The sequence below is a fragment of the Heterodontus francisci genome, chromosome 13 (genome assembly GCF_036365525.1).
Source record: "Heterodontus francisci isolate sHetFra1 chromosome 13, sHetFra1.hap1, whole genome shotgun sequence".
In the NCBI taxonomy this organism is placed as follows: Eukaryota; Metazoa; Chordata; class Chondrichthyes; order Heterodontiformes; family Heterodontidae; genus Heterodontus; species Heterodontus francisci.
This window is the reverse complement of record NC_090383.1, coordinates 72,670,360-72,742,448: the sequence shown is the minus strand read 5'-3', so window position 1 is coordinate 72,742,448 and position 72,089 is coordinate 72,670,360.

Below are 72,089 nucleotides of genomic sequence, written 5' to 3'. Positions count from 1 at the left end.
TTTCCAGAGGCAGTGAAATCCCACTTACAAACAATGGAGGAGTCCATCCATGTCATGAATGGCTCCATTTCTCTGGCATGTGAACACATGGGGTCGGATCTTGTGCTCGGCCCGACATTGGGTTCGGTGAGGGGGAGTGCCGAAGAATCGGAGTGGCAGTGGCTGCCACAAAACCCAACACCGGGATTGCCAGGCCTGGTCTTCCCGGGGGCAGAGAAGCTTCCTGGAGGCACCTCTTCTGCTCAGCGACGGGACCCTAGTTTAAATATTTAAAATACCTTTCTGCATAAATTTTAATGTCATCCTTCGCGATCTTCCCATTTGTTCCCTATCTTGAGCTTGACGTGCGGCACTCATGCAACATCACTTTCCCGTCCACGAGAAGCTGGTGCCCCAGGAGGAGAAAGGGTCACCTCTGAATTTTGTTTATAGATGGGGTGAATGGATCAACTCTGCATTTGTTTGCAAGGCTGGCAGCCTTTTAAAAATGGTACCAGCACCTGCTCCCACATCAGGTGATGTCGTTCAGGGCATTGCCGATGCTGCCCCTGCCACGTGATTGGGGGGTAGCTGCCATCAGTATGTTAAGTGGCTGCCCACCACAGAATTGCAGCGGCATGGTGGCGCGTGTACCGTGCAGGGCGGCTGCAATTTTCTGCACCTGCTGCCGCTCCAGGCGAAGGGGCAACAAAATCCAGCTCATGGTGTCCTCCATTGATAGAGTGGCGACCCTTATGGAGAGACACATGGAGACTAGCACTGAGTGGATGCAAGGGTTGCGAACAGACATCCAGAGCATTGCCTCATCCATGAGGTCAATGGAGCGATGCATGGGCGAGATGGTCCAGTCATGAATCTCCCCTTTGCCAGGTGCTCAACCTCTCTAGGAAACCACAGGAGTGAACCTGAGGCCTCAGACGGCAAGGGAGGGGCAGACTTCAGGCAATGGGAGCCCCTCTCAGGGCTCTTCTACAGCTAAAGACACATCCTCAGCCCCTTCAACAGTGATGCACACATTACATCCTGCTCTGATTACTGAGGCAGCCCTTACACAGATGCAGATAGCCCCAAATGTGCCAGCCTCCTGTCGGCTTCAGGTACCCCGAGGTCACAGGCCATGGCCATCTAATGTATTGGAGCAAGAAAGGCAGCAGCCTGCCTCCACATCAACTCAAGGCATGTGGGAGCACCCTGTGGAAGTTAGTGTAAGTATATGCCTAAATGCATGGACTAGCACTTGGGGTTTACTGGGTGATATTGTTTTATTACATGCAAACATGTGTAATGTATAATGAAAGCTAAATTTGGTGAAATGCAACCTCTGATGAATTATATTTTTATTTCAATGCAACAATTCACATTAGCCAGATGTTAAATCCAATGACTAGATGATCTGTAAAAGGTGAACGACTTGTGAGTGCCTGTTTTGATGAAGGTCTTTGCACATAGTGGTCACAGACACACAGAGATGCTGAGGGTCTCCGATGACAGGTCAGTAAGTACGTCGCTGAGAGAGAAACTCTTGGCTAAGCGTGCCCCTCCACTTGTCCTCGAGTGAAATTTCTGCAGATCAGAGAATTGTGAACCTCCCTGCCACATATGAGAGTGTCCTGTAGACTGGACTCCCCCAGTGCCATCTTCATTGACTGGCACCTGTTAAGTTGCCTCATGATCATCCTCATGCTCTGAAGATGCAGCTTGCTCAGTATCTTCCTCTGGTTCCAGTGTTACTTCCCTCTAGAGCGCCAGGTTGTGCAACGTGCAGCAGACAATAATGATGCTGGATACCCTTGATGGTGTACATTGCAGGGCTCCTCTAGATCTATTAAGGCATTGAAATGTCATTTTCAGCAGGCCAGTGGCAGTGGTTTTATGTGTCCTCTGTCTGTGTGTTGGGGTTGCGTACAGGAGTCAGAAGCCGTGACTTCAGAAGATACCCTTTGTCCCCCAGGATCTGCCATGAAGGTGCTCGGGCAGCCTGAAGAACTGAGGCAATTGGGACTGCCTAAGGATGCAGGAGTCATGGCAGCTTCCTGAAAACCTCTCACACATCTGCATGAACCACTTAAGGTGGTCACATACAACCTAAATATTCAGCGAGTGAAAGCCCTTTCTGTTAACAAAGGTACCTGGCTGCTGTGAGGGAGCCTTGATGGCCACATGAGTACAGCCAACGAACCCCTGCACCAGGGGAAATCCAGCCATGGCCCCGAAGCCAACTGACCTCTCAGCCTGACTGGCCTGATAGGTAGAGAACTTGATATATTGGCCAGCCTGATGGTACATGGTATCTATAACCTTCTTTGTGCAGCAATAGGCCACTGACTGAGAGGTGCCATAAAGATCTCCAGGTGATCCCTGGAATGATCCGCTGGTGAAAAAATTGAGTGCCAATGCCACCTTCAAAGCCAACACTTCCCAGAGGCTTCAACTCCGGTTCCATCATTCTGCATAGCTCCACCATCATCTCTCTGGAAGGGCAGTCTGCGTAGGCATTGATGCTCAGGCATCTCAGTGAAGCTGAACCTCTACCAGTACACCCGTTGTGCTGAGTCGCACCTCTTGGGACCCAGCTGCCTTCTTTGCCTCATGTTCCCTTCTCGAAGAGGGCTGGAGCTATCCTGGCCACTGCACACCCGCTCCATGTAGCTGCAACCCCATCTCTGGGCCACTGTCCTCCTCACTGGAGGAGTCACGAATCTGAAAACACTAACTCCATCACCAAATGAAGCTTCCACTGCCTTAAGCCTCCTTGGAACCGTTGTCCTGCCTCCACCGGCTGTTTAAGACCTGGGTGTCACCTTTCCAGCAGCAGCAAATCACTTTGGCCCCACCCTCTGCAGAGTCTCCAAACATGATAGCTTATCTTGGTTGAGGACACATGCTGCAGACAGGTTCACAGACCTTCCATTTATCTTCACAACTGTGCTGGCACTGAAAACTCACTTTTATTGCAGTCAGTGAACCTCTGAGACTCCGCGCTTCCCATTCGCCACTGGTAAGATGAAAATCATCTGGGAAAATCCTGCTCCATTGGCTCTGTCAGGGTCTTAAATGTCTGTCCACTTCGGCTCCATCAGCCAGTGATCCGCCACACTGGCTACTTTTGGAAAAATTGGCCGATGGTGGGACGATGTCGGGGAGCCTGCCTGATGCGGGCAAAAACTATCTTACCGTGCCCCTCCCATCTCCATTCCTGCCTCCACGGGGCTGGTAAAATTCTAGCCATTGTCTCTCCTTATTCTTCCTACCAAAATGTATCATTTCACGTACGTCTGTATTAAATTTCATCTGCCATGTGTCCGCCCATTCTATCAGCCTGTCTATGTCCTCTCGAAGTCTATCACTATCCTCCTCACAGTTCACAATACTTCCAAGTTTTGTGTTATCTGCAAATTTTGCCTTGCACACCCAAGTCTAAGCCATTAATATATATCAAAAAAACAATGATCTTGGTACTGACCGCTGGGGAACCCCACTGTATGCCTTCTTCCAGTATGAATAACAACCATTCACCACTACTCTCTGCTTCTTGTCTCTCAGCCAACTTTGTATCCATGCTGCCTCTGTCCCTTTTATTCCATAGGCTTCAACTTTGCTGGCAAGCCTATTCTGTGGCACTTTACGAAATGCCTTTTGAAAGTCCATATAGACCACATCAACTGCATTACCTTCATTAACACTCTCTGTTATCTCATCACTGTCTCACTGTTTTCTAAATCAGCCAATTGTTAATGTGTTGACTACAGTGGATGATTATTCAGGGTTGAAAATTTCCATGGTGGAAATAACTTCCTAACTTCACCACGGTGGAAACCTTGCAAGTTATGTTCTTTTCAGTTGCTTTTTTGTTCTTGTTGCGCTGATAGCTGCCAAGGTACAGATTTTTTTTATTATTCTTTCATGGGATGCTGGCATTGCTGACAAGGCCAACATTTGTTGCCTATCCCTAATTGCCCTTGAACTTAGTGGATTGCTAGGCCATTTCAGAAGGCAATTAAAAGTCAACCACATTTCTGTGGGTCTGGAGTCAGACATAGGCCAGACCAGATAAGGACAGCAGATTTCCTTCCCTGAAGGACATTAGTGAACCAGATGGATTTTTACAACAATTGATGATAGTATCATGGTACCATTACTGAGAGTAGCTTTCAATTCTCGATTTTTATTATTTAATTGATTTTTAAATTAGTTAATTGAATTTAAATCCCACCAGCTGCCATAGTGGGATTTTAATCCATGTCTTCAGGGCAATAGCCTGGGCCTCTGGATTACTGGTTCAGTGATATTACCACTACACCACCATCTCCCCATTTCATGTAGCTAACTCTTTATTGGATCCTCCCTGTGGCACTGGTCCTCCTATAGCTCTTTCAGTGGTATCAACACAATCCAGGTGATAGATTTTGGTGGGTTAACAATAGGCAGTGCAAGTGTCAGATGGCATTAGAAGGCACTCGATTCTGAAACCATCTGCCTTCCCTCTTTTTCTGGGTTCTTTTGAGGATGGAGTATCATTTGGGGGCAACCAGATCCCCAGCATTTTACAGCAGGTCATATCACACAGTCCATCTGGAAGAACACTTGTCAAACATCCAAACATCCCACAGCATTAAGATAGTGAGTTTTAGGAAAGAGAACCAGGTGATGTCTCCATCACAAGTGAGACAGAACAAGGAGAGGTGAAAGATGAAAAATGGCAAGCAGCTGCCCAGGTCAATGGGCCATGGAGTTCCTCTGTCTCTGGGCAAGAGATAGGAGCCCGACTGGGTCTGCCTTCAGAAAGGAGATGGTAATTGAGAAAATGGGCCTTCATGACATTTTCCGAGACTACACTGAATATAACTAGAGTCAGTGTGCACCCGGTAGGATAAAGTACATAAATGATTTGGAGGAAAGTATAGGTGGTCTGATTAGCAAGTTTGCAGACGACACTAAGATTGGTGGAGTAGCAGATAGTGAAGGGGACTGTCAGAGAATACAGCAGAATATAGATAGACTGGAGAGTTGGGCAGAGAAATGGCAGATGGAGTTCAATCAGGGCAAATGCGAGGTGATGCATTTTGGAAGATCCAATTCAAGAGTGAACTATACAGTAAATGGAAAAGTCCTGGGAAAAATTGATGTACAGAGAGATTTGGGTGTTCAGGTCCATTGTTCCCTGAAGGTGGCAACGTAGGTCAATAGAGTGGTCAAGAAGGCATACGGCATGCTTTCCTTCATCGGACGGGGCATTGAGTACAAGAGTTGGCAGGTCATGTTACAGTTGTATAGGACTTTGGTTCGGCCACATTTGGAATACTGCGTGCAGTTCTGGTCGCCACATTACCAAAAGGATGTGGATGCTTTGGAGAGGGTGCAGAGGAGATTCACCAAGATGTTGCCTGGTATGGAGGGCGCTAGCTATGAAGAGAGGTTGAGTAGGTTAGGATTATTTTCATTAGAAAGACGGAGGTTGAGGGGGGACCTGATTGAGGTGTACAAAATCATGAGAGGTATAGACAGAGTGGATAGCAAGAAGCTTTTTCCCAGAGTGGGGGATTCAATTACAAGGGGACACGAGTTCAAAGTGAAAGGGGAAAAGTTTAGGGGGGATATGCGTGGAAATTTCTTTACGCAGAGGGTGGTGGGTGCATGGAACGCTTTGCCAACGGAGGTGGTAGACGCGGGCACGATAGCGTCTTTTAAGATGTATCTAGACAGATACATGAATGGGCAGGAAGTAAAGAGATACAGACCCTTAGAAAATAGGCGACAGGTTTAGATAGAGGATTTGGATCGGCGTAGGCTTGGAGGGCCGAAGGGCCTGTTCCTGTGCTGTAATTTTCTTTTCTTTGTTCTCTTTGTTCTACAAGGAAACACTTGAGATAATACAGAATATGGTAGAAGTATTTAAAATTATGAAAGGACAGAGTAACTAGAAGTAGATTTTTTCCAGTGGTTGAAGGATCCAGATCGCATGGCTATAAATACATAGATGCAAGCTATTTAGACATCAGGCTGTACTTAAGTTGTGATCTTAAAGGAATAGAACAGGTTAAACTCAGCAATATTTTGGAAACTAAATGTCACATCTGTACTGCAGACTAGTTGTGAGCATACCATAGCAGATCCACTGATAAATTATGAAATGTCCAAATAAGTAATAAATATATTGAGGAAACTGAATTAGAAAGGGCAGATTATATAATGTCAAACAAAAATGTTCATTTCAATAGTACTGCTCTGGCAGCCTGCCTTGCAGGCTATTGCTCAGAAGCTGGTCATTGTCCAACATTCTTCCCATTATTTCCCTAAAAATGCTTAAAATATTTATCTGGATTTTGCAATGTCGTTGAGTGTACATTTATACACATACATATAAAACTCTGATTGGCTGCAGTTTGTTCATGGTTTAATTTTAATCCAGTAACATAATGGTGATAGAATTTTAAATGAAAATCAATTAAAATTAAAAGGTAGAGATGTATTCTCATTCTTCATAGGCTCTCAGCTTTTATAGCCATATATTAATAAACTAATGGTCATGGCTGGAGTTCAGCGGTCATCTATTTCTCCTTAAAAGCCTTTTCCAGTTTGACGATAAAGGTAACAAGCAGCATAACAGTACCATACTATAATGTTTAACTCACCAATCTCTAAAACAATAAAATGCTTTTCTGGGCTTAGCTGCTTGAAATCAATGTCTTCAACCTCTGAACTTTGGGATTTGTTTTAATTATGTTTAATGTGTGACTGTGCCTGTGTATCTTGATACTATAATATCTCCATCATTAACATCTAACCTGTTCAGAAATATACACATGGTTAAATCAATACAACAGTTCAAGAAAGTAATTTGAAGACCTTCTGTTTTAAGAACATTTACATTTAAGAAATTAGATATACAAATATAATCATTTTGTTCAGGGCAACTTTCTTCTAAAATTTTGGTTTTGTCCCGAATAACTGGAATCTGTTATCTCAATTGTCAATCATATGGATTGACTGTCTTCCTTGTTGCAATGAGCTGTGCTGAAATTAATTTGCTTTTTGGTCTACATTTGTTCTCGTACAAGCTGGTCCAAACTGTATAAACTAATTCTATTTCATTACGTGCCCATTGTCTGAGAGAACTGGTACATAAATCACAGGCAGTTTTACTGATAAGTATTGTGAATTTTGTTTTGATTAGTTCTTGGGATGTAAGCATCACTGGCAAGGCCAGCATTTATTGCCCATCCCTAATTGCTCTTGAGAAGGTGGTGGTGTGGTGAACTGCCTTCTTGAACTGCAGCAGTCCATGTAGTGTAGATACACCCAGAGTGCTGTTAGGAAGGGAATTCCAGGATTTTGACTCAGCAACAGTGAGGGAACAGTGATACAGTTCCAAGTCAGGATGCTGTGTGACTTGGAGGGGAACTTGCAGCTGGTAGTTTACCCAATGGTCAACTGCCCTTGTTCTTCTAGGTGGTAGAGGTCGTGAGTTTGGAAGGTGCTATTGAAGGAGCCTTGGCAAGTTGTTGCGTTGCATCTTGTAGATCAGGGTGTCCAACCTTTTTGTATGAGGGGCTACATTATAATTTTTGTTCTACTAAGGGGGGCAATGAGAAAATATCAGAGAGATAAAGGTATTAGAAATTTATTTTACTATTAATCAAAACCACAAACTGCATTTTTGTGAACAAAGCTTCAAATAAGAAGACTAATTTATTAACTTACTTTCTTGTCACAATGTTGAACCCTCTCTCACTCTGTCCCCCCATCTGTGTCCCTCTCTGTTCCTCTGTTTCTCTCTCTCTGTTCCTCTCTCTCTCACTCTTTCTCTCTGTCTCTCTCTATCTCTGTTCCTCTCTGTCTCTGTCTCTCTGTCCCTATCTGTGTCCCTCATTCTCTCACTGTCCCTCTCCCTCGAACTCTCTGTCTCTGTCCCTCTCTCTCTCTCTGTGCCTTTCCCTCTCTCCCTCAGTACCCCCCAACCCTCTCTCTGTCTCCGCTCTCTCTTTCTCTCCCTCTCTCTCTTTATCTCCGTCTCTCTCACTCTGTCCCCCCCTCTCTCTGTCCCCCCATTCTTGCTCTGTCCCCCCCTCTCGCTCTGTCCCCTCCCTCACTCTGTCCCTCTCTCTTCCTCTGTCTCTCTCTCCTCCTGTCTCTGTGTCACCCCCACACCTGCCACCCCACTGCCCAGCACCCTGCCCCCAGGTCCCTCAGGTAGTTCCTCCTCAGTGACGGTGGCGGAGATGAAGAGCCCAAGGCTTGGGACTGTATGCAGGCAGAACTAGTGCTGAGTCTGGGGCCTGAGCTCAAGGATGGGATAGGTGCAGTGGGAATGGAGTTAGGGTAGGAAGTGTCAGCAGACATGCTGCTCTGCACAGCTGCCACCATCTTACTAAAGGAACCAGAACATAAGGTTGTGAAGAATGTCTGCCATATTTGTAAAGGAGGACATGTGCAGTGAGGCATCTTGCCATGTCAGTAAAGGAGCTGCAGCCGTTGTCAGTCACTGAAAGTTTTGGTAGGTCTGAAGAAGCCAATGGTGGATTTTCAGCTGAAGTTTCTCATCCTTGGTGGGCTGGGTGGAAACCTTTGGCGGGATGGATTATGCCTGCAGACGGTACATTTGAGGGCCCTGTTGTAAATAGTACACTTTGCTGCCACTGTGCACTGGTGCCGGAGGGAGTGAATGTTTAAGATGGTGGATGGGGTGCTGATCAAGCGGGTTTCTTTGGTTTGGATGGAGTTGAGCTTCTTGAGTATTGTTGGAGCTGCTCGTACAGGCAAGTGGAGAGTATTCCATCACATTCTTGACTTGTGCCTTGTAGATGGTGGACAGGCATTGGAGAGGCAGAAGGTGAGATACTCGCCACAGAATTCTCAGCCTCTGACCTGCTCTTGTAGCCACAGCATTTATGTGGCTGCTCCAGTTTAGTTTCTGGACAATGTTAATGCCCAGGACATTAATGGTGGAGAATTCAGCGATGGTAATGCCATAGAAAGTCAAGGCGAGATAATCAGATTCTCTCGTTTTTGAGATGGTCATTGCCTGTCACTTGTGTGTGCAAATGTTACATATTAGCCCATATATTGCTACATATTAGCCCAAGCCCGAATGTTGTCCTTGTCTTGCTGCATGCAGGCAGGGACTGCTTCAGTATCTGAGGTCCTGTGAATAGTGCTGAACACTGTGAAATTATCAGCAAATGTCCCACTTCAGACCTTATGATGGGAGGTGTTGTATGATTGCCTTTAAGGGTGATATCCCATTAAGATCTTAGTATGCTAATGAGCTACATGCCAGGATACAGTCATGTGACTACAAACCTGATGGGAGAGGCATCACCTTCAAGGGAAAACAAGTGATTGTGCCCAAAGCTCTCCGACAGGGCATCTTGTCTTAACTTCACCAAGGCCATATATAGGCATAGAGCGAACAAGAAGACTGGCACAAGATACTGTTTATTGGCCAGGGATCAATAATGACACCGAAAGGTTATTGAGGATGTGTGAGACATGACAGTCAACAGCCACAACAATGCAAAGGACCTCTACACCTTGTTATGACCGAGGTGCGAGCAATGCACTGTCAATTCAGTCCCCTCACTCCATAGGTTGCAGCATATTATTAAAATGTTCCCACCCAACTGGAAAACAGCCAAAGTAAACACTCTAGTAACCCCACAGTGAGGTCTCGTTGCCACCGCTAATATCTGGCGGGGCCTTATCGGTGTCGTGGCGGGTCATTCCTGCCAGCTTTTACAGGCCTCCCTGCCACAACCCACGGCATCAAGGGGCTGGTAAAATCCAGCCCCTATCTGTTCAACAACTGTCCAGTCTTCATTTGCAGGTTTATGAGGTGGTCTCCATTTCCTCCTCAAAAACTTGTTTGCCAAATAATAGCCTTCTGGAGCTTCTTTCGTCTCAGCTTCTGTCAGAGCCATCATATACATTCCGTATATCTCTCGATCAGCTTGCTGTGCTGCAATTATAGAAGATCTGTTAAACATCTCATTTGGATTATCTAAATCCCCAAATGAGATTTCAGATCCTTGGCTATCTGTTTGTGGTGCCACTTTTATCTCTGACAATGAATCCTGTTTTGTCATTGCTTGGGTGACTACATATGCAGGAAATATTCCCGGAACTTGTTCCTATAATTGTTCTGTTTCCCTAACTTCACTTGGTTCCTCTGTAATTATAGGAGAAACTGATACTTTTGATCCAGCCAAATCATTTCTGAGGAGTAGATCAATTCCATCTACTGGCAAACTGTGGACAACTCCTATAGATGCCATCCCAGATATTAAGTCACTCTCTAGGTGTACTTTATATAAAGGTACGGGTATATACTCCTCGCCAATTCCATTAACTAAAACTTTAGCGTTCAAGGCGCTCTCTGGTGGAAATGTTATATCTTTCCTCAGCAAGAGTGTTTAGGTTGCTCCTGTATCCCCGAATAGAATAGGTTTTCCTGCCTCACTTAAAGGATATGGAGTTACTTTCCCCTTTTACAAAATTTAATTATAACTTTCAGGTATCTTATTCTTAATGTCTGCACTCTCTTTTTTGTTTTTGTATTTGGTTTTACATCTGCCATTAAAGCTATAGCCTGGTCTACTATATTCTCAGTCTGTCTTTTCCTCTACATTAGCTTTGCATACCCCAACATGTCCTATGGGTTTACCTCGCAATTTCCAGCATTCTGAACAAAGATAACCCATTTTGTGACAATAATAACACTTTGGCTTGCGAACCTCACTTCTACCCTCAGCACCTTCCTTTCTGGCTTCAGGAGGTGATCCTGCAGCATTCCCAGCTGTTCCTTCTTGTCTCTGGCTAGTTACCTCCCTTTCACTCTCCCACTTTCTATCCTTCTCGGGTTTATGGGGGTGATGGACAAAAGTTTTGGCTTATTCACAAGCTCAAAATCATCAGCAATTTCTGCTGCTTGCCTAGCTTTCAAAACTTTCAGATTATCTACATGAGTTCTCACAATTGAAGGAATGGAATTTTTAAACACTTCCAAGAGAATCAACTCTCAAAGGTTCTCATATGTGGTTTCCATCTTTAATGCCCATATCCAATAGTCAAAATTAATTTGCTTCACTCTCTCAAATTCTAACTATGCCTGCCCAGGCAATCTCCGTAAGTTCCAAAACTTCTGATGGTAAGCTTCAGGGACTAACTCATATGCAGCGAGAATAGCCTATTTTGCCATCTCATAATCTGCAGAAGCCTCTTCAGGAAGCATGGCATAAATCTCAACCTGCTTATCAACCTATCAACCTGCTTCACATAAGCAGTGTCCAGCTTTCCTAAGGTCATTTCATCTGTTTGGCTATTTTTCAAAAGATATGAAAAATGCCTCTACGTCCCTTTCCTCAAACTTAGGAAGAGCTTGTATAAATGTAAATAGCTTTTCATTGGGTCCTGGGATGAATTCCGATTCTTCCTGACTTGAACTTTCCTTGGAGTCAAGACTACCCCTTTGTCTTAGTTCCATCTCTCTTAATTTAAATTCCCTTTCTTCTCTTTCACTTTCTCTTTTTCCAATTCAAGGTTTCTTATTGTTATTTCTTTTTCCTGTCGAAGCCTAAGTTCTTCCATTTCTAACTGAATCCTAGCCAATACCACTATATCACTCTCTGACTTACTATCTTCCTGTTCCTCCTCTTCTTCTTCTTCTAATTTTATATGTTGGGCTATTAGGTCAATTATCGCTGCTTTTTTGGCACCTAATTTCAATTCTAATCCCAATTGTGCAATTCTTTTAGTTTATTGTAGTTAAAGTTGTCAATCACTGAGGGACACATTCTCCTTTCCCAGAAACTCTGCTGCAACTACTAATGCCATGCCAATGCTATAGACCTGCACTACATAAGAAACCTGGTTCCTTTTTGTTTGTAATTGGCAGTAGATTCAGATCCCGACAATCAAGCACCCCAATTAATATGACCTTAGACGCAAGAGCAATTAATATGATGCCAGACGCAAGACACCAATTTATATGTTGTCCCAGAGACGAGCAATTAACATAATTCCAAACGCAAGCCTCCAATTAATCTTATCCCAGATGAGATGCCCAATTAATATATTACGTCCAAGGCAAGAACAAGGCACTGTCAATTCAGTCCCATCACTCCACAGGTCACAGCATATAATTAAAATTTTCCCACCCAACTGGCAAACAGCCAAATTAAACACTCTAGTAAACCCCAGAATAAAACAGACCAAACCAGGTATCTTCAGACAACAACAAATTAACTATTTATTCAAACTAAATCTTAAACACTATTAAGATAAACCTATATCTAAAGACCTTATAACTTCTTATTTTAACCTAACTCCCCCATTCACACACATACACTCAAAAATCAACAGTTAACCGGTTTCTTTTAAAAAATTATTTTTTTTAAATTAGCTGTTTCTTAAGAATAAATGAATAACTGGGTTGTTAGTCTTTGTGGGTTACGTTCCTGATGGGTGAGGTATCCTAGTGTAAAAATAATCAAATGCCACTCGATGTCTCCATGTGGATTTGATGAAGCAAACTTTTCCTGATATGCATTCAAAGTACTTCAGCTGCAGCAGGCATCAGACAGTTCTTTCAACAATGAGCACAGCAATAGGTCTACTTAAATTTTTAAAAACTGACAGTCTCTCAGTCAAAACTTTACTGCGAATTCCAGCAAACAGAATCAGTCAAGAGAGATTCAATCTTGAAGCAAAAGACTTCTTAGATTGGAAGTAATGAAAAGGAATTTTGCTACCTTCAGCAATACAAATGGTCTTCACTATTGAGGATTCAAGTAACATCCCAGTATTTGCTGTAAGTCAGGTAATGGGAGGGAGGAACTCAAGAAAATTTCAATCACCAAGGAAGTGGTACTGACAAGTCCCCGGGTCCTGATGGACTTCATCCTAGGGTGTTAAAAGAAGTGGCTAGTGAGATAGTTGATGCGTTAGTTTTAATTTTCCAAAGTTCCCTAGATTCGGGAAGGTTCTGTTAGATTGGAAAATAGCTAATGTAACTCCTTTATTCAAAAAAGCAGGGAGTCAGAAAGCAAGAAACTACAGGACAGTTAGCTTTAACATCTGTCTTAGGGAAAATGTTAGAAGCTATTATTAAAGATGTTATAGCAGGGAATTTAGAAAAATTCAAGATAATCAGGCAGAGTCAACATGGTTTTGTGAAAGGAAATCATGTTTAACCAATTTATTGGAGTTCTTTGAGGGAGTTACATGCGCTGTGGATAAAGGGGAACTGGTGGATGTATTGTACTTAGATTTCCAGAAGGAATTTGATAAGGTGCCACATCAAAGGTTATTGCAGAAACTAAAAGCTCATGGTATAGGGGGTAACATATTGGCATGGATAGAAGATTGGCTAGCTAACAGGAAACAGAGAGTAGGCATAAATGGTTCATTTTCTGATTGGCAAGATGTAATGAGTGGTGTGCCACAGGGAACTGTGCTGGGGCCCCAACTTTTTACAATTTATATAAATGACTTAGATGAAGGGACTGAGGTATGGTTGCTAAATTTGCTGATGACACAAAGGTAGGAAAGTAAAGATGAAGATGACATAAGGAGGTTACAAAGGGATACAGATAGGTTAAGTGAGTGGGCAAAGACCTGGCAAATGAAACATAATGTGGGAAAGTGGGAAATTGTCCACTTTGGCAGGTAAAATAAAAAAGAAGCATATTATCTAAATGGTGAGAGATTGCGGAGCTCTGAGATATAGAGGGATTTGGGGGTCCTAGTGTATGAATCGCAAAAGATTAGTATGCAGGTACAGCACATAATTAGGAAAGCTAATAGAATATTATTGTTTATCGTGAGGCGAATTGAATAGGGAGGTTATGCTTCAATTATACAGGGCATTGATGAGAACACATCTGAAGTTCTGTGTACAGTACTGGTCTCCTTATTTAAGGAAGGATGAAAATGTGTTGGAGGCAGTACAGAGAAGGTATACTAGACTAATACCTGGAAAGGGCTAGCTGTCATATGAGGAAAGATTGGATAGGGTAGGCTTATATCTGCTGGAATTTAGAAGGCTTGATTGAAGCATATAAGATCCTGATGGGTCTTGATAGGGTGGATGTGGAAAGGATGTTTCCCCTTGTGGGAGAATCTAGAACCAGGGGTCACTGTTTAAAAATAAGGGGTCACCCATTTAAGACAGAGATGAGGAGAATTTTTTTCTCTCAGAGGGTTGTGAGTTTTTGGAATTCTCTTCCTCAAAAGGTGATGGAAGCAGAGTCTTTGAATATTTTTTAACGCAGAGGTAGACAGATTCTTGACAAGCAAGTGCATGAAAGGTTATCGGGGGTAGGTGGAAATGTGGAGTAATCAGTTCAACCATGTATTGAATGGCAGAGCAGGCTCAAGGGGCTGAGTGACCTACTCCTGCTCCTAATTCGTATGTTCATACTTCTCTTCAAAGGGATTTTTTCTCCTTCGGCAAGTAACATGGCCTGTAGCTCATTATAGAATTTCTGCTAAGAAAATTAGACAGCTCTTTCTTTCAGTAAACATGCTTCGCTGGTGCCTTTCTAAACTGGTTTTAACTGTTTTTTCCACAGTTAAATTGAAACATTATACCATATGACCTCTTCACTCTCCTGCTGTCACCTGGGTAACAAGTGCAGCTGGCACAATGTGCCTCTTAGTTTTTAAAGGCACACTGTTTTTAAGGAGTCTTAAAGGCAAACTGTTTTAATCCAAAGGGAAAAATAAATACAGTACCATGACAATCCTGCTTCAAAATAACCACTGACCTATTTTCCATTAAGGGAGAAGACTTTATCTTGGTCACTATTTTTCCAAATTTCCAATTGTCAGACAGGTAAAAGACACTTAAAGCGTGGTTTTCGCAGACACATTACGCCGCATTTTAAGACTTGGCTGCCGAAGTAGGCAGTGGAAGTAAAAAAAAAATGCGGCCCACGTGCACGGGCACCACGTCACGGAGTCGCCCCGATTTCAAAGACGGTGGCTTATTTGCATGGCCACAACGCCTGCCCCCTATGATGACGTGGAGGGGGCAGGCAAGCTGTCGCAGGCAATGTCATCCAGCGCCAATGCGCAGGCACCATTTTTAAAGGGCTTATAGCCCTCAATGGAGATTTAAAATTTAATGGGCCAGGTAACGGAAAGTATTGTAAAATTAACTGAGATGACCTTTCCATGCATTCTTCCCCCCCCCCCCCCACTTCCCCCCCATGGCATATCACAACATTCCTGGCCTTTTCCCTGCCAGAATTCCAATTTTGAAATGTTGATATTTTCCCCCCCACCCCTCAAAGTTCGGCACCTTTGTCCTTTAGTCCTTCCCATCACCTCCCAACCAATCTGAGGCCTTGTAACCCCGCTCCGTACCTCCCCCACCTGGCACAGAGGAAAAAAACCTCCTCCCCCCTCTTCATAGGTGTTGCGACACATTTCCACGAATGGGGATTCGAAGGCACAGCATTGTCAGCGGCAAGAATGAAGATGGCAACGTGATGGCAGAATCACTGTGGGATGAATGGTAAGTAGGCATTTACATATTTTACTGCAGGTCCCATTGCTGAGCAGCGGGGCGGCCACAATGAGACCTCTCCACCGCCCTCAAGATCGGTATGGGGCCTGCCGCCGTTGGGGTCGGTGGCGGGCCTCCGCCATAGCGATCTTCATTGACCCCCCTGCACCACTGTTCCCGATGGCGGAGGGGCTTTAAAATTCAGCCCATTGAGTGCTATATTCAATCTATTGGGTGTACCTGAAGAAATCATTTCTGACAACAGGCCACAGTGTACAGGCAGACATTTCAGGGATATGTGCGCCAAATGGGACATAAACCATGTGACATCCTCAGCATATTATCCTAGATCTAATGGTCTTGCTGAGCGAATGGTTCGGAGTCAAAGCACTTATTCTAAAGTGTAGGACAATGAAACAAGATTTTCGTGTTGCCATGCTCCACCTCAGAGCTACACCTATGGATATGGGCTTACAGTCACCAGCAGAGATCATGTTTGGCAGACAAGTGTGGATGACTCTGCCAAGCCATCATCTTTTCAAATGCTCTGAGATGCAGGAGACCCTGCTCAAAAAACAGAGAAGAATGAAGATGGTGGTTGACCAACTACCTCAGCTACATGTAGGACAAAATGTCAGGGTCATACACCCCACAATGAAAACATGGTTGCCTGTAGAGGTGTTCGGAGTGTGCAGTGAGCCTAGGTCCTATGAGATTGCAACATCTACCGAACTGGTGTTGAGAAGGAACGGAAACCAACTGAGAGAGGTGTGTAGTACTCCAATTACGCATGGTGGACTCGAGGGAGCATGCTCCAATGGTGGGGGTGTGACAGATCAACAGGACGTCAGCCAATGCACAGACAACATGCCTGTAAACCCAGGAATGCCAAGGGTGAAATCCATATCCCCAGAAGGTTATACCATAACCAGATCTGGAAGAGTTGTCAAACCACCAGAATGATGTAAAGACTCTTAAGCTTCCACACATGTAAATTTCATAATCTCCATACCTGTGTAAATAATTTTATCTCATTTTATGTGCTTTTTACTTTTAGTGTATGAAATTTATCGTTGGAAAGAAGAGGGATGTTGAATGATTGCCTTAAGAGTGATGTCCCTTTAAGATCTTAGTATGCTAATGAGCTATGTGCCAGAATGCAGTCATATGACTAGTCTGAGGCACTCTGCTATGAAACATCTAGAGGCAGGTTCTGTAAATAGTTAACTCTGTGTTGTGTATAATAGTTTAGCTTAAGCAAACTTGTTTGAGATCTTCAACCAACTGAACGCCACACATCTCATTTCTGTTGCATCAGACAGCATAAAAAGAACTCATTACAGAGGGAAGGCCATTGATAAAGCAGCTGAAAATCATTGGGCTCTGAGAAACTCCTGCAGTGATGTCCTGGGGCTGAGATGATTGCCCTCCAACAACCATAACCATCTTCCGTTGTGATGGTATAACTCCAACTAGTGGAGAGCTTTCCCCTAATTCCCATTGACTTTATGTTTGCCAGGACTCCTCAATGCTACACTCAGTAAAATGCTGCCTTGATGTTCAGGGCAGTCACTCTCACCTCAAATCTGGAATTCAGCTCTGTTGTGCATGTTTGGGCCAAAATTGGAATGAGGTCTGGAGCTAAGTGGCCCTGGCAGAACCCAAACTGAGCAGCATGTTGCTGACTAAGTGTCACTTGATAGCACTGTCAATGACACTTTCCATCACTTTGCTGATGATTAAGAGTAAATTGATGGGATAGTAATTGGCCGGATTGGATTTGTCCTGTGTTGCAGCTTCACAAGGTTGACGCCTCATTTTTAGGTATGCCTGGTGCTGCTTCTGGCATGCATTCCTCATTGAACCAGGGTTGGTCCCCTGGCTTGATGGTAACAGTAGAGTGAGGAATATGCTGGGACATAAGGTTACAGCTTGTGGTTGAATACAATTCTGTTGCTATTGATGACCAACAGCACCTCCTGAATGCCTAGTTTTGAGATGCTAGGTATGTCCTGTCAACATGGATTTATGAAAGGGAAATCATGTTGACAAACTTGTTAGAGTTTGTTGAGGCTGTAACTAGGAAAATAGAGAAGGGGGGGACCAGTGGGATGTGGTGCATTTGGATTTTCGGAAGGCTTCTGACAAGGTCTCACACGGGGCTGGGGAGGGGGTGATGCAGGGTAGAAAGCAAAATTAAAATACATGGAATTAGGGGTAATATACTGAAATGGATTGAGAATTGGTGAATGGACTGAAAACAGAGAGTATAAATATATGGGTCATTCTTAGGTTGGTAGGCTGTGACTAGTACCAAGGGATACCGCAAGGATCAGTGCTTGGGCCCCAGCTATTCACAATCTATATCAATAAGTTGGATGTGGGGACCAAATGTAATATTTTAAAGTTTTCTGATGACACAAAACTAGGTGGGAATGTGTGTTGTGAGGAGGATATAAAGAGGCTTCGGAGGATTTAGACAGGCTAAGTGAGTGAGCAATAACATGGCAGATGGAATATAATGTGGAAAAATGTGAAGTTATCCACTTTGGTATGAAAAACAGAAACACAGAGTATTTCTTAAATGGTGAGAGATTGGGAAGTGTTGATGTCCAAAGGGACCTGGGTGTCCTTGTTCATAAATCACTGAAAGCTAACATGCAGGTGCAGCAAGCAATTGGTAAGGCAAATGGTATGTTGACCTTTATTGCAAGAGGATTTGAGTTCATGAGTAAAGAAGTCTTTCTACAATTATATAGAGCCTTGGTGAGACCACACCTGGAGTATTGTGTACAGTTTTGGTCTCCTTATCTAAGGAAGCATATACTTGCCAATAGAGGGAGTGCAACAGAGGTTCACCAGACTGATTCCTGGGATGGTGGGATGGTCCTATGAGGAGAGATTGAGAAGGCTGGGCCTATATTTTCTAGAATGAGAGGTGATCTTATTGAAGCATCCATAATTCTTACAGGGCTCGACAGGAAGGCATCTAGAACCAGGGGACATAGTCTCGGAATAAGAGGTAGGCCATTTAGGAGTGAGATGAGGAGGAATTTCTTCACTCCGAGGGTGATGAATTTGTAGAATTCTCTACCCTAGAGGTCTGTGGCGGCTCCGTCATTAAGTATGTTCAAGACAGAGATCGATAGATTTCTAGATATTAGTGAATATAGGGATAGTGCGGGAAAATGGCTTTGAGGTAGAAGATCAGCCATAATCTAGTTGAATGGCGGAGCAGGCTCGAGGGGCTGGATGGCCTACTCCTATTTCCCATGTTCTTCAAATAGTGCCATGGTAGCCTGTATATCCACCTGAGAGGGCAGGCAGGACCTCAGTTTAAATTGTACGAGAACAACAGCACCTTTGGCACTGTAGCACTCTCTTAGCATTGCATTAGAGTGCCAACCTAGGTTTCTGTGCTCAAGTTTCTTGAGAGGGACTTGAATCCACAACCTTCTAACTCAGAGTTGGGAGCACAACCACTGAGCCATAGCTAACCACAAACAGCTGATGGAAATTTTCTGATGTAAAGATTTTCAGGACTGGGAAAAGCCAACCAAAGCAGGATATTTTTCTGTCTTTGAATGTTTTTCACTGTGTAATTCAGAAATAAAGTCCAGTAGGAGGATTTGTGGAAGAAAGTAACATTCAACAAGACTGTTGCTTTGAATCCTCAATTTCCTTTTTCTTAGTTTCACAACACCCATTTGCTGACCAGGTTGAGATAGAGGTCTTGTCACCAGCACTGTTGATCTGCCTTCATAAGGGGCACAATCTTAACTTGGTGTAAGTGAATGGGTTTTTAGTGAGTTAAAATAGGGCTCTCTTTGCCTAGTAACATGAATCTTCTGTCCTCAATTACATTAAGCTGGATTTTGCTCTCAATGTTGAATGAATGCCGCCACCCATTCAGCACATTTGCACTTGTCTACAGATTTTCTATGGGTTGAATTTTATAGGACCCTCTACGTTGGGATCAGTGGTGAGGGGCGGGTGCGTGAAGATGGCCCAGGATGAAGCCTGCCACACGACCTCGGTGCCAGCAGGGCCCGTCCTGATCTTGATGGCAGCAGCACGGCCCCTTGGCGGCTCCCCCACCACTTGGTGAAGGAACCTCAATTTAAATATTAAAATATATTAACTTACCTGCAATAATGAAGTTCCTATTGCCTCCTGATGAGCTGCCACGGTCTTCATCCTGATGGCTGGCACTACCGCGCCTTCGCATCCCCGTCCGGGGAAATGAGGCACAACACCAGTGGGGAGGGGGGAGGAGGTAATTTTCCTAGTGCAGCAGTGGGGAAGCGGGGTCAAACTTACCTGATTGGTTGAGGGGGTAATGGGAAGGGGTAAAGGACAAAGGTTCTGAACTTTGGGTGGGGGTGCGGGGGAAAGGTCAGGTACTGAAGGTAAGTATTTTTGAGGGAAAGAGGCAGGAATGACACGTAAGGCTATCGGGGGGTGGGAGAGGGGCTGGAAAGATTTTTAAAATTATTTTAATACTTTTAAATGCACAGCCTCTTTAAAAATTCAAACTGTCATTTAGGCTCTAAGTCCTTTAAAAATGGCGCCGCGCCTGCACAGTGATGCTGGACGTCGTTGCCGGGGACGACTCGCCTGCCCCCTCCATGTCATCAGGGAGCAGTTCGCCTCGGGCATGTTAATGAGCCGCCGGGTTTAAGATTGCGGCAGCTCCGCGGAGTGAATGCCACGTATGCCAGCCACCATCTTTTACTGCCGCTGCCACACTTAGCGGCGGCCACTTAATATCCAGCCCCATGGGATTTTGCAGTGGAATCTACTTTAAATTAGAGAACTAAAACAGTGCAGCACCCTCTACAGGAGAGCTGGGACCTGTGTGCACAGGGCAAGCAATTGTGTATCTCCTTAACAAATCAGACTGAAGAATTGTTAATGAGCAGCGCTGAGATTGAACCAGGAAGTGTCGGTCAGAAAATTCATTATCAAATCAGGTACAGAAAGTGAAATAAAGAATGTGAGAAAAGATGGGATTAAGACAGACAAAAGAGATAGAAAATAAAAGTTTAAAAAATATATATATTTTTTAAATCTATCAATAAGTAAAATACTAAAGAATGAGACTCCACACTTGGAATAGTTAATTGTCAGGGCCAGAGAGGTTGTTTGACAGTAATGAAGACTTATCATGACATTCAAAACTTACTTTGACTGGAATGGACAAGCCCTAAATTTTCTGGCGTGTTTAGTGGGTATCTAACATATAAGTACATCAGCTTCATACCATTCCATATATTCAAAGTTGAATTTCTCACCGAGCTTCTATTCTCACATAGCTTCTGGAGATACAGGGAAACTTGAGTTGCAACCTCCATATTTCCATGCTTAACTGCATATTTGCAGTCACTGAAAGTTGCTGTCTGATTTGCACTTTAATAATGGTGAGTGCTATTAGCCTCACCATTATTTCTATAGAAAAATCCAGCACCTCATTACTTCTTAATAAAGCAATTGAGTGATAAAAGTCCAGTCTTCAAAAATCTGCATGCATTATCAGCACCAGCAGCTTTATTCTGTTAGTACAATTTCATTCCTCTTTATTTGAAACAATATTAGAAAATCAATGTGGTTGACTCTTAAATGCCCTCTAAAATGGCCTAGCAAGACAATCAGTTGGGATGGGCAACAAATGCTGGCCTTGCCAGTGATGCCTACATCCCATGAAAAGAATAAAAATATCCAACAAATAACTGATATATATTAGGATTATAATGCAATTGAATGCAGTCTAGCAGGTTGGTGCATTAAGTCCAATACTTTCATTATCATCTGGAATTCCACAAGAGGTGAATTTGAAAATCTGTTTCTTCTAACCTTTTTAGTTTTCTTCCTATCTCACTTTCTATCTTCCTCTTTTGCTCCCTGACATGCTACATTGGCCTGTCATTGTATTTCAAAGTACTCCAAGTAAGTTCTTTAAATATCCAGTTCTTCTGATTTTCCTTTTCAAAGCAAGTCAGCTCATGACGATAATTTCATTATAATTAACCTTTATTCTTTTTACAAGGGAATTTTTGCCTTCATGCGTTAGTGATAGTTATATGGAGCCAAACAGTAAGAAAACATCAAATAATCCCAGCTTTCATGTGAGTCTACCAGAAGAGTGGTCACGAAAGAATATATTGAGGTCGAAGCCACCAATTTTAGCTTTGAACCCCACAGAAACATAGACAATTATAAATGTTGCCTCCATTTTGTTTACATAGTAATGTAGCTTTGAAACTCTAGCAGTGGACCCTAGAGGATTGCTAGATTAAATCGCAAACTTGACTGTCCTTAGAGACTTCCCTAAATTCACTGGGTACTAAAGTGGGCCATGTAGTAATCAGTTTTCAGGCCCCACATAGCCTCCTAAGGCCTCAAAATGGTGAGCCAGAAGCATGCGATACTCATCATATTAAATAAAGATGTCTCAACTAAGTGTTAGTCAATTTGCACAGGCAAATAAGAGCCCTAATGCCTGCTTCATGTCCCACAAGTTTAAAAATATGTAAGGACTTACCACAATCACTCCTAGTACCGATGTTCCCGACCTCCTACCTCTAGGTCCTGGCTCTGACTTCCAATTTCCTTCTCACTCCACCCCAGTCCCGACCTCCAGGCCATCCTGATATCCCTCCTAAGCGCAACTTTCAGGACCTACAACCTACGATCTTTCTCATCCGACAACATGATAGCTCCTCCAAAGCCCATGCTCCTTACCCAGCCCCCAGAGTTGACTTGAACCATGATCCTCCCCTACCAGTCCCTGGTGCCAACTCCCCAGCCCTCTAATGCTGACTCACATCCTCCAACACTGAGCTGGAGTACTTACCTCCTTCCACAGTGGAATCTTCATGATGATAAGGTCTGAGGCCCAATATTTAGGACTCCTCAGGCCTCATCATTTATGCATAGGGGGATAATGCCACAGCTGGGCCCTCCCAAATTTACACCCCATTACATTATTTTATCAATTCAAAGCCAGTTCTCTCAATATAACACATTGCGACAACAGAGCATATCATCACAATGAGGAACAGGATAACTGTGTCATGAAGACTACCAAGAATGAGGCATATTAATTACGTCATATGAACATTAATTTTTAAACTGTTGCTGGAGTGAAGAAATAATTGTTTTACAAGACAGCACCAGACACTTAGCTGGAAGGACATTTGCATACTAAGAGACAGTGCTTGAACTACTCCCTGGTTCAGTTAACCCAAATGGATTTTGATCACCAGACATTGAAGGTGTAATGATTCCAGGGTCTGCTGAGATGATAGAATCGACAAACACAGAAGTGGTTAAACCAGCTAGTCACATGACTAACCGGCTGGTCCAGGCTTTTTGAATTAGACACAGGACAGTTTGAAGACACAGACTGCAGAGTGTAACTGAATTTGGAACAAGACAGCCTCTCTCCTGGCTGGCTCTCTCTCACTTTCTCACAAGCCTCCGGACCCACTGAAGACATGTAAACCTCAAGAGAGAAAAGACTCCTACATTGAAACAAGTTAAAGGGTGCACTAGGCCCCAACGAACAGCAAGACCTACCGGCAACCAAAGACTCAATAACAAACTCAAAGGACTGTAACTACCAGGTATTACCTCAAACTTTTCCCCTTTATTCCTTCTACTTTTTCTGTCTCTATCTGGATGTGTGTTTATCATTTATGCATTATAGTGTGGTCGCATTGCATATTCATAGTCGTTAACCGAATTAGAGTTTAAGATTAATAAACTTCCACCTTTCTTATTTAAATCGAAGAAAACCTGTCTGATTTCTTTGCCTTACAATTGGAAGGCAGTGCACAAGGATTCACTGAGGGGGTGCTAAAAACACAGTGTTTTAAAATTAAACCCTGTCAGGGTTAAACCAGGGAAAGGCTGAGAGGGAACCCGTAGACCCCTTCTCACCTGGTCGTAACAACTGTCTGACGAGTCATGAAAAATCAGACCTCTGCTGGCCACTCATTTATCAGTTATGAGATTCACAGAGACAGTCATTGTCTATACTGTCCCAGTACCTAGATTGAAAGAAAAAAAATGTGCTCGCAAGAGGCAAAGATGAGCAACCCTAAAAGAGAAAGGCAAACTTAAATAGTTAATGCTTAACAAATTACAATCCCATATGAAAACCTTATTTCTAGTTCTATTGAATGCTGTTCTTGTTGATAAACCCCACTGATTTCATGATTCTCTGTATCTTCAATATGAGAGTTTGGGTTCCATCACCAACCCATATTTCTACAGAAGCAGTATTTACAATTTTCAACCACAGAAAAGGTGATTGCCAATATTTCCTTGAGACACAAAGGAAATAGTTCATTTAATTTTCAAATAAGGCTTCACCTTTTGGACATTTATATGTGCTGTATCATCACCTTTCTCAACCCCTACACTGTCTCTGATTTGTTACGCTGATGTCCGACATCCACTCCAGGAACAGCAGAAATTTCCTCCACTTAAACATTTGGAAAACCAAATATATTATTTTTGGTCCCCGCCACAAACTCCATTCCCTAGTCATCGAATCCATCCATCTCCCCGGTCATTGTCTGAGGCTGAACTAGGCAGTTTGCAATCTTTGTTTCCTATGTGAGTTTCCCACCACATATCTGCTTTATCACCAAGACTGCCTACTTCCATCTCTGTAATATCAGGCATCTGCACCCTGCCTCAACTTATCTGCTGTTGAACCCCTCAGCCATGCCTTTGTCAACTATAGACTTGAGTATTACAATGCTGAGTGACCTCCCATCTGCCACACTCCATGAACTTCAATACATCCAAAACCCTGCTGCCCAAACACTAATTCACACCAAGTATCATTCACCCATCACCCCTGTTCTCACTGACCTATGTTTCATCCTTGTTGTCAAATCCCTCCATGCCCTTGCTCCTTCCTGTCTCTGTAACATCTCTATAACCCTACGAGATCACTGTGTTCCTTTAATTTTGCCCTTTTGCCCATCCCCAATTTTAATCGCTCCACCATTGGGTGGCTATGCCTTCAATTGCCTAGGTCCTAAATTCTGGAATTCCTTCACTAAATCCCTCCACCTCTCTAGCTCTCTCTCTTCCTTTCAGACACCACTTAAAGCCTACCTCTTTGACCAAGTTTTCAGTCATCCTTGTTAAAGGTACTATATAAATGCAAGCTGTTTGATCTTGTTTTTCTTGTATTTGAAGCAATGCATGCAATGCCTATTGACCATGTTTGTTCCATACTTTCTTAATCCTACGTATCCTGTAAAACATTACCCAGCCATATTTCAATTTTTTTTTTAAGGAAGTACTTTAAACTTTTATAATGCTGGCCTCCTAGTTCACATTTCCATTTTCATCTCATTTCTGAGGGTGGGTGCTGATGGATGATATTTTGATGTACAGCCTCAACCTCCAGAACAGCAACCCCTCTCCCTTATTGTCCGTTGCTTCCACTGAACCAACAAATCTGCTGAGAGTTAACATTGATTTCTTGAACAATAGCTTCGATTTTACGGTGTGACAAAGCAAGATGGCTTGTCACTGCCCTTGAAGGAAGCCGCCCACAAAGATCCAGTAATCTTTGTGGTGTGGTTTTCTCCATTTCCGATGGCAGTTTAAATTTGGTGGGAATCTCTGAGCATGCAGCAGCAGTGATGTCAGCAATCAGGTAAACAGCAAATCAAATTGAAGTATTCACACACAGCAAGCCAGGAAGTTAAAAGCATTTAATATCCTTCACTTTTAATTTAATTTTTCAGATCGAAAAATAAATGTTTAAGATAGGATTAAGATAGAAGCTAAAATAAAGATAAACTTCTAAAAAAAGCAAGAATATTTTTAAAAATTTGTGGAATTTTTCTATTATGGAGTATTTTGACATTCCACCATTATAAAATTAGTTTTTCAGGGCCAGTGAGAGTGTTTAGCAGTAATCATGACATTAGTAGTATTGTCCATGACAATATGAAAGGCACAATTCAGCATAGCGGTGCCTCATCAGACCCCTTTTCCTATCCTGAGTGGCGTGAAACAGGGCTGTGTTCTCGCATCTACACTGTTTGGGATCTTCTTCTCACTACTGTTCTCACATGCATTCAAGTCTTCAGAAGAACGAATTTCCCTCCACACAAGATCAGATGGTAGGTTGTTCAATCTTGCCCGTCTTAGAGCGAAGACCAAAGTACAGAAAGCCCTCATCAGGGAACTCTTCTTTGCTGACGATGCTGCATTAACATCCCACACAGAAGAGTGTCTGCAGACACTCATCGACAGTATTGCGGCTGCCTGCAATGAATTTGGCCTAACCATCAGCCTCAAGAAAACGAACATCATGGGACAGGCTGTCAGAAATGCTGTATCCATCAATATCGGCGACCACGCTCTGGAAGTGGTTCAAGAGTTCACCTGCCTAGGCTCAATTATCACCAGTAACCTGTTTCTCGATGCAGAAATCAACAATCGTGTGGGAAAGTCGTCCGCTGCTATGTCCAGACCGGCCAAGAGACTATAGGAAAATGGCGCACTGACACGGAACACAAAAGTCCGAGTGTTTCAAGCCTATGTCCTCAGTACCTTGCTCTATGGCAGCAAAGCCTGGACAACGTATGTCAGCCAAGAGCAACATCTCAACTCATTCCATCTTCGCTGCCTCCGAAGAATCCTTGGCATCAGGTGGCAGGACCGTATCTCCAATGCAGAAGTCCTCGAGGTGGCCAACATCCCCAGCATATACACCCTATTGAGCCAGTGGCGCTTGAGATAGCTTGGCCATGTGAACTGCATGGAAGATGGCAGGATCCCGAGGACACATTGTACACATTGTACAGCGAGCTCGTCACTGGTATCAGACCCACCGGCCGTCCATGTCTCCGCTTTAAAGACCTCTGCAAACGCGAAATGAAGTCCTGTGACATTGACCACAAGTCATGGAAGTCATTTGCCAGTGATCGCCAGAGCTGGCGGGCAGCCATAAAGGTGGGGCTAAAGAGTGGCGAGTAGAAGCGGTTGGCAGGAAAAAAGACAGAAGTGCAAGGAGAGAGCCAACTGTGTAACAGCCCCGACTACCAATTTTATCTGCAGCGCATGTGGAAGAGTCTGTCACTCTAGAATTGGCCTTTATAGCCAATCCAGGCGCTGCTCCACAAACCACTGACCACTTCTAAGCACTTACCAATTGTCTCTCGACGCAAGGAGGCCAAAGAAGAAGTATGCCATTAAAAACTCAATTACACCTCTTTGAACAAGGTATAACTTTTTCAGGAGTTTTTACAGCGAGACTCACTTCGTAAGAGTGGAAGTTTTCATTAATACAATTGATTTCCATTAATTGCAGTCTTGAGGGGAGAGGGGAGGTCCTTAACAGTGCACCCTCGAGAAAGGTATAGAATCACTGACAGGAACTTCTGGATTTCCATGTTATTCTGTGCATATTTCACTGTCATTGTCACCACAAAGTCTGGGCTAACATGTTTGAATGTCTAGGAAAAGAAGTATTCCAGGAAAGGCAGCTCAGTCCAGAAGGCCGACATTCCAAAATAACAGTTTCAAAGATCATTTTTGAATAAAATTTGGGAAGAAATTGGAGAAATTATTGAGGAAAAGGCCATTTTCGGGTCTTGTCCTCCAGTATTTCTTGGTGTATCAGTTTCCACAACAAATTCTATCACATGTAATATAAATATTGTTACACCAATGGCTTTGTTGAATGATAATTTTCTGTAATCCACTGATTGGTGATCTGTATTTATGTTTTTAAGACATTTAAAAAAGAAAAATTTAGGATGGTCACCTAGTTTGCAACACTGTATCCTATTCTGCAATGTTTGCAAGAAGGGAGAAGAAATGTCTGCATTTCCCAGCAAGAACCAAGACCCAGGAAGTTTAAAGAAACTGTCTGTTCTCTCAGCAAGCAAAGAACTACTGCTACCTCTATGTTTGATTGACTAAGTGACTATCATGTGACAAGCCCCTCCCTGTCTGTGGTTTTTAAGCTGGTGTTTTTCTCTGCAGCAGAGGAGAAGCAACCAGACTCTAACATGAGCAGACCCTAAGTGGGGTCTGCCTCTCTCTCTCTCTATTCCAGATTGAAATCTTTCAAGTCCTGCTTATTGACTGACTACCTTTGCATACTCAGGCTACAATCAGAAACCCCGTTGGAGGAAATTATTCGCATCATTGTCTCCAAAGAGACCAAATGAACCAGTTATCTACGTCTTCAAACTAAACCCTCAGGACCACCGAATTTAGCGAGAAACCAGCCAAATCACCAAATGCCACAGACATATACCTCCTCTTTTAAAGACTCTAACTCAACCAATCTACCTTTCCCCACTCTGTAACCTATTTGTGTGTGTGTAAACCTCTAGTGTGTGTGAGAGTGAAAGTTGGCACGCTGTTTATTATTTTTGGTTTGGTTTAGGTACAATAAAATTAACCTCTTTCTTTGTTAACTCAAGATAACCTGCCCAATTGGTTCTGGTTATGATCATTGCAAGTAAGAAATCAAAAACCTACTGAATTGGCCAGCAAATCCATTTTAAGAAAACATTAAACCGGTTGTGGTCAAACAAGGAGAGGGAAAAGAGTGAAGCCCTTCGACTCCTCCTCACTTGACCATAACAATATGTTCATAGTGCAATTGGTAAATATCCATTAAAAGTTTAAATCTGTCATAGATCTTCTTTTGGGCTCATTGGCATCTGTTGCTCTCAATGTCCTTAGTCTGAGCGTCATACAGTTATGGGCATTGACTCACTCTGCCCAATATCTAATTTTAGTGGAACCTGGGGATTGGGGAAATGGGTCTGAAACAATGGCTGGAATTTTACATTGGATGGGAGGCTCTTCCCACCAGCCAAATAGTCAGGGGCAAGCCCACCTCCACCGGGTCTGGGAGCCACGCCAGGATTTTATGCCTCTTAGACCTTTAATTGGTCTTGGGCAGGACTTCTGTTCCACTGAGGCAGGAAGTCCCGCCTCCAAGAGCCACTGGCCAATCAGTGGGCTGGCAGCTCTCAGTCCCAGCAGCGCCACCAGGAGCCATGACCATTGCTGGGACTGCACCTAGCCACAACAGCAAGAGGGATGCTGGCCCGGAAAAAAGGCATATAGCTGGGGCCTCACTGGGGACAACTGGCCAAGCCCTGTGAGGCAAGGGGAGTCAGTTGGGAGTGGTGGGGGAATGTTTGGTAATGGGGGCGGTTGGGCCATGGGCGGGGGGGTGCCTGATCAGGATGGCCCCCAGCCCGCAAGGTGGCCACCTGGTTTTACTGGGCGACCTGCTGGGGGAACTCAGTTGACCACTGGCTGCTGGTGAAATACCAGCGGCAGTGGGAGGAGGCCCTTAAGTGGCAGTTAATTGGCCACTTAAGGGCTTTGATTGGCCTGGAGTGGACAGGCCGTTTCTCGCCACCGCCACCCCTCGTAAAATTGCAGCGGGGGTGGGAAGTCATCAAGAACAGCACCGCCCAGCTCCCACTCAATTTCATGACGCCACCCCACCACCAGCCCAGTCCTGCAGGGCAGCATAAAATTTCAGCAAAAGGTATGTCCTTGTGACCTGAACAGGATATTCATAAGTTCTGCAGATATATTTCCTCATTCTCTGAAAAGAAACCAAATAACCTCTTGGAGATGTGGCTTAATACAAATTGTTACTTTACTTTATTTCACATCAGGTAAATATACAGAATAAAGTTATGGTTGTATTCCTTATTTCAATCAATTGACTTGAATTTGCATAATAACGTAACAAACATAAGTGGGTCATCTGACTGACTTACACAAAATAACTCCTCTGCTTTCTCTCCTACAACTCAGGTACTACCCTCTGCCCCCTGCAATCTCCCATCTTTTTACCAAATATGCTTTCTATTACCTGCATAGCATCCTATTTTAAAAAGGCTCCCTCTCGCAGCCTATGTTCTAGCCTCTACCTTCTATCTCATTTTACAGACAGATGGAAGGCTTTCATACACAAAGAGTTGAGAAGCTTTTTGATTACCCAGAAAGCTAATAAATTGGTTAGTTTCTAATGGAAGGACATAGAGCAGGTTCTTTTCCAAGCTTGCGCTCTAACTGGCCTAATTATCAAATATTCATTTTGGTCAGGTGATCATGCGTGCTTGGGTGCAAACCCAAGAAAATACTCTCCATCCTGTGTAGAATGAGGATAGTTTGTACCAGCTTCGGAGTCAGCAAAACTGTGTGCTTGGGAAAAGCATACTTATATCAGACTTAGCTCGACATAAAAATGGTATAATTATATTTCATTTAAAATATCCTGTTCAAATCTATCATCTTTGTCAAACAAATTCTGTTCGACAGCATGAAAATTACAAGAATATCTGTTTTCCTGATTAAACAATGATGGAAACATGTTGTTCAATTAAAAGCAATGGAAAGGGAATCAGTGCTCAAAAGATGGTCAAAGCATTTTGATCAGCCCAGCCCGAGGAAGGGATGAATCATCAGTGTCTATTACAGTATATAAGTGAGTGCCTGAGTTATTTTTATCACTTGTAGTCTGACATGAATGCATTAGGTCACATGGTACTAGGGAGAGCAATGTCTGGTTCATAAATGATGCTCTTCATGTTTCAGTAAAAGAGTGCCTTAAGGCAAGGTAATTTTATGTTGGAATTGAGATATTTACACAAAATGACTAAGGCACTCTGCATTTAGTTAACAGGATCTGATGTTTGCCTTTGGTCTGAATGCTGACACAATGGCCTATTGTGCAGATGAAACTCATTTATTCTGAATATCTGCATTAGGATTTTTTCACTGATTGAATATGGTTAACTATGCATTTCTGAGATTAATATATAGCATAAATATTTTTCTCACTCATTCAGAAATTGCAGCCATATGAATTTTTCTCCATTGCAGGTTGAATTCAATGTAACACATTCTTACACAATATATACCAATTATAAACTAATTATTAATCATGAATCAAATGCCCAAGACAACTGCTAATCAATTGAGGTATTTTTATAATATTTACTGCATTCTTCATTTTTATTATGAACTGCTTTTTGGTGAGTCAAGTTAGATAACAGTTATAGGGGAAGATCTTGACTTTGTGCAATGGTGCAAAACTTACGATGGTGAATTGGCAGTCTCTCTCACATCTCTCCTGATTTTTATTTTCACTGACTTCAATGACAAAACATCAGGAGAGATGTAAAAGGGGTTGCCGATTTGCTATCACCCATTTTATACTATTGCATAAAGTCAAGACTTACCTCAAGATCTCTGTGACCTTAAGGCAATTTGGTGTCACCAGCTCCCTATCTGGATTGTTAGATAAAGGCATCACTCAAGGTACAAAGTCATATAGAAAATGAGAATAATGTGTACCTGTGTTAAATAGGATTCACAGTCATTTATGGATGAGAATCAATTTAGTCTTTTCATAGTGACCTGGCCAGAGTGGTAGGTGCATTTCTCCTCAGTAGTCTTCTGGTGATATTGCATCCTTGTATGTTGCTGGCATAGTGTTGAAGTTATATTTGTTTGCTCATCGTCTAAAGAGGTATTTGATGTCTATCAATGTCTATTAGGATAGTGGCTGATTTATGGTGGGTCAATAACTTTTGGTGCTGTGGGGAAGTTAGTATATATGTGATCTCTGGCACTCTCTTAGTTTGCAAAGATCCACAATTTTTAGGAATTTGGATTCTGTACACAGCCAATCCCGAGGAGCATTATGGGGTTAAGTTAAATGTAACACAGAAGGTGAAATTTCTCACTATTCCCAGCAGAACCATCATGCAGGAACAGCACAGAAAACTTTGTTTTGTAAAGAAATTCATTTGGAAACCATTTCCACTCAAGTTCTGCCTCTAAACCTGCTTCCGCAAAATTTTCATGCACTTCTTCAGCTCTCCCACCAGACAAGTTGCCACGGACCTCATTTGAATATATTAAAGTGACAGCCAATGGCAAAGCAACTCTGAGTTCCCTGAATTTGGATCACTACTGCACTCACAGTACTGGGTTGCATGAGGGCCAGCAGTTGTCAGGCTCAGATACTCAAGTTCCTGACATAGAAGGGGCATTTTACCCATTTCTCAGGTGAAAAACAGGGTCAAAAAGATCCAAGATTTGCAGGTTTATGTTCCATGCCCGAAGGGACCTGAGGGCATTGATACCATTTTAACTTGGATGATATTCAGCCATCCCAGGTGTCAGATACTTTGCATATACTATTGAGGGGCCTAATTCCTGTTTAAGGGCCTGCTCTGAAAAAGCACCATATCGTCTCCAATTAGATTTTCAAACTCCACATGGGCTCCAACCAATGATCCTTAAAGGAACTGCTAGTATTATGTAATGAGAAAGGACTAAATAATACTATTGTTGTAAAAGTACCTTTAAGGATGTGTGACCAGAATATGATAGAATTTTACATTACGTTTAAAAGTGAGGTAGTTCAATTTGAAGACAGGATGTTAAATTTGAACAAAGGAAATAATGAAGATATGAGGGGCAAATTGGCAGAGGTGGATTGGAAAAATACATTAAAAGGTATGGCAGTGCATAAACAATGGATCGTCTTCAAAGAATTGTTACATAGTTTACAGCAACTATACATTCCTTCAGGGCACAAAAACCCCAAAAGTAAAGGCAGTCAACCACGGCTAACAAAGGAAATTAAGAATTGTATAAGATTAAAAGAAAAGGCCGATAAAGTTGCCAGAAATAGTCGTTAACATGAGGATTGGGAGGATTTTAGAATACAGCAAATGAGGACGAAGAAACTGATGAAGAAAGGGAGAATAGAATATGAATGTAAACTAGCAAAAAACATAAAAATGGACTGTACAAGCTTCTGTAGGTACCTAAAAAGGAAACATTTGGCTAAGACAAATGTGGGTCCATTACAGGCAGAGTCAGAAGAATTTATAATGGGGAATAGAGAAATGGCAGAGAAGCTAAATGATTACTTTGTGTCTATATTCACTGAGGAATTAGAGATCTAAGTGACTTGGGAGAATGAGGAATTGAAGGAAATTAGTATTAGTAAGAAAAATCGTATTGGAGAAATTAATGGGGCTGAAGGTTGATAAGTCCCCAGGACCTGATATTCTACACCCCAGAATGTTGAAAGAGGTAGCCATGAAGATAGTGGATGCATTGGTGATCATCTTCCAAAATTCTATAGATTCTGGAGCAGTTCCTGCAGAATGGAAGGTCATAAATGTCATTCCACTATTTAAGAAGGGAGGAGAGAGAAAACAGGGAACTACAGACCTGCTAGCCTTATATCAGTAGTAGGGAAAATGTTAGAATCTATTCTAAAGGATGTGATAAATGGACACTTGGATAATAATGACCTGATTGGGCATAGTCAACATGAATTTATGAATGGGAAATCATGTTTGACAAACCTGTTGGAGTTTATTGAGGATGTTACTGACAGAATTGATAAAGAGGAGTCGGTAGACGTAGTATACTTGGATTTTCAGAAGGCTTTTGATAAAGTCCCCACATGAAGTTGGTTAGCAAAATTAAAGCACATGGGATAGGAGGTAATATACTGGCATGGATTAAGGATTGGTTAACAGGAAGAAAGCAGAGAGTAGGAATAAATGGGTCATTCTCGCGTTGGCAGGCTGTGACAATTGGGGTATTGCAAGGATTAGGACTTGGGCCCCAGCTGTTCGCAATATATATCAATGATTTGGATGTGGGGACCAAATGTAATATTTCCAATTTCACAGATGACACATAACTCGGTGGGAATGTGTGTTGTGAGGAAGATGCAAAGCGGTTTCAAGGGAACTTGGAGTGGGCAAGAACATGGCAGATGGAATATAATGTGGAAAAATGTGAGGCTTTCCATTTTGGTAGGAGGAATAGAGGTGCAAAGTATTTCTTAAATGGTAAGAGATTAGGAAGTGTAGATGTACAAGGGACCCTGGTGTCCTCATCAATAAGCCACTGAGAGCTAACATGCAGGTGCAGCAAGCAATGAGGAAGGTAATGGTATGTTAGGCTTTATTGCAAGAGAACTTCAGTACAGGAGTAGTGAAGTCTTGCTTCAATTGTATGGAACCTTGGTTCGACCACACCTGGAGTATTGTGTGCAGTTTTGGTCCCCTTACCTCATATGGACATGGGCTGCTTCAGTATCTGAGGAGTTGTGAATGGTGCTGAATGTTGTGAAATCATCAGCGAACATCCCCATTTCTGACTTTATGATGCAGGGAAGGTCATTAATGAAGCAGCTGGAGATGATTCGGCCTAGGGCACTACCCTGCGGAACTCCTGCAGTGACATCCTGGGACTGAGATGATTGACTTCCAACAACCACAACCATCTTCCTTTGTGCTAGTTATGACTCCAGCCAGTGGAGAGTTTCCCCCTGATTCCCGTTGATTCCAGCTTTGCTAAGACTCCTTGATGCCACACTCAGTCAACTGATGCCTTGATGCCAAGGCACCTTACCTCACCACTTGAGTTCGGTTCTTTTGTCCATGTTTGACCAAAGCTGCAATGAGGTCAGGAGCCGAGTGACACTGGCGGATACCAAATTGAGTGTGAGCAGGTTATTGCTGAGTAAGTGCCACTAGATAGCACTGTCGACGACACCTTCCATCAGTTTGCTGAAGATCGAGAGTAGACTGTTGGGGCGGTAATTGGCTGGGTTGGATTTGTCCTGCTTTATGTATCAGGACATACCTGGGAAATTTTCCACATTGTCGGTGGATGCCAGTGTTGTAGCTGTACTGGAACAGCTTGCCTAAGGTAGTGGCCAGTTTTGGAGCACAAGTCTGCAGTACTACAGTAGGGATATGCCAATGGGAAATGCAATATTTGTCCTCAGAAATCCTGACTATGGCAGGGTGTGGGGTATGGAGGTTTATTTCAAAGAAGAGCAGGGGAGATATCCCTGGTATTCTGGCCAATATTTATTCCTCAATCAACAGCACAAAAACAGATTATTGGGTTATTATCACATTACTGTTTGTGGGAGTTTGCTATGTGCAAATCAGCTGCAAATTCCAGCAGTGACTGCACTACAAAAAGTACTTCATTGGCTGTAAAGCACTTTGAGACATCTGATGGTCATGAAAAGTGCTATATAAAAGCATGTTTTCTTTCTTTCTGAAGAAGAACCTAACAGTATTTATGACCTTACCAGAATCAGTCAGAAGCAACTGCAGGTCTTTGTAGACAGAATGACAAAAAGAAAACTGCTTTAAAAAAACTTTTCTGACTTGCACAAGTCGTTATTCAAAGAGGACATCCAGGCCCCTTTGTACATCTAGACTTTCAAATCTCTTTCTATTTAAGAAATACTCTGCACCTCAATTCCTCTTACCAAAATGGATAACCTCACATTTTTCCACATTATATTCCATCTGCCACGTTCTTGCCCACTCACTAAGTCCGTCCAAATCCCCTTGAAGTCACTTTGCATCTTCCTCACAACACACATTGCCACCTAATTATGTGTCATATGTGAACTTGGAAATATTACATTTGGTCCCCACCTCTTCTGGGGAGAAATTGGTAAGCACTCGAAATGGGCAGCAACACTGCAACGCAAGCCCAGAGAGTTCAGTTTGAGACTGCCCAAAACGGTTCTTGGACCTCATTACCATGAGCTGTGGGCATTAATCAGATGTCCCAATGCAGCTCACTGATCTGGCATAGAGAAATAGCAGCTGAATCAGTCACTTGCACCAGTCCTCAGGTAGGTCCTGGGTAGGAAGGGAGAGGGTTGAATTCTAAGCAAATGCGAGGGCTTATGCTACTCATGGCTCCACATTAAGGTACATGAAACATAGGAGTAGGAGAAGGCCATTCAGCCCATCGAGCCTGTTCCGCCATTCAATACAACCATGGCTGATCATCCACTTCAATGCCTTTTTCCCACACTATCGCAATATCCCTTTATGTCATTATTATTTAGAAATCTGAAAATCTCTACTTTAAACATATTCAATGACTGAGCTTCCACAGCCCTCTGGGATAGAGAATTCCAAAGATTCACAACCCTCTGAGTAAGGAAATTTCTCCTCATCTCTGTCCTAAGTGGCTTCCCCCTTATTTTGAAGTTGTTCTAGACTCCCCAACCAGGGAAAACATCTTACCTGCATCTACACAGTTTATCCCTTTAAGTATTTTGTAGGTTTCAATGAGATCACCTCTCATTCTTCGAAACTCTAGAGAATACAGGCCCAGTTTCCCCAATTGTTCTTCATAGGATAGTTCCGCCATCCCGGGAATAAATCTGGTGAACTTTTGTTGCACTCCATCTATGGCAATGATATCCTTCCTAACAGCAAAACCTGGACAACATTGAGGCTTGGGAAGATAGAGGCAAGTTACATTCGCGCCACACAAGTACCAGATAATGACCATCTTCAACAAGAGAGAATCCAACCATCTCCCCTTGACATACAATGGCATTACCATCACTGAATACCCCACTATCAATATCCTGGGGGTTACCATTGACTAGGAACAGGACTGGACCAGCCATATAAGTACTGTGGCGACAAGAGCCGGTCAAAGGCTGGGAATTCTGCTGCGAGTAACTCACCTCCTAACTTCCCAAAGCCTGTTCACCATCCACAAGGCACAAATCAGGTGTATGGTGGAATACTCTCCACTTGCCTGGATGGGTGCAGCTCTAACACTCAAGCTCGACACCATCCAGGATAAAGCAGCTTGCTTGATTGGCACCCCATCCACCTCCTTCAACATTCACTCCCTCCACCACCGACGCACAGTGGCAGCAGTGTGTACTATCTACAAGATGCACTGCAGCAACTCACCAAGGCTTCTTAGACAGCACCTTCCAAACCCGTGACCTCTACCACCTAGAAGGACAAGGGCAGCAGATGCATGGGAACACCACCACCTGCAAGTTCCCCTCAAAGCCACAAACCATCCTGACTTGGAACTGTATCACTGTTCTTTCACTGTCACTGGGTCAAAATCCTGGAACTCCCTTCCTAACAGCACTGTGGGTGTACCTACACCACTTGGACTGCAACGGTTCAAGGAAGTGGCTCACCGCCACCTTCACAAGGTTCAATTAGGGATGGTTAATAAATGCTGGTCTAGCCAGCGATGCCCACATCAAAGAAAAACAAACTCTTTTTATGCTTCTTCTGGGTGCCAACTGTGGTCCAAGATCTTATGTTGCACAAGAGCTCATGGAGCGGAAGTGAACCTTGTCTCATGTCAGCTTGCTCTTGACTAGCTTGAAGTCACCTTCCACATGTCATCTGTCCAAATCTATGAGGGAACTGGCTGGAGGCCTGACATGTGCTGCTATTCTGAGAGATGGCTGTATCATACATCTGTAACACACTGGTGACTTGATCTTCAGCATCTCACTTCATCATCAGCAACATCTGCCTCCTCCTGTGCCACCTGTTGCACTGGTGGAACTACAGGAAGGGAGGCAGGGTCAGGTAGAAGCTAAAAATGGGAATGTAACCCACTTAGGATTATGGAGGCAATGAAAGTCGGTAAAAGATTCTGTCTGTGTGATGTTTGTCAGCATGACAATATAGGATCTCTGTCAGTAACCTTGCGTTGGCAAGATGCTGTCGACCTCACCATCTTCCATGCAAGAGCTGAATGTCTCCCCACGTACTCCATGGCCCTGTCCTCAAGGGAGGTACTTAAAGCTGGGGTCCCCTCTCCAGTGTCCTGTCTGTAATGGACATTGTGTGCCAATTTGTACTGTAGGAAGATCGAGTGAAGGATGGTAAGTTGAGGGAAGGAAGCTAAGTAGCATAAGATAGATGGAATAAGAGATTTGAAAGTGTAAGGTTGTTGAAGTGGAGGAAGGGGTTTTAGGATTGTGCACGAGTAATTTCTGTGAGGGGAGCTCAGCAGCGATAGCAAAACATGTAAAATTGGAGCCCATCTAAACCAGTGAGCATTGGCATTCAGCACTGAAATGTGGAACTAATCATTATTTATAGTGAACAAGTTATGTGAAATTCTCCACAACTCAATTAGAATCATTTCACCCACTAACCCATGTGAGTGCTACTACTGATGCTCCGGGGTTCTCTTGGATTTCTCCCTTGTTGGGTTGTTATCAGAAATAAACAAGAATGCAAGAGCTTGGCTGAACAAACCATAAGTGGCTTTTAGTTTATGAGATGTGGTCTGGAATGATGCTATTGTAATTATAAAGTTAATAAAATGTGTTCTCAGTCTCAAGATGTCCTTCACTTAAAGAGAGAACAGACACCTGACATTTATAATCTTCAATCAGCAGAACAGAGAAAGAAAGGGTCAAAGTATTTTCACCCAGGGGATGATACTCTCAGGGCATGTGTTTGTGTCTTTGATATAGTTGCTTCTCTATTTCTTGTAATTTTAGAGATTTTCATGTTTACCGAACTAAACAATTCAAACAAGGAATATCAATGGGTGGCATGGTGGAATGGAGTCCCAAATATTTCCCTTCAGTGTGGTAGGATTTGGGTTCACACCCACATATGATAAGTTTCCAATTTCAGTCATGCTATTCAAGAGGTTCCAGGCAGAGTCCAGGTGTTCCCATAGTGAGAATGAAATATCAGAAGAATTGTAAGCCCTATTCTCTCACATCTTTCACAGGGTCATTGACAGTAGACAGGCAGCAGTATTTCTGTCTGTCAACTTCGTCAAGATGATGTGTGGTGCAGGAAGACTCAAAAGAAGAGAAAGTACCTCAATGTGAGAACCACTACCAAAAATTATAAACAGAGCTAACTCAACAGTAAACTCAAATGTTTTCAAATTAATACAAAATAACTTTTGATGGACAGAAATCACTTTCCATAAGACCTAGATAGTGGCTGGAATTTTACGCCACCCCAATGAGCCGGATGGCAGCGGAGGGTGTGGCGTAAAATAGAGTGGGAGGCTCCGAGAGGCCATCCCAACCTGGTTCCGCCTCTGTCCCACTTTACGTAGGTCGGGGTGGGGGGGGTGGGGGTGGTTGCGAAAAGGGGCCAGCCACCCCAGACCAATCAGGGCCCTTAAGTTGACAATTAACGGCCACTTAAGGGCCTTTGTCCGCCTCCACGCGGATTTTACGCGTGGCAAGCGGGTGTCCTAGAGCCGGGAAAGGCCGCCCAGGAAAAGCTGGTGGCCTCTCCATGCCCTGGGAGTAGGCGCTGACAATCAGGCACAGGGTGCCCAATTGAGGGCCGCCCTCCACTTCTCCAACCACCCCCAGGACCCGAGATGTCCCCTTCCCCCCAAACAACCACCCTTGCCTCACTGGGACCCCCAGCGAGGCAGACCAAACTTACCTGGACTCCTGGCTCCATGTCCTCGGCTGGGCTGTAGTCCCAGCAGTGGCCACAGCTCATTGTGGCGCTTCTGGGACTAAGAGCTGCTGGCCTGCTGATTGGCCGGCAGCTCAATAAGGTTGGACTTCCTCCCTCAAGCGGGTGGAAGTTCCGCCTCTGAACAATTAATGCCTGGGGGCCCGTAAAATGTGGGACGGATCCCCAGGTTAGGCGGAAGCGGGTTCGCCCAACGTAAAATCCAGCCCAGTATGAGGGAGAAAGGGTCACACCTGAAAACAGGACTCTGCTGTTACCTGTGCTTGTCATGTTGGCTCATTAGGTAATATTTTCATCTCTTGGTCCGAAGATTGTGGATTCAAGTTCTGCATTAGTACCTGAGCTCATAATATAGATTGGTACTCCAGTTCTGTACTAAGGGAGTGCTGCATTGCTAGAGGTGCAGTTTTTTTTTCAGATGAAATGTTAAACCAAGGCTATAACCACCTTTTCCAGTGGTTCAGGTAAAGGTTTCCACTATTTGAAGAACAACAGAGTCCTTGCCAACATTTCTCTCACAACCAGCATGACTAAAACTAGATTAAATAGTTATTCATTCTTCTCATTATTTTTTGTGGACTATTGCTGATGCAGAATGACTGACAAATTTGCCTATCTAATAATAACCACTGCAATCCAAAAGAAATTCACTGCAATAAGGTCTTTCAAATGATTTGTCACTATGAAAAGTTGCTATATAAATGCAAGACTTATTTTTTCTTTTACATCATCTCTATCCCCAAACTATCTACTGTCTACTAACAAAAATAATTAATGTATAATATATAAGTTGGTGATCCTATAAAAGAAGTAAATTATTGAGACAACTTTCTCTTAAGTGGCCAGATTTTGTGGTGAGCGGTGAACGAATGGTGCTAGCCCATAGATTTTCTCTGGGATATTCAAGGCAGTTGATGTCAACAGGATATCCAAAAGGCTTGGTTCCCTCTATAGGGCATTTGGAACCTGAGTGAACAAGGTAAGCAACTGTGTATCTCCTTAATCAATCAGATTGAAGAATTATTAATGAGCAGCGCAGTCTGAACCAGGAAGTATCAGAATAGCAAATTCAATGTCAAATCAAGCACAGAAAGCAAAATAAAGAGAGGGAAAGAAAAATTGGATTCAGAGAAAGAATAAGGAGTCAGAAAGAAAGAAGATAAAAAAAATTAAATCTCAACAATAATTAAAATCTGAAGGAATGACACTATATTTGAAGTTAATTTTCAAGACCAGCGAGGTTGTTTGGCAGTAATTAAGACTTAGCACACTGCTAAAAGTATACTTAGGCTAGAATGACTTGACTTACTCTTTTGTGGCAAGTTTATTCCATATCTATGACAGTGGTACAGAAGTTTCATGCTGTTCAATACATTTGAAGGGGGAGCCAGGCAGCAAGATGCCGTTTCATGCAGCTTATGGCACAGCCGTGCATCTTGAACAGCAACTTTCGGATTTTCTTGTTTAACTGTGTATCTCCACTTGCAGAAATAATGGTGAGCGCTGTTCACTTCGTCGTTATTTTTACAGCAAAATCCAGCCCATGGTATCCACTCTAATGAGTTGGCTTTGTGCAATTAGTTTGACTGTCCCAGAAATCCTACAGATTAGGTTTGTGCTGGGGTTGGTTCTCTCATTACCTTACAAAAACCAATCATGTTAATTATATTCACTAGGTATTACATACATTTGAGCTGAACAGAATTGCTTCCTGTTTTGTTAAACAGGCCAAGTACATGCAATTTAGTGGTGAAGATGATCATCTCATTACAAGAATCTTGGGGAATGTTCACATGGCTTGAAATTATGATGTAATTTACATAGTACATAAACACAGAGGAAGCCTTTATAACGTGCAAATGAGGCAATAAGTAAAATAAAAATCATGACTATGTTCTGCTGATTTCCTAATTAAGCAGGATTACTATTAAACAAAATCAAACATAGAATAGGTGAAATTCATTTTAGTAGATGTGAATATGAAATAGAAATACAGCTTTGTACTTCTGTCCACCATCTCCTGGCCATTTACCTCTATTGATTTTGAGACGTTGTTGTGTGAAAATTGTCTGCCGTATTTACCTACAGAACAACAATGACTATACTTCAAAAATAACTAATTGGCTGTGACATGCTTTAGGATCTTCTGAGGCACTACAAAAATGCTAATTTTTCTAGGCCACATTTTTAGAGGTGGGAATTTTCTGTTTGTCACATTATTGAAAATTAACATCAAGAAATGGTTCCACTTGCTGGATTTACTGTCAGCATCAAAATAAGATATTTTATAAGTTCAGTTAGAAGAGCTGGGTTCAATTCTGCGTACTGCCTGTGCGGAGTTTGCAAGCTCTCCTTGTGACCAGGTGGGTTTTTGTTGGGTTCTCCAGTTTCCTCCCACAGCCAAAGAGTTGCAGGTTGATAAGAAAATTGGCCATTGTAAATTGCCCCTAGTATAGGTAGGTGGTAGGGGAATTGAGGGAAGGTGGGGATGTGGTAGCAATATGGGATTAATGTAGGATTAGTATAAATGAGTGGTTGATGGTTGGCACAGACTCGGTGGGTCAAAGGACCTGTGTCAGTGCTGTATCTCTAAAATAAAAAAAAAAATGTGAGACTGCCTTTTCCAGGGGCCCCACACCTCTCTCTAGAGTCAGATCAGGTGGAGTTATACTGTACCTGGTATAGAGCCATAAAATCTTAGAAGTTTACTGCACAGGAAGAGGCCATGCAGCCCATCATTTCTGAATCCAAAACTAATTCCACTACCTTGCTCTATCCTCTAGCCTTGTAATTTTCTCTACTTCAAATGCTTATCCAATTTTCTCCTATAAACTGCAATAATATCTGCCTCAACCATGCCCTGGAGCAAAACATTCCAGGCTCCAACAAACATGTTGATAAATAAATTCTCCTAACCTCACTCCTCTCTCTCAGTAACAAGTTTAAATTGATAATGGCTCATTATGAATCTCAATCCATAGAAAATAGTTTTTATGTATATGACTGTAGCAAAAGTAAACTTTCCTTCCTCGTTCTTCTCGACCTGTCTACAGCCTTTTACACATTTGACCACGTCATCCTCTTCCAATGCTTCTCCACTGTTGTCCAGCTTGGTAGGACTGCTCTCACCTGGTTCCATTCTTATCAATCTAATCATGACAAGAGTATCAGTTGCAATGGGTCTTCTTCCAGCTCCTGCACCCCTACCTCTGTTGTCCCCCAAGGATCTATCCTTGGCCCCCTTCTATTTCTCATCTAAATACTTCCCCTCGCCGACATCATCCAAAAGCACAGCATTAGTTTTCACATGCACATTGACAAAACCCAGTATACCTCACCTCCACCTCTCGTCTCCTCCACCGTTGCTAAATTATCAGACTGCTTATCTGACATCCAGTACTGGATGAGCAGGAATTTCCTCCAATTAAATATTGAGAAGACTGCAGCCATTGCTTTCGGTCCCCGCTCCAAACTCTGTTCCCTAGCTACCGACTCCATAGCTCTCCCTGGCAACTGTCTGAGATTGAAACAGTCTATTCACAATCTTGCAGTCACGTTTGATCCTGAGATGAGATTCCAACCTTATATTCATGCTATCACTATGCCACCTATTTCCACCTCTGTAACATCACCCGACTTCGCCCCATCTCAGCTTATTTGCTGCTGAAACCCTCATTCATGCGTTTGTTATGTCTAGACTCTGAATATTCCAGTGCACTACTGGCTAGTATCCAACATTCTCCCTCTGTAAACTTGAGGTTATCCAAAATTCTCCTGCCTATGTCTTAACTTTCACTATGTCCCATTCACCTATCACCCACTTCACTGACCTACATTGGCTCCTGGTCAAGCAAAATCTTGATTTTAAAATCCACATCTGAGGGGACTTGACAAGGTAGATACTAAGAAGATGTTTCCCCTCATGGGGGATTCTGGAACTAGGGGTCACAGTTTCAGAATTAGGGGTCTCCTATTTATGACGGAAATGAAGAGGAATTTCTTCTCTCTGAGGGTTGTTAATCTTTGCAATTCTCTATCCCAGGGAGCAGTCATTGAATATATTCAAGTCTGAGTTAGATACGTTTTTAATCTATAAGTGGGTCAAGGGTTATGGGTGGGTGGGTGGCAGGCAGGAAGGTGGAGTTGAGGCCACAATCAGATCAGCTATGGTATTGGAGTGCTCTTCCTTGCTCCACATTCAAACCACTGTAACAAGCCTCCTGTGAGGCACCTTATTGAATGTCTCTGAAAATCCATATACACAACATTCACTGCTTTCCTTTTAATCAATCGGACATCTCTTCTAAAATACATAGGGCTGGATTCTATGTTGCTGTACTAGGTAATGGCCGTTAAAGATGGCAACCCACAAGCGTGGCTTTCAGTCCACGGATCTGCCATTATCTTATATGCGGCACCTCATTAACATGGCTGGAGCAGACCGCCCCCGGCTTAGAGCCCTAAATGACAATTTAAATTTTTAAAGGAATAGTAAATTAAAAATTATTAACAAAAATTTAAAAAATATTCCCAGCCCCTCTCCCACCGTCCCCCCAACAAAAGTATTACATGTCATTCCTGCCCTTTCCCTCTGAAATATTTACCTTGAATATATGACCTTCCGCCCCCGCAAAGTTCACCCCATCACCCCCTAGACCAATCAAATAAGTTTGACCCTGCGCCCCCCTGCACTGATAAACTTCCCTCCTCCCTCCTCCCCACAGGTGTTGCGCCTCTTTTCCCCAGACGGGGATTCGAAGGTGTGGCAGTGCTGGCTGCCGGGATGAAGATCGCGGCGGCACTTCAAGAGGAGACGGGAACTTCATTAATGCAGGTAAGTAAATTAATCTGAATATTTAAATGACAGTCCTGTCGCCGAGTGGCAGGGGGGCTGCCACGAGGCCTTGCCATCACCGTAAAGATTGGGACGGGCCCGGCAGGCATCGAGGTTGGTAGCGTGCCTCAAAGGAGACAATCTTTATGCCCCCTTCCGCCACGGATCCCATAGTATATTTAGAAATGTTCTTCTGACAGTCTTTGTCAAAGCAGTAAGCCTTTAAAGTAGTGGTAGTAATCTGTTGTTTGGTTTTGCTAAAAAAAATCAGTTTGGAGTCAAGATAACTTAGTGTTTTACAGCAACCATCCTTTTCATTTCTCTGAGTAAAGATTTCAGTTAAGTGCTAATAACTGTTGTTTAATGCAATAGATGTATGCCCAAAAGAACTGGATTCAGAATGCACTACATCACTTGGTGCTCTTGCAGTTGTCAAAGAAAGGGTATCATCACGTCAGTCCAGGCTCGATGTTATATATCAACATGAGAACAAAGATTGTGAATCAATGCTGTGTAACAATTAGGATGAGCCCTAAAGACAAGTACGAAAGTGGTTAGAAGTATCTGAACAAATTAATTAGGTCAGTACTTACTGAGCAGAGTCAACCAAAAGCCAAACATTTGGCTTTACAAAGTAAATTAATGTAAGAAACATTGCACAAACCATTACTATTACTTTTCACCTTCAATTGCAATATTTGAAACTGACATGATGGATTTATATGGGTGACTTTGATTTATATGTTTTACAAATGCAAATACAGTGGGGGGAATTTTCCCAAACCCTTAGTAGCAGGTTTGGAGGAGTGGGTAGGGGGCAGTGGTGGCTGGAAAAATTGAGAAAAAAGGCATCAGGACTGTTTTTCAATGTGTTCCCAGCTCCTCCTGCTTTTACTGGACGTGTCTTATGTGCGCTGCTGGTAACCTGCCCGGCAGTGGCAGGAACTTGTTAATTATTCAATTATCAGCCATTTTGGCAGGACAGTGGAAGCTTCCCAGTGTCGCACTGGACCCATGCAGTGTCTGCAACTCATAGGAGACGAGTTCACAGTGGGAGGTTGGAACTGGGTGAGAGTGACGTGCAATCTGAATGTTAAACGGGGAAAATGGCAAACCTGAGGTCATCCGCAGGCAGACGCTTGCCATTGCATGAGAAGCTCTTGAAAACTGCTGTCACAGATAGTGCTGGAGGTGAAGAAATGGCTACTGGTTCCTTCAGCCTTATCTTGCACCCATTTCACTGCACCCTCCTTTGTCCCATTCGTCTCAGCAGCACCCTTATAATAGCCACAGTGAAGGCTGCCGACCGCGCTCCAACGCCCTCAACCCGTCCGCCATCACTAATGGGGTAGCAATCCTAGAGGCGGCTTCTGAATTGGACGCCTTCTGGAAGATTGAACTGGAAGGCTCACCACTCTCGTATCCGGGTTAGACTCGGAAATGAAGCCGTCTTGCGTTTAAAAACTAAGGTGGGAATATTCAGCCCAGTATCTCAACAAGTACAGATTGTGCTGTCAAATCTCCATGAATGTAAACTGTCTGTAGCAGGTATCGAATTAATAATTGGAAATTGTATTTTAGGAATACAGACAAAAGAACTGACTACCAAGCTGTAACCAGTTATGACATCCACTTTGGTACCCAAAACAGGGAATATTCACAGTCAATTGATTTAATGAATGCAGCTTTACACAGTAATTATTTCCTAACAGTTATATAGCAAACTATTACACAGTAGGCTCACCCAAGTGTTGTACATTGTTTATATTTATATTTGATTAGCATTTTTATTGCTTGAAAGTGAGTCAAGGCCACATAACATGCTGATATACATGGGCTGATAATGTGATATTAAATGCTCAAATTGCTTCACCAGGTTGGGTACTGGAGCACTGTGTCATTGGGCACAGAGGCACACTCAATACCTAATGTGTACAATGCCCCAAAATGTGGTGAAGCACTGTTGTTACACTGAGCCTGCACAGTGGCAGTGGGGGGAATTTTTACTTACCTAACCCGCAGGAAGCGGGTCAGTCAGAAAGTCACTGGGAATATCTGCAATTCGGGAATCCCACACACACTCCACAGCATGTCAGTGACATCACTGATCGGTTCCCCGCGCAGTGACTAGCCTGATTGACAGACTGAGCCTCCAGTTGGCCAGAAATGGGGGGGTGGGGTCAATTGGTTATGGGGTGGGGGGCTGTCAACTGGGAGGGAAAGGGGGAGTGTCAATCAAGGAATGGGGGGTCAATCAGATGGGGCTCGATCAAGGGTGGGGAAAGAAGGGGTGATCAATCAGGGGAGGAGAGGGGGTCGATTGGATGGGATAGGAATGGGGGTCGATCAGAAGGGGTCAATCAGGTTGTGGGGGTCAATCACATTGGCTGTCAATCCCAGGATTGGAGAGATTAGGGGAGGTTAGGGTACTTGTGGTGGTGAGGATTGCAGGCCTGAGGGCAGGGGGTGTGGACGGGTTAGAATGGAGGCCTCGAAACTGGGGGTGGATGCAATGCCTCAGATAGGGAAGATCTGAGTTGAGAGGCCAGGGGTGAAAGTGGGGGTGGATCAGTAGTCTCATGTTGGGGTCTGGGATCGGGGTCCTCAGGGGTAGGGGGATGGTGAGATCGATGATTGGGGGGACCTGATCACAGAGGTTTCACAAGCAGGCACCTGGATCCAGGGGGTAGGTGTGAAGACACTTACCTTCTGAATCCACCAAGTCCTCGCCTTGATGAAGCTGCTGGTGACCCGAGGCTCGGGAAACTTCACTGACCAGAGTTAAAGTTGAACACCTGAATGATAATGAGGCTCTCAGCCTCATTATCATAATTAAAGTTCCAACCTGCCTCCTTAGAGTGGGTTGGCTGTGGCCCACCTTCCAACCTCAGTTAAAGCTGTAAATGGACAGGTTGGAAGCAGGTTTGCATCGGGAAACAGATTTTTCAAATTCTAACCCCCAACCCAGTCCAAACCCATCCATTTTTAAAGTTAAAATTCAGCCCAGTGTGCAAGTTTCATTAGGGCTCCTGCTATGACTTAATTAAGGAGTCCTTGCCATAATGTGGCTGGAGCATTTGACAACTGTCCCAGATGCACAACACCAACTTTTCAAAAGACGCTTCAGGGAAGGCTTGAAATGAAAATGGCACTTTTCAATTTACGTGGCCCTTTCTTTCCATTAAGACCAAATTTCCTTTCTGTAGCTCCTTTCAAAGGCCAACTCTAAAAAAAAAATCACCTAATTATGAGTAATGAGATAGATCAGGAAGATGAGTTAAATGTGGATGAGCATCTTGGGAACAGTCACCAGAATATGATAAGGTTTAAGATCCAAACAGAAAGGGAAAAAGCTGGTACAAAAATAAGGGCTCTGGACTGGAATAGAGCAAATTTAAGAAAGACGACAAACTAGTTAGCTGAGATGAGCTAGAAAGAGAAATTGGCACATAGGTCTGTAAATCACCAATGGGACATTCTTAAAAAAGATTGCAAAGTTTCAGATTAAATACATACCATTAAAAATAAAAGGAGACTACTTGTAGTTTCAGAATGCCATGGAGAAATAAAAAGGTTAGCAACACATTAAAATTTTGGAAGACAGCAAACGGAGCTTATAGCTATGATAAAAATAAGACAAAATAAAGGAAAAGATTAAACATGGGATAAAGAAAGGAGGGAATCTAGAAAAATATGAAAAAGAACAGTAAAGTATTCCAGAAATGTATCATTGGGAGCCTTGATAGTGAGTTAATAGAGGATTGTGAGGCTGCGGAATGCACTAGAGATAGTAATTGAAGCAGAGACCTTGGCAATATTTGAGAATAGATTTTACAGGTGGTTGAAAGAAAGGAGAATAAGGCATATGGGCACAGAACAGGCACATGGGATTAGGACTGCTGCTTGTGTGGAGGATGAACACAAACACTGACTGCTTGGTCCAAACAGCCCGTTCCCGCATTGCAATTTCTATGTAATTCATCACGCCCCAAAACCTTTAGAACAAAAAAAGGCACAGCTTTAAGGGCTGCCAGCTGACATGAGATAATGTGGCTCCTGACCCTTGTGGTATTCCAAGCGTGTCGTGCACTAAGCATTGGGATTATTTAAATGAGCTAATCTTGCATTATCAGGCAAGGTCAGCTCTGTGGGGCACATAATGCCTGAGGAGTAGTCGTCCCAGCAGTTCTGCATTAGGACTACATTATCAGCCTTATAATTGCTTCTCAATTGGCTATTTCTTATACAAGTGTTCACATGCAAGTCAAAGTGGGAGATTACTCTGAGGATTGAAATGTTAAACTGTTGCATACAATAACAGCAGCAACTGTGCCTATGCTAATAAATTACATTTTCTGTTTCAATTGGTGATTAAAGTCCCCAAGATCAATGAAAGGGTCAGTCACAGGTTAAAATTTAAATACTGCATAGTAAGATTGCAGCACATAACTGATTTCCATAATTCTTAACCTTAGTTTTTAAACTTTTATGTTAATTAGAATGAAGGATATCTGTGCAGAAAAAGGTAGCATTTTCTTGCCATATGATGTTTCCATTTCACACACCAAGCACCTTTAAGTGAAGCTGACAATTATTGCTAATTAAAGTCAAATTATAGCCAGCTACGTGCTGCCCCCTAACTGGCAGAAAGAAACCCTTTTTCGCTGGATGAAAAGCCGAGTCTCAGTGGAGAAGTATTTTACCTTATAACAACATCAGTGAAATTACTGTGAGGCCTATAATGGAATATCAGTGTCCAAAGTGTTTGAAACAATTTTTTCTTCTTTGATTTAGTTTGCAATGATTATTAATTATTTGTGTATTGTTAGGTCTTTGTCCATAAAGGATGTTGGGCTGCTTTGGTATAGTAGTCTAATGATTATGGCACTAGATTAACAATCTAAATGTCATGAAATCAAATCATATCACAGCAAATTGTGAAATTGAATTCAATAAATCTGGTAATTTGTGGGCTAGCACAAGAAAATTGGATTGTCATAAAAACTCAACTGGCTCAATAATGTTCCTCAAGGAAGTAAACCAATCTATCCTACCTTATCTGGTCTATATGTGACTCCAATCCCATGCTATGTGATCGACTAATGTTCTCAAAATCTCACCAAATTCTAGAAATTGAAATAAAAGCAGAAAAGCAAATAAATAGTAAACTTGCCACATTCAGATTCTGGGTCACGCTGGAAATGTTCATGCATTTTTCTCCTTTACTTGCTGTGTAAATCAGTATTAGTTTCAAATAACATGAGCATTAAGAAGAAATTAGAATTTTCCTTTTAACTGATATTAAGGGGTGCTGGCTTTGGAGATACTAATATCGAAGTGGACATAATGTCAAATGTACAAATATGAGAATACGTGAACTATAAAGGGACATGTATAGACTGATGTTGGTCATATACATACAAATCAATATTCATCATGGGCTTCCTACACCACTAAACAGCAAAGGTCTAAAATGCAAAAATAAATGTTTGGGCAGTTTCAAACGAGTTCTTAGTGGACATGAGTGTATATCACAACATCCCCTGTACATTGCCATGAATTACTGCTAAATTGTCATTTTCACACAGAAAAGTGATAAGGATGGCTATTGTGTGAGATGGAAAAGTCATTCTACTGTAGTTTGAGATATTCTGCTGAGGTAAGGGTGAAAGCACATAGCTGAGGCAGGGTTTAGGAACATTTAGTTTGTAGATGGCAGTGCTACCAAGTTAGGTTTGTTTAACATATAAAAAGAAATGAATATGTTACCTTTCTGAAAGTGTTGAACTACAGGCACTTTATGATTTAATGTTCGAATGATAACGATAATAACAGTAATAACAGTCTTGGTTACAGCTGCTGTTTTACTCCATGCCTTTGCTAGAGCAATTGTTATGTGAAATCAGAATGACCAATTATGACATTATTTGTGCAGTAACATGGAATAATCTCCCCTGACATCACCAGACAGCAAACATTCATGCCTCACTGTCAACTAACATAAACCAGTTTGTGCTTTGTTGGTTTTATCTAGCTCAGTTCCTGTCTTATGATGAATTTGCTAATTTATTTTATACCTTGTATTGTGCTTAGCTTCCTTTTTTCTCTTTCCTTTTTAATTTGCTTTCTTATCTGAATTACTCTGTCAGCTGCTGAACTGATTTCCTTTTTTGTTTATCTGTATGGCCTAATTTTTCATGTATCATTTTCTTTATATTTTGGGTGAAAGTTTTTTTCCATTTCACCCTGTTGTTATTTTTAGCTTTTGTGTTCTGAGGTACATTGTCCTGAATATTTGGTTCACTACCTGAGTACACACTGTAGTTCTCATATCACACAGGTTTGAAGATTGAGGATTCTCCAGCTAAACTTTGCTCCTAATCTAACAGTAATTATATGTTGTTAGGTGAAGTCTTATTACTAATGTAAGCAGGTGGTTAGGTTCGAGGAAAGAGAGTGATTAAAGTCTGTGATTGTCCAAGCTTTAAAATGTTTATAACATCATAAGAAATAGGAGCAGGAGTAGGCCATTCGGCCCACCGAGCCTGCTCTGCCATTTAATAAGATCGTGACTGTTCTGATTGTGGCCTTAACTCCATTTTCCTGCCTGCGCCTGCCTGCCCATAACCCTTGACTTCGCTATAGTTCAAAACTCTGTTGAACGCAGACTTGAATATATTCAATGCCCCCAGCCTCTACTGCTCACTGGGGAAGAAAAATCCAAAGATTAGCGACCCTCTGAAAGAAGAAATTCCTCCTCATCTCCATATTAAATGGGAGACCCCTTATTTTGAAACTATGCCCTCTAGTTCTAGATTTCCCAATGAGGGGAAACATCCTCTCAGCATCTATCTTGTCAAGCCTTCTCAGAATCTTATGTTTCAATAAGATACCCTCTCATTCTTCTAAACTCCACCTGCTCAACCTTTCCTCATAAGACAACCCCTTCATCCCAGGAATCAGCCTAGTGAACCTCCTCTAAACTGCTTCCAATGCAAGTATAACCCTGCTTAAGTAAGGAGCCCAAAACTGTACACAGTACTCTTGGTGTGGTCTCACCAATGCCCTGTACAGTTATATGACGATTTCCCTACTTTTATACTGCAGTCCCCTTGTAATAAAGGCCAATATTCCATTTGCCTGTCGAATTACTTGCTGTACCTGCATGCTAACTATTTTGTGATTCATGTACAAGGACACCCAGATCCCTCTGTACTGCAGCATTCTGCAGTCTTTCTCCATTTAGATAATATTCTCCTTTTCTATTCTTCCCACCAAAGTGGACAACCTCACATTTTCCCACATTATGCTCCACCTGCCAAATTTTTGCCTACTCACTTAACCTATCTATATCACATTGCAGACACTTGGGGTTGGATTCTATGAGCTTGCCGCTGATCTTGGCGGCGAGCTCAAAAAATGGCCGCAAGCCAAAGAGCCGTCGCTACCTTAAGCGCGGCGGCTCATTTAAATAGCCAGAACGGCCTGCTCCCCCCAATCACGTGGAGGGGGCAGGCTGTCCGTCCCTGACATTGGCGTCAGCACCTGCACACAGTGGAGCCAGCCCTGTCAGCTTATTTAAATATTTAAAGACAAATTCCATAAAATTAAATAAATACATTTCTTTTGCCCCTCTCCCACCCCCACAATAACAACTACATTAACTATTTGGCCTTCCCCCCAAAAACACTTACCTTTAACATCTGACCTTCCCCCCCAAACTGCACAAAGTTTAAAGTACAACTCTTCCCACCATGCCCGACACCCATGATATTTATTTGACCCCATTGCTATCCCCCCCCGCCCCCCCGGTACTGATAAACTTACCTCCTCATCCCTCCCCACCAGTGACCAAAGACACGGGAGTGCCGGCCATCATGGCACGCCCTCAAGATCTGAGCTAAGTATATGTTAGTGCATTAATTTTATTAATTTGAATATGGTGATTGTGGTTCCATCTTGCTGGGTCAGGTGGGGACTTGAACAGTCACAACCACCCACATCGCACCACGTAGCCGGAACAAATTGGGGGTTCAAAGCCAGGATCTGAACTGCCAGATAAATGAGAGATTTAGAACAAGGGAGGAAAATTGACCTCTAAAATTGTGAAAAATAAACAAACAGGTTTTCTTGTATTATTCTGTCTTTTCTCTTTGGTTCTAGAAACAAAACAATGGCCACATTCAACGCAAAGGAGTTGGTAGAGCAGGGGGAGATATTCCATGATAAGTTAAACAAATTAAGTGTTAAAGATTTAAAAAGCTTAGCTACAGAGGTAGGAATCACTTTCAGACAAAAAGCAAAGAAACCTGAACTGGTGAAAAGCCTAGCCATCCATTTTAAACTTACCCCTGAACTAGAAGAAGAAAATCTAGAATCAGTGTCTGAAAAAATAATTCTAGCTAGAATCCAGTTATAGATGAAAAAGGAAGGTATGCAGTTTCAGGAGAAAGAGGAAAGAGTGCTGCAGATGAAAAGGGAAGAGATTCAGTTTCAGAAGGAAAGAGAGGATGCAGACAGAAAGTTTGAGCTGGAAAGTCTACAAGTGCAAGGTGAGCATGCTACCAGCCACTCAAACCTGATCCCCAATTCAGAGCAAAACTTTGACATGCTGAGACCCTCAAGGCTAGTGCAAGAAGTTAATAAGGAGAAGGCTGAGTCATATTTTATCTCGTTTGAGAAAATAGCTACCAGGCTAACATGACCAAAAGAATTTTGGACTCTCCCGTTACAAGGCACTTTTTTGGGTAGGGCTCGTGTAGTTATTTCCCCCCACTGTTATCAGAAGAAAGTTCCTCTGATTATGAACAAACTAAAACTGCAATTCCACATGCATATGAGCTAGTCCCGGAAGCTTGTGGATAGAAATTCTGACACAACCGATAAAGACCAACACAGACTTGTATTGAGTTTGAAAGAATTAAAGGTATGGCTTTTGATCGCTGGATACAATCTATCAACCCACAGATGAAAATTTGAGTGAAGTGATAAGAACAAAGAACAAAGAACAGTACAGCACAGGAACAGGCCATTCGGCCCTCCAAGCCTGCGCCGATCTTGATGCCTGCCTAAACTAAAACCTTCTGCACTTCCTGGGACCGTATCACTCTATTCCCATCCTATTCATGTATTTGTCAAGATGCCTCTTAAACGTCGCTATTGTACCTGCTTCCACCACCTTCCCCGGCAGCAAGTTCCAGGCACTCACCACCCTCTGTGTAAAGAACTTGCCTCGCACATCCCCTCTAAACTTTGCCCCTCTCACCTTAAACCTATGTCCCCTAATAACTGACTATTCCACCCTGGGAAAAAGCTTCTGATTATCCACTCTGTCCATTCCACTCATAACTTTGAAACACTCTATCATGTCGCCCCTCCACCTCTGTCGTTCCAGTGAAAACAATCCGAGTTTATCCAACCTCTCCTCATAGCTATTGCCCTCTAGACCAGGCAACATCCTGGTAAACCTCTTCTGTACCCTCTCCAAAGCCTCCACGTTGATGTTGGACAAATTTAAAAATAGCATCCCAAGCAGTATAAGAATGCACACTGAAGAACAAAGTCACAAGAGTAAAGGAAGAAGCTAAAATGGCCAATTATGAATTAATATGTAAATCCCTAAATCAGAATATATTTGGGTCTAGTAACTCTTACAAGCTAGGGAGTGTTAGCAGAGATGCAGAGGAAGCAGAAATGGGCTCAAACGAAAAGGAGAATCGGGAAGGAAAATCAGATCAGTCTCCAACTTTTAAAGGTAGGAACCCAGGTGATAAATCAGTAGGGGTCCGCCAGACATGTTTCCAGTGTGGCAAATCTGGGCATATCCAGGCCAATTCTTGGTCTTCCAAAAGAACCAGCAGGAGGCACTGCAGTCAAGCCCATGTCTGTGGCTTTGAAAGTGGTAATCCTGTGTTCTATTATCACTCAAGAGCAGAGCACATATCAGAACTTTTTGCACAAAGGAAAAATGACTCCTTTTTTGTCCCAGGCAACAGACAAGGAGGTAACTATCCTTAGGGGTACCGGATGTTTTCAAACGCTACAGACAGCCAAACTGACAGAAATGCCACCGGAAAGCAGAACGAATGCCACAGTATTAGTGAAAGGGTTTACTGGCAAATGCTTGAAGGTTCCCTTAGTTAAAATTTACCTAAAGAGTAAGTTGGTCACTGGGATAGTGACAGTCAGAATCATTCCATGCTTACCCATGCAGCAGGTAGACCTATTGCTGGGCAATGACTTGGCAGGAAGCACAGTATTATACTCAGAGGATCCAGAACAGTCCATGGAGACTGAAGAAACTGAGGGGAGCAAACGAAACTCTGTACAGCTGTAAAGAGCTGGGGAAGTCCCAAAAATTCCACCGGGGACTATAGAGCCAGAAGAATTTAAAAGGGCCCAAATAGAGCCAAAAAGATTTAAAGAAGCTAAGATAAAAGCCACACAGGTTGAAGGAAAAGCACCAGAGATATGGTCAGCTGAAATCTTCTTCAAAGATTTAAATAGGGACGAAGAAAGTTCCCAAACAGGAAAGCCAATAGTGAGGGAGATGCCTCACCTCGTAGAATTGTCACAAGGTAGTGCAATGGAAGCTGGACAACCACCTGCAAGCAGTAGTGTCCCAGAGAACATGGCACAGATTAGGGAAAAACCTATCCCTGTAGTAAAAGAAAAAGGGAATGTGAAAATCACAAGAAAACTAAAAGTGAGGTCAATGTGGATCTACTCACTGAAGAATCAAACAAATAGGTTCCAAATCAAAAATTAGAGTCAGAACTCAGCAAGGACAAGGGACAGGAAGAAATCCCAGATGCCTTGCAGGGACTAAAAAACAATGTATCATCCACTATCACCCGAGAAATAAGAACTATCAATGTACCAAAACTTGAATGGTTAATACCATGTATTGTGGAAGCAGTAGTTAAGGGATTTAAAGCTTGTACAGATGGGGAACCTTGCCACAAGCAGTAACAAAAATGTTCATACTACAAGCTTCACCAACAATCACATGTTCCTGGAGATTAATGTTCTGAAAGTAATACAAACTAGTACGAGAGAAATTATAACCCCATTTGACAACACGTAACCAAAAGAAATGCAATTTCTTAATGGTACCTCATCTAGAGGAAGTATGATGAACAAACCTAAAGTTGAACCCGAAATGGCTGCTACAAACAATGCCAACTGCAACAGTTGTAAGATGGAACAGTGAATGAAATGAATGTGTACAGTGGTGTGACCCTAAACTGACTTACTACATTTTCCCCTTCTTTCTAAACTCAAAACAACATAAAAATGAAATCCAAGGAATATTGAGAAAGTGGTTAGTAAAACATAAGGAATCTTGGGCTTCATAAATAGAGGCATTGAGTACAAAATCAGGGAAGTTATGCTGAACCTCTATAAAGCTCTGGTTAGGACCTAACTAGAGTACTATGTCCGGTTCTGTTCATCACACTTCAGGAAGGATGTGAGGGTCTTTGAGAAGATGCAGAGGAGATTTTCCAGAATGGTTCCAGGGATGGAGGATTTTAGTTATAAGGTGAGGTTGGAAAAGCTGGACTTGTTCTCCTTAGAACAAAGAAGATTGAGGGGAGATTTAGTAGAAGTGTACAAGTTTATGACAGGCTTAGATAAGTTAGACAAGGAAAAACTGTTCCCATTAACAAATGGTTCTTGGACTAGGGGACATAGATTGAAAGTTTTGGGCAAAAGATGCAGGGGGAATATGAGGAAGCACCTTTTTACGCAGCAGGTGGTAATGACCTGGAACCCGCTGCCCACAAGGTTGGTAGAAGCAGAGAAAATCACTGACTTCAAGAGGAAGTTGGATGGCCACTTGAGAAAAATAGACTTGCTGGGCTACAGGGATCGAGGCAGGGTGTGGGACTGACTGCATAGCTCTGCAGAGAGCTGGCATGGATGCGATGGGCTGAATAGCCTCCTTCTGTGCCATAAATGACTCTATGACTCTAGTTTACACTAATCCTGTAATTTCTCCCTTTTTTTTGTCATCTTCTGCTGGTTTCTAAAATTTTCCTCATCTTCTGGCCTATCAAATTTATACAATTCTTAACTTCCTTAGTTAGCCATCGATGGTGCATCATTCTCATAGAATCTTTCTTTCTCAATGGAATATATCTTTGCTGAGAGTTAAGAAATATCTCCTTAAATGTCTGCAATTGCTTAACTTATTCTCCCATTCTGTTTTAACCAACTTTGTCTTCATTTCCTTGTAATTTCCTTTATTTAAATTTAAGACACTAGTTTCAGAGCCAAATTTCTCACCCTAAAACTGAATGTGAAATTCTATCTCATTATGATCACTCAGTTCTGGGCACCACACTTCAGGAAAAGTGTGAAGGCATTGGACAGAGTACAGAAAAGATTCATGAGAATGGTTCCAGGGATGAGGAACTTCAGTTATGAAGATAGATTGAAGAAGTAGGGACTGTTTTCCTTGGAGAAGAGGAGATTTGATAGAGGTATTCAAAATCATGAAGGGTCGAGACAGAATAGATAGGTAAAAACTATTCCCATTCGTGAAAGGATCGAGAACGAGAGGACACAGATTTAAAGCAATTTGCAAAATAAGCAAAAGCGGCATGAGGAAAAACTTTTTCATGCAGTGAGTGGTTAGGATCTGGAATGCACTGCCTGAGAGTGTGATGGAGGCAGGTTCAATTGAAGCATTCAAAAGGGAATTAGACTGTTATCTGATGTGCAAGGTTATGGGGTGAATGCAGGGGAATGGCATTAGGTGAATTGTTCATTTCGAGGGCTGGTGTGGACACAATGAGTCAAATGGCCTCCTTCTGCGCTGTAATTATTGACTACAGGATCCTTTACAAGAGGTCATTTATTAATCCTGTTTCATTACACATTACCAGGTCTAAAATAACCTGCTTCTGGGTTGGTTCCAGAACATATTGTTCTCAGAAATTGTCCCTAATATACTTTATGAACTCATCTCTCAGGCTACCTTTGCCAATTTGATTAGTCCAATCTATATGAAGATTAAAATTGTACACAGTAATTGCAGTACCTTTCCTACAAGCCCCCATTATTTCTTGATTCTTGATTTACATTCCGTCTTACAGTGTAGCTACTGTCAGAGAGCCTATAAACTACTCCCACCAGTGACTTCTTTCCTTTGCTATTTCTTATCTCCACCAAACTTATTCTACATCTTGATCTTCCAAGCCAAGATCATTTCTCACTCCTGTACTGATCTCATCCTTTATTAACAGAGCTACCCCACCATCTCTTCCTATCCTTCCAAAATGTCAAATATCCTTGAATATTTAGTTCACAGCCTTGGTCACCTTGCAACCACGTCTCTGTAATGGCTATCATATCATGCTAATTTATTTCTATTTGTGCTATCAATTCATCCATCTTGTTACCAATGCTGCTGTGCATTCAGAGAAAGGGCCTTTAATTCTGTCTTTATACCATTTTCCCCCACTTTGACCTTATATGCTGGAGCACTCTTATGCTTGTATGCTCTGTCAGACTCTGGTTATTAATACCTGTATTGCTACCATACCCTATTGCCTTTCCCTTTCTCGTTAACTTTCTAAATTTCCCCTCACCAGAAACCTTCCCCCCTGGATATTAAAAATCCTCTCCACAGCCCTCGTTACACTAGTCCCAGCGTAATTCAGGTGCAGGCTGTCCCAAGAGTACAGCTCCCACTTTGCCCAGTACTGGTGCCCGTGCCCCATTAATCGAAACCCAACTCTCCCACACCAGTATTTGAGTCACTCATTCAACTCTTTGATCTTAGTAACCCTATGCCAATTCTAGCAAAAGCTCCCAGGCTGAACTTATTGATTCTATTTTGAAACAACATCAAAGGCTGTTCTGGCACTATGAGCAGAATTCTGTGTGGCTGTTGGAAGCAGGAATGGTGGTGCAGGGGGATGGACAATTGCACGGAAGTGTACATCCAGAAATCTGACATCATGATGTTAGTTCCGGATTTAGTAAGCGGTGGGAAAGCACCAAGGTGGCATTGCCTCCCCAATGAGATGGGAATCTATTTTAAGTTGCCGAGCAGCTAATTGTAATGCATTTGCATCTAGTTCACATCGATTTAATGATGGGCTTGTGATTTAGTGATGGCAGGTGACACATGCCTTTGGGTTCACAACCATTAAAAGTTGGCAGCACCAAGGCGAAGGTTCAGTGTGGTGACGGGCAGGCAGCCATGAACAGTATTGCATAGGGGGAGAAGGGGCTGCGGAGGTTGCTGGCAGACTGCGGTGCTATGTGCTTTGCTAAGGGGGTTGGGGTCTGGGGGTCTCTGCAAGGGGGTTCACAATCTCGGGGTCTCTGCAAGAGTGGTTGGACTCTGGGGATCTCTGCAATGGGAGGTTGCAGTCAGGGGGTCTCTGCAAGTGGGGGGGTCATGATCTCAGAGGTCTCTGCAAGGGGGGGGTGGTGATCCTGTGGGTACTGCAAGGGGCGCTGGTTTTGCGTGGCTTTATCAGGTGATCAAAATGTTGGGTGACACTTGAGGTTGCTCATACTGCTGGATGCGAGGGATGGACATCAGCAAGGCTGGGCACTGAGGGCCATCAGCCAGTGTGATGGGAGAAGTTGCAACAGTTCAGTTCACAGGGCAGGATTGTCTCTGCATCAACAGTACTCTTTAGGCCCACTGAGAAGCCCTGAGGCAGCTGCGTCTGCCTGTGGAGCTCCATAATGAGAGCAGCAGCAGCCAGTCTGCCACAAAGGGCCCACCTGCGGTAGGGAATGTACTGGACTTGAATCAGCTACCTCCAAATGTCCAAGCATCATTGTCAGCAAAGATTATTCCTATCCTGGGAGGCTGTCACTGACTTATGTGCCCTGCTGCAGGATGAGTTGCGGCCAATGGAATTTGGGGTTCACCCTATGCCAGAGGCCCTGAAGATCACAGTGGCACTAAACCTTAACGCCTCTGGATCATTCCAAGGATCTACCAGGGACATGTGTGGGATCTCACAGGCAGCAGCCCACTGCTGTAACAAGGAAGTGATCAATGCCCTGTTCAAAATGGCCCGCAACTATGTGAGCTACCAGACCGACCCTGACCGTCAGTCCGAGAGGGCCATTGAATTTGGGGCCACTGCTGGCTTTCACTGGGTACCAGGTGTTATAGACTGCACACATGTGGTCATCAAGGCTCCAGCAGACCAGCCAGCTGCCTTCATCAACAGGAAGGCCTTCCATTCCATCAACATTCAACTGGTCTGCAACCACCAAAATCTTCCCTGCAGGAATGTGCCCGCTTCCCAGGAAGCAGCCATGATGCCCACATACGTCGACAGTCCCAGGTGTCACAGATTTTCAATCCCCCCACTCGCCTTCAGGGATGGATTCTCGGGGATAAGGGCTACTCATTGAATACATGGCTATTCACACCTGTGAGGAACCCTCGCAATGTAGAGGAGGAGAGGTACAACATTTGCCGTGGCTCCACCTGAGTGACCATCGAGTAGGCCATTAGACTGCTGAAGATAAGATTCCGGTGTCTCCATCGATCTATTGGAGCCCAGCACTATGCCTCGGTGAGGGTCTCGCATATCATGGTGGTCCACTGTGCTCTGCACAATCCAGCGCAGCAGAGGGGGAGGCCTCGCATAATGATGAGATGCCTGTTCGACACTCCTGCACCAATGAAGAGGACGCAGAGGAGGGAGAGGAGCAAGCAGCACTGGATGTTGAAGCCCTTGCACCGGAGCCCAGGGGATTGAGCGACGTGCCAAGAAGGAAACCTCATAATTACCCGCTTCCAGCCAGCCTGACATCCACTCAAAGAGAATGCAATAAAGAGTCACCTCAATGCGTGTAATCTGTCACCTCATATCTATTTGTGTTCCATGCCAAGTGCCCAGCTGAAACACGCACTAGTGCCTATGGGAGATCTTTTTAAATGAGAGCTGTGCTTACATTGACATTCCACTAAGAGGAAGGGTGAAGTCAGAAGCTCACAATTAGGCCTGATAGAATGATCACTTTTACACAATGAACGTTAATGGTTTGAACAGAAGAATTTTATATGAAGCATCACCTCTTATATATCAAACATCAGTGAATCGCCAAGTGTGCCTAGGTGTTTTTCTTTTTACATTTTACGATTGCTTCTACGAGATGTGAACCCATTGCGAGCAGCTGAAGCTGGAGACAAGCTGTTGATCACACTGCCCCTTGGTCTATGATAATTTCGGCGGCCGTCCTCTGGCTGCCTGAGACCTGGAAGGCTCCGGCTGCCTGAAAGTTTCCTGCACAAGTGCAGGACTCTCCTCAGGCATTGCAGCTGCTGGAGCTGGGCTCAATTGTGGAAGGGCTGGGGAGCTGTTGTCCATACTTGGAGCACCCTGAGGGCAGCCCCAGCTATGGAGGTCAGCCTCTCTTCTTCCCTTTTAAGGCTGACGTGAACCTCCCTATTCACCAGAGAACGACGAGGAGTGGGAGAAGACTCCATGCACCTTGTACTTCTCTTGCCTTGCCACTGTTGCATCGAGCTCATGGCCAAGGGGATTGTGTACAGATTGGTGCACACATCTGTGAGATCTGGCTCTCCATGAGGGCCACCGACATCTCAGTGGAGGAAGCCATGCACTAATATGTCTGAGACATGGCAGCAGTCGTGGCATGGATGGATTCCTACATCGTCCGCTCATGGCTACGCATGGCCTCTGGTATCTCAGCCAGGTGTTGCCTTACCTCTCTCTGCAACTCCAGCTTGCCCTGTGCTGTTTGAACCAGAGGCTCGTCATTAGCCTGGGACTCAGCATGGGCATGGACAGCCACAGCCCTCCCACTGTCAGAGGCTTCAGCTATCTCAGCCTCAGCCAGCTGCTCAAGTGCGTTTGCAGTGCTCTCACCAGCTTGTGACCCTGATTCTACAGCCAAGCTGAAGCCCACTGAGGTGAAAGTATCTGTGCTGGTGGAAGGTGCAGGAGAGGCATGGCACAGTGCTCATCCTCCTCAGAGGTGGACGGCTGTCCCTCTTTTGGTTGAGTCTCCTGCGGCCGCCGACCTGCGCGAGGGAACACAAACATGGTGGATTAAGCTGTGCAGATCTTGTCAAGTCAACCATATGTGTTGTGGGTCTAGAGAAGTTAATGAGTATGTCGAAGGCAGCTAATCCTCACACTCTTGCATGAAGACTCCAGTCTCTTCATCTGATATCGAGCAGCCACACTGGGACCCTGCCAATTCTGATGCCTCTTCCTCTGCTGTGGACGAAGGCTGATGATCTCCACCAGTCCTTGGTCAACAGCACAACAGCAAAGCAGCAGAGGGACTCCAGGCAGGGGGTCAGCAGCACAGCAGCACAACAGCAGAGGGACTCCAGTGTCAACCCAGTAAAAACACATAAAGTAAAAACACATACAGTAAAACACCTAAGGACTTAGTTGAAACAAAGGGGATAGTCACACAACAATGAACAGTGTGTTAAAGCATAGGGGTGGCTGGGTGGCAAGGGGCCACAATACACAGATGGCAGAGGAATTGTAGACAGTGTAGAAAAGACATATTGATGATCCCACACACTGTCCTTGCACATAGCAGATATAGGGAGTCGTCATGGACACCAGATATGATTAGACTCATAGTAGACAATAGGAAACTGTGGTTTTGAACAGGTTCTCACTAATTCAAATAAGGAATTGTCATTACATCATTATACCAGACCCCTATAAGTAAGTAAGAGGGGAGGGTCTTAGAAACAAGATTTAACCCCTGACTGAAACTAGGGAAAGCATGAGAACCCCGGGGGAGAACACTCGAGAAGATACCCTGAGCCAGGGGCTCAGAGAACAGAAGAGCAGCCGCAAGTCCAAGACTGATCACCTCGTGTCTTGATGGGTAGTATCCTGTACAAGTGGTGAGAGCTTGTACTTTGATGAGTTTTGATACTGTACAAGTAGCGAGAACTTGTATTTGACGATTTAGTGTGTGAATAAAATATTGATATACCTTTCACCAATCGGATTCCGCGGATTCTTTAAGAATAGAGTGCATGTTAGGCACAACAAAATTGGCGCCCGAACAGGGACACGGTTGGAGTGCTATTTCAAGTTATTTTGAATAACCTCGCTGAGTTTGAACTAAATTATAAACAAAGTTACGAGTCTGACGGATCGGATTGGTGAACCTTTGAGTAATTATGGCCCCGGCCAGGCCAGAGTGGGAGTTGGAGCTCCGGAAATATTTGAAGGGCAAGTGGCCCTCGTGGATAGAGTTTGCAGTTAAACAGTACACAGGCGAGGGGTCCGTTGGGGTACCGCATTGGGCGGATGCGCATACCCACCAAGCCAAAAGGGCACCTAAGTTAGTGAAAGCCACTACTATAGCGTCTTGTATGAGGGAATTAGATGAAAAAGTGAGTGAAGTTAAAAGATTGAAGCAGGAGTTAGAAAAAGAAAAGAGTGAGCGGCGTGATAGGGCCCTGAAGACAGAGTCAGTTACTGCAGCACAGGCGGTGCATTTAAGTCAATTCCAGACTCAGGCTGAAAAAGCTGAGTACAGTCGCAGTACGGCTGAGAGGGAAGCGAACAAGGCAAAGGAACAGCTCACAAGAGCGGAACAGAAATGCTCTGACTTACAGACTGCAATGACAGTCATGCACCACTCCCAGACGGAGTGGGCGTACCAGTCAATGGGTCATACCAAATGCCAGCAGGAGATAAGTAAACTACAGTCTCAACTCTCAGCACAATGGGGTATAATATGCACGTTTGCGGATAGGGAGGATGATGACAATGACGACATTAATTGGACCGACTTGGCAGACCAGGCCAGTAGGTGCCATAACAATGAAAACGGTTCATGGGATGATTCACCTCCCGAACCGCCTGCGCCCCAATTGAGCCATTGGCCCCCACCCTGGCCTTACCTATGGCACCATTGATAATTAGGCTAACAGACAGGGTCCAAGGGGGGCAGGCACTAACATATACTACTCCGTATACGATCACTCAATTGGCGGAAATACAGAAGGAGGTCCCTAAGTATAACGGAAAAGGGGACCCATACGTTACCTTTGCAGCTATGAAGGCAGCAATATTGGCAGCATCAGGGTGTAATAAAGGGGATCCCACAGAAGGCTTGCATAAGTGCCGGCAGCGGTCGAATGAGCATCCGATGGCGTTTGCCAATCGGTTATGGAATAATTTCAATGGTGTTTATGGACACGGACTAGACAGAACTAATCTTGGAAATAACACATCTAGATGGGTACACACATTGATAGCTCATTCTAATGAGAGTAGTCAGAATGCATGTGAGAGTTATGATGCGGAAGACCAAACCCACACTGAACAGTGGGATATCCGACGTATGACCCGTGTATGGGAAAGAGGCCTGGGAAAACGGGAAAAAGATAAAGATAAGGGAAAGGGCAAAATCAGCGCCTTTCACCCGAGGGGCCCAGGAACAGCATGGAGAAATGAGGGGTCCGGGAAAGGTTGAGGTAGCACGGCTAGGGTACCAACATCACCCCCTTATGAAGGACAAGTAGGGCGAGGTAGGGCAATGGCAAGGAAAAATTCCCCTCTGCCCATAATCGGCAGATGTTTTAATTGCGGGAAGCAAGGACATTTCATTCGTGATTGTAATGCACCCCGGCGACATACAAGGGAAGGAGAACCAGGAGTACCATCCCTGTACCCTCTATTGCCTTTGGAAGGGGCCAGGAGACCGGTGGCTCAGCAGCAGGAGCGCGAGGGTGGTCGACACCATCCTATGGCTCCTGTTAGTGAAATTCGGAGAAGGCCACGACAGAAGGAAGGGTTGACCAAGTCGGTCACCTGGAATTCTGATCTAGATATCGATTGGGAAGATTGATGGTGTCAGGCCTCGGTGGAGTGGGTTTGCAAAGGGGGGCGGGATCCATTTGGGCGACCGTTGGTGAAACGTGAGGTAGGAGATCGCCTCACTATATTTTTGTGGGATACTGGTGGCTCCCGGACGGTCCTGAACCAATCTAAAGGAACGGACCCCTCTTGGCATACCCAGAACAAAGTGACGTTAAGTGGCTTTACAGGCCATGTTCAAACAGGGATTGAAACTAAACCATTATTATTCAGATTTGGAAATTATTGTTTTAACCATACATGTGTGATCATCAAGTTGGGACGATCAATGGAGAACATTTTGGGATCAGATGTAATGAGGAAACAAGGTTTGTCTTTTGATCCGGTGAATTGTTGCATCTGGAAGATGCCAAACGTGTAGGGTTTCTCTGGTATGACTGGAGAATAATCAATGTTGTTCCTTTGTTTAAGAAGGGTAGCAAGGACAATCCAGGAAATTATAGGCTGGTGAGCCTTATCTCAGTGGTAGGGAAATTATTAGAGAGGATTCTTCGGGACAGGATTTACTCCCATTTGGAAACAAATGAACTTATTAGCGAAAGGCAGCATAGTTTTGTGAAGGGGAGGTTGTGTCTCACTAACTTGATTTAGTGTTTTGAGGAAGTGACGAAGATGATTGATGAAGGAAGGGCAGTGGATGTTGTCTACATGGACTTCAGCAAAGCCTTTGACAAGGTCCCTCATGGCAGACTGGTACAAAAGGTGAAGTCACACAGGATCAGAGGTGAGCTGGCAAGATGGATACAGAACTGGCTTGGTCATAGAAGACAGAGGGTAGCAGTGGAAGGGTGCTTTTCTGAATGGAGGGCTGTGACTAGTGGTGTTCCGCAGGGATCAGTGTTGGGACCTTTGCTGTTTGTAGTATATATAAATGATTTGGAGGAAAATGTAGCTGGTCTGATTAGTAAGTTTGCGATGACACAAAGGTTGGTGGAGTTGCGGATAGTGATGAGGATTGTCAGAGGATACAACAGGATATAGATCGGTTGGAGACTTGGGCGGAGAAATAGCAGATGGATGTTTAATCCGGATAAATGTGAGGTAATGCATTTTGGAAGATCTAATACAGATGGGAAGTATACAGTAAATGGCAGAACCCTTAGGAGTATTGACAGGCAGAGAGATCTGGACGTACAGGTCCACAGGTCACTGAAAGTGGCAACGCATGTGGATAAGGTAGTCAAGAAGGCATACGGCATGCTTGCCTTCATCGGTCGGGGCATAGAGTATAAAAATAGGCAAGTCATGCTGCAGCTGTACAGAACCTTAGTTAGGCCACACTTAGAATATTGTGTGCAATTCTGGTCCACACTATCAGAAGGATGTGGAGGCTTTGGAGAGGGTACAGAAGAGGTTTATCAGGATGTTGCCTGGTCTGGAGGGTATGAGCTATGAGGAGAGGCTGGATAAACTCGGATTGTTTTCATTGGAATGACGGAGATGGAGGGGCGACATGATAGAGGTTTACAAAGTTATGAGTGACATGGACAGAGTGGATAGTCAGAAGCTTTTTCCCAGGGTGGAAGAGTCAGTTACAAGGGGACATAGATTTAAGGTACGAGGGGCAAAGTTTAGAGGGGATGTGCGAGGCAAGTTCTTTACACAGAGGGTGGTGAGCGCCCGGAACTTGCTGCCGGGGGAGGTGGTGGAAGCAGATACGATAGCGATGTTTAAGGGGCATCTTGACAAATACATGAATAGGATGGGAATAGAGGGATACGGATCCCGGAAGTGCAGAAGGTTTTAGTTTAGACAGGCATCAAGATCGGCGCAGGCTTGGAGGGCCGAATGGCCTGTTCCTGTGCGGTACTGTTCTTTGTTCTTTGTTCTTTGATCCAAACAGGTCAAAACAACAGAGAGAATCTGTGCGATGGCAGAATTGTATTTAAACCCAGAGGACATGACTGCTGACGCGGTAGCGCAGAGAATTATTGAAAAACACCGTTCGGTGTTTGCAACTCACAAGCATGATCGTGGACGGATGACAGGGGATGTCCTAGTTGAGGGGCCAGATCATCGACCCCAGAAACAGTATGGTTCCCCAAAGAGGCGGAGATAGAGATAAGGAAAGTCATTGACAGTCTCCTACAACAGGGGGTATTAAGACCAGAAGCATCCACCAATAACTCTCCTATTTGGCCCGTCCGTAAACCAGATGGATCGTGGCGATTGACTATTGTCTATCGATAATTAAATAAGGTGACGCCCTTGACAGCACCTACTGTTGCTACAAGCCCTGCAACGATAATGAAACAGTTTCCACTGTCTAAGTGGTATACCGTGTTGGATATTGGTAACAGGTTCTCGTCCAAACCACTGGCACAAGAGTGTCAATATAAATTTGCGTTTACGTTCGAGGGACAATAGTACACCGGGACGTGTCTGCCCCAGGGATTTCATAATAGTCCGTCAATATTTCACCAGCGGTTAGCAAAAGGGTTAAGTCCTTTTTCCCGATCAGAATGTTTGATCCAATATGTGGATGACCTATTACTCCAAACGGAGAGTAAGGAAGAGCATTTAGAGCTACTGGAGGAACTCCTTCAACTCCTTTTGAAGGTCGGAGTGAAAATTAACCTGAAAAAGGCACAGATATTGAAAGAAAAGTTTTCTTATTTGGGAATAGTGATAACACAGGGAAAGCATGAGATAGAGCAAAAGCGAGTACAGACAGTCCTCGAAATCCCCCGACCGCAAGATATTAAAGCTCTAAGCTCATTTTTGGGCCTTGTTGGGTATTGCAGGAACCATATTGATGGATTTGCCTTAAAGGCAGCCCGTTTATATGATCTCCTAAAAAAGAACTCCGAGTGGGTATGGACACCAGAGTGTACGTCAGCAGCTGCAGAATTAAATCAGGCACTGGCCACAGCCCCGGTTCTACAGGTGCCGGACCTTTCCCTACCCTTTGCCCTCGAGGTTGCTACCACCTTATCAGCGGTATTGCTTCAGGAAAAACATGGTCGATTTTGTCCAGTGGCAGACACATCTCGCTTGTTAACGTCAGTAGAACAAGCTTTTACAGTGTGTGAAAATCATTTGCTAGCCGTCTTCTGGGCAGTTCAACATTTTACTTATATTGTCGGCCTCAGCCCCATAACTATTCTAACTGAACACACGCCTATCCAGTTGTTACTGGATGGACAACTGAAAGACGGTAATGTTAATCAGAATTGTATTACTTGGTGGACCTTACTCTTGCAAGGCAGAGACATTTCAGTAAAAAAGGCAAGAACTACTACGTGCCTGGCGGATAATTTATTCTACCAAGGCAACCCCATGAGTGTCAGGTTTTGACAGCAAAGGCCCTCAAGGGACCTTTTGTGTCAAAATGATTGGGGGGAAAGAGCCAGAAATCAAACCAGCACTAAAAATTTACTCCACTACAGTGGAGGACAGGATTAGGCAGACAGGATGTGGATTACATGTACAGGATCATAATGGAACACCTATTAAAGATATTGCCTTACAGTTACCCATGAGTCTAAGTGCGCAGGGTGCAGAACTAGCTGCGGTCACTTTTGTGGTGATGCAACCACACGTTTCCCCCACCAGTTGACATTTATTCTAATAGTATGTATGTGTGTAACAGTTTAACCGAGTACCTAACTCTGTGGGAAGCGAGAGGTTTTGTGTTGGCAGATGGAAAACCTTTGCTGTCTGTCCCCTTACTGCAGAGGATAGTAAATGCAGCAAGAAAAGGGGAAGGTTAGTACGGGATCATAAAAGTAAAGGCTCATAGCAAAGAGAGTCCCAAAGGAAATAAGAGGGCCGATGAGTTAGCAAAGATGGGAGCAAAAGCAGGGAAATATTGGGATACGAGGGGAGATGACACGAACCCCATAAGCGCAGTGATAGTCTCCCAGCTTAAGATTGAAGATCTGGTAGAGGTACAAAGCCAAGATCCCATACTAAAACAGATACAGAAGGGAGAGAAATGGCCAGAAGAGTATTCTAGATGGAAGTCGAAGATACAGACAGAAACAGGAATGGGACTGAACGAAGGAAAATATGTAGTGCCGATACAGGATAGAAATCAAATAGTTTATCAGTGTCATGATGTTCAAGGACACCAAGGGATGGAGGCTACAGAAGGTCGAATAAAGGAATTGTGTTGGTGGCCAGGAATGGGGGGAGATGTGAAGCATTATGTGGAAAACTGTTCGACTTGTGCTCAAAATAATCCAGACGAGTACGCACAGAAAGGAGAATTACGACACACACGTCCGGTAGACGGGCCGTGGACAAATCTGCAGATTGATTATGTGGGCCCATTGCCTCCATGCAGGGGAGGATTTAAATATGTATTGGTGATTATTGATACTTTCACTAAATGGGTAGAGGCTTTTCCCACAAAGACTAACATAGCATGGGTAACTGCTGATACTTTAGTGCAGCACGTTTTTACTAGACGGGAGTTGCCTCGAAGCATAGAATCAGATCAAGGGTCTCAATTCACTGCTGAAGTGATGCAGAGTGTGATGACTATGTTGGGGATTGATCAGAAATTCCATATAGCCTATCGCCCTCAGTCAAGTGAGATAGTAGAAAGAATGAACAGGACTTTAAAGAGAATGTTGAGAAAGGCAGTGCAGCAAAATAATTCCACCTGGTATAAGGTCGTACCCTACGTCCTGATGGTAATCAGAAACACCGTATCCAGCTCGACTGGATTTACCCCCCATGCCCTAATGACGGGATGACAAATGCGAGGGATAGAAACACTGTTGGGGTTAGATCTTTCTGAACCTGAGATAACTGCCCTAACCCTTGAGAAATTTATGAATCAATTATTGGAGCACTTGCAAGCAACTCAGAAGATAGCAGCAGTACAAATGGAATAGAAACAAAAACAGAATAAGGCATATTTTGATGGAAAGATAAAGATGTTAGAACTAGATGTGGGGCAACAAGTTATGGTCCGAATCCAACAGACAGGAACTTTCTTGTCCCCAAAATATGTTGGGCCATACCGTATCGTGGATAAAGCCAGCCTGTCGGCGTACAAGGTAATGATGGAGAAGGATAGGGCACGCTGGTACCGTGTGAACCAACTTAAACTATTAGGAAAACAGAATAGCCATCAACACCATGTACAGTTAGACGCACTAGGAGAGGTAGAGATGGGGCAAGTGGGAAACGCTCCCACCCATGGAGGAAACAGACAGGATCAGAGTCCTCAGTTCTTAGAGGATGATATGGAAAACTTAAGTTTTGCATTCCAGAAAATGTTTCTAGAGGACCCAGGGGAAGCCACTTCCTCTGGATCAACAGAAGCTGAGAAAGGTAGCATCAAAAGAGAGAAATTAAAAGTGGAACCAGCTGTCCGTTCAAAAAAGAAGCAGCTTAAACCACAGCTTCAGACAGAGTGGAGGCAAATGGGGAAACCAGAGGGTAGTGGTCCGTCAGAACAAGGGGTACAGGGTTGATTAATCCGTATAAGTGATGATGAGTTTGACCCAGCTTGGGTACACTAATCAGAACTGTAAATAAGATCAGGTGTTATCTTGATCTTACAGGTAACAGAATGAAACCTTGGCATCTATCGCTCGTGATGACTGCTGCGGCTGTAGCCATCAACGCGTTGAAGGAGGATGACAGACCGTATAACATCAAGTGCTGTAATGGGAACTGGTTCGGAGGAGGACATTCAGATGACATCGTCCGACCAATAGAAGTACATGGCAACTTCAAGGGTAATGGGGAGTTGCATATGGGGACACAGAATGGGGCCTTCCTGTTGTAAATGTTACTATTGGACAGTGGGTATGTGTCGAATGCCCAAAGGGAACCACCTTACGGGATCCACCAGGGGGCCCCAAATTTCCTGTATGGGAATGCAATGATAAAGACTGTAAGAACCGATCGCTGCGTGTAACTGTGGGCGGCACAGTGGCGCAGTGGTTAGCACCGCAGCCTCACAGCTCCAGCGACCCGGGTTCAATTCTGGGTACTGCCTGTGTGGAGTTTGCAAGTTCTCCCTATGTCTGCGTGGGTTTCCTCCGGGTGCTCCGGTTTCCTCCCACATGCCAAAGACTTGCAGGTTGATAGGTAAATTGGCCATTAGCAATTGCCCCCAGTATAGGTAGGTGGTAGGGAAATATAGGGACAGGTGGGGATGTGGTAGGAATATGGAATTAGTGTAGGATTAGTATAAATGGGTGGTTGATGGTCGGCACCGACTCGGTGGGCCGAAGGGCCTGTTTCAGTGCTGTATCTTTAAAAAAAAAAGCCACACAGTGATAGGGTTTATTGGCTCGAATGTGTTTGGAAAGGTAAAGGAGGACAGCTCCTACTCCACATCGTGAGTGTAAATGGGCTAGAAGCTCCAACCACCACAGTTAACCCCACATCCAAATTATTAACAAGTAGGATTACAACCCAGCAGCCACAAGTGACTGATCTCCCTTGCTCTGCCTTAACTGCAAGACCAGAAAATGGACTTGCAATAATAAAAACTAATAAAATTGTATATGATAATATACAGCATGAGTTGTTACCGGTAATATTAAATATCTCAGATATCCAGCTACCTGGCTGGTGCCCTGAGAAGACCCGAGAGTTGTACAAGGTACTACTGCAACAATTGCTGAGACAAAAATTTGGTAATGAGAAAATAATAAAGGGAAAGAGACATAAATGTAGTTTCGTGAATGACATAGCCACAGTCTTTAATACAGGAACTTCAATTGTTAATGCTATAGATTTGGAAAATGTGGACCAGAAGGTTAGAACTCTCAGTCAGCTAGTAAAGGATATTTTGAAAAAGGAACAAAAGGCACAGAAGTGGTGTAGCTAAAGTAGAACAGGATTTGACGAATGCAGTGACAGGACTGGTGAGAGTGCTGGAAGGTCATGCTCATACTATTAATGATATAATAGAAAAGGTAAAAGAGATCCATGACATTTCAAATAACGAAAATGTTTGCAGTACATATGGTTTGTGGATGTTAGAACAAACTCGAGAAAATATGAGACAAATTGATGCAGGACAGGTACCAGTTTGGATCAATGACACCCAGTTGGATTACTTAGCTAGTCACACAAATGATAAAATTACCAGGTGCCAACTCAGGAAACCTGTTAAGGTATGGAAAGGTCAGGAGTGTGTAAGTACAAGATCTATGAGTATTGGGAATACCTGTAATTCCGAGAGATAAGTTAGGGATGCAATTATACAAAGTAGAAAATATAGAGGTGATAAGGGGAAAAGATTACATAAAATACCATGATATTTTACCCTATGTTGTGGAAATTGGAAAAGAGATAGTTGGAACAACATTATCTGAGTGTAGTCTGGAAACCAGGTGGTCATATGTCCTCGTCCTATATATAAAACAGCAGAATCAAAATGTGGATTTAATGCCACTGTAAATTGCACCATGGAGACTAGGAAAGCATTGTCAGGGCTAACCCATGTGGCCTATATGGGAAAGGGGAGATATTGTTTAACTACTATGGCGGAGGAGTATCAGCATGGACATAACCGGACTTGTCCGGTGAGCAACAGTACATTTTGTTTCAACCCACAAATATTAACCAGAGTAGGGAAGGTGGAGTTGGTAGACATACATAAATGAAAGACAGAAACGGTAACTGTGACAGAAAGTATTAAGGAGGATTTGACAAATTACCTCCGGGAATATACTATTCAGCCATTGCCCATGCACTTGGGTAAAGAGAGACAGCAGCTAGAAGTCATTGCTGTAGTGTACTACAATTTAGAATAACAGTCGAAGAAGCTACAAGATGAGATTGATGAGATAAACGATTCTACCTGGTGGGAGGACTTATGGAACTGGGGATCAAATGTGCAGATACACCCCTGGTTCAGAATTATCTCCCATGTCCTGATAGTGGTTTTGGGTATCATGGTGTTATATGTGACATACTTAAATTTGGCAACTTGAGAAATTAATTAGGCAATGTGAGAGGATGTATGAACACAGGTTGGACAGCTACCCGAAAGGCAATCAGTATTCGAACTTGCTCTATAAAAGGATAGGCAATTAGTTATGCCACACAAGGGTAAATATATAACCTATTCATGTATACTTAAAATGAATTAATGAATGATCAACATACACTAAGAATGAAATTACGACTGTATTATGTTCGCACAATTGATTGATTATGTAATAGTGATGTTTAAATTGTGCTTTCTTCAATGTTATACTGCTTATGCTTTTGCTTTGAAAATGAAATGGTAATTGTACAAGTGTACTACCTAAGAGACATGAGAGTGTGATCCCTTGGGCATAGCCCTGCAGGATCAAAGGGGGGACTGTAGACCCAGTAAAAACACATATAGTAAAAACACATATAGTAAAAACACATACAGTAAAAACACATACAGTAAAACACCTAAGGACTTAGTTGAAACAAAGGGGATAGTCACACAACAATGAACAGTGTGTTAAAGCATAGGGGGGCTGGGTGGCAAAGGGCCACAGTACACCGATGGCCAAGGAATTGTAGACAGTGTAGAAAAGACATATTGATGATCCCACACACTGTCCTTGCATATAGCAGATATAGGG